This window comes from Gossypium raimondii, chromosome 10, assembly GCF_025698545.1.
Source record: "Gossypium raimondii isolate GPD5lz chromosome 10, ASM2569854v1, whole genome shotgun sequence".
NCBI lineage: Eukaryota > Viridiplantae > Streptophyta > Magnoliopsida > Malvales > Malvaceae > Gossypium > Gossypium raimondii.
In genome coordinates this window covers 31,646,724-31,718,812 of record NC_068574.1, presented here as the reverse complement: position 1 = coordinate 31,718,812, position 72,089 = coordinate 31,646,724, and the positions used below count along the sequence as shown (strand labels likewise).

At 34.7% G+C, this 72,089-nt stretch overlaps 2 protein-coding genes and 1 non-coding gene across 5 annotated transcripts; 1 reads left to right on the top strand and 2 right to left on the bottom strand.

Annotated features, from left to right (window-relative positions):
- The first annotated feature begins 19,414 nt into the window (after positions 1-19,414).
- Positions 19,415-21,931, top strand: LOC105777203 (probable indole-3-pyruvate monooxygenase YUCCA3). The gene is made up of 3 exons (XM_012600322.2): positions 19,415-20,107; positions 20,195-20,566; positions 21,467-21,931. The coding sequence occupies exons 1-3, from the start codon at positions 19,415-19,417 to the stop codon at positions 21,692-21,694; spliced, it is 1,293 nt and encodes a 430-aa protein (XP_012455776.2). The 3' UTR covers positions 21,695-21,931.
- Positions 21,932-35,725: 13,794 nt separating this feature from the next.
- On the bottom strand, positions 35,726-47,354 carry LOC105777204 (7-hydroxymethyl chlorophyll a reductase, chloroplastic). 3 transcript variants are annotated; one of them, XM_012600323.2, is made up of 19 exons: positions 47,219-47,354; positions 46,982-47,087; positions 46,768-46,852; positions 46,035-46,146; positions 45,321-45,405; positions 45,203-45,244; positions 45,025-45,103; positions 44,448-44,499; positions 44,289-44,351; positions 43,867-43,964; positions 43,371-43,406; positions 43,227-43,288; positions 42,979-43,006; positions 37,306-37,385; positions 36,796-36,865; positions 36,659-36,716; positions 36,276-36,340; positions 36,097-36,191; positions 35,726-36,015 (listed from the first exon to the last, which is right to left on the bottom strand). In XM_012600323.2, exons 1-19 carry the CDS (start codon positions 47,280-47,282, stop codon positions 35,910-35,912), a joined length of 1,386 nt encoding a protein of 461 aa, XP_012455777.2. In that variant the 5' UTR covers positions 47,283-47,354; the 3' UTR covers positions 35,726-35,909. The 3 variants fall into 3 exon arrangements, with proteins under 3 accessions (XP_012455777.2, XP_052477511.1, XP_052477512.1); XM_052621551.1 differs by lacking the exon at positions 36,097-36,191; XM_052621552.1 differs by lacking the exon at positions 47,219-47,354 and having other exon boundaries at positions 46,035-46,153.
- A 24,618-nt stretch (positions 47,355-71,972) lies between these two features.
- LOC128034171 (small nucleolar RNA R71) lies at positions 71,973-72,079 on the bottom strand. Its single transcript, XR_008190303.1, has one exon. It is a non-coding gene; the product is annotated as a small nucleolar RNA R71 (small nucleolar RNA).
- Positions 72,080-72,089: the final 10 nt, after the last annotated feature.

The following is a 72,089-nucleotide window of genomic DNA, read 5'->3' as shown; positions in this document are numbered from 1 at the left end:
GAAAACATTTAAATAACTATGTCCTAGATTAATTGACAAAGTCAATAGAAAGATATCTCTAAACCCAACCAGAATCACACATTGCCTTTAAATCCAGGGTTCATTTGTACCTCCTGTTCAGATTTTATGCTTCACCTAGATCACTCGCCTCGTCGCTACACCCCGTGCGATCTAACCGTCTCCAGTGTTAAGAAGGAATGTGTGAAGTCAGTGAATATACTGGAAAGAATAACCACATAGCATGCACAAAACATATGTTAAACAAAAGCTTTGGCAAGGTCACTGAAGTGCTAACTAGGTTTGCCATACCTACGCAAAGTCTGGTTCGCAGTTACTTACTGTCAGTTAGCTTAAAATAGTAAAACATAATATTTCGGAAAACACAATTTGATTTACATGTTCTTTCTGTTGGATAAGCATATCTCCTTATAACTCCTCATTGTGTCTCAAAGATTCTTAACATGTTCCATAGGTGTAGCATAAATCTGAGCACTCTCCAACACACCAACATATCCCATTGAGTGGAGCTCAGCTCGACATTCCCTTATCTCTCCAACCTGTCGCAAGGTCTCTCGCCCAAAACATAAAACACAAAAGTAAGCACTCACAATCCTATGGCATGTCATTATATCCAACAGTTTCAAAATATTATAATGTCAAAACATTTAATTAAACATAGAGCTCGCAAGTCATGAGGAGCTCCCAAATCACTGTTCATATCTAGCTCCCGATATAGAGCTCGCATATCACCATTCATAAAAAAATATTTAACATATAATCACAAAGAAGGGTTATTAAGAAGGCTTACTCTCCGGATGTTACAGTGACCGTTGGGCCATAAGTACCACGCCTCATGTAACTCCCTATACCCAGCCTAGTCGTTGAGCCTGAATATTAGGATGTCACACCACCGTCACACATCACACATACAATATAAGTGTCAGGTTATTAAGCGATCTTTCCTTTTTAGCATTTGTACGAATTTTAAGTCTAATATACATCAGTCATCATTAAAACATGCTCAACATTAACAATTATACATGCATTATGACCATTTAGCAAAATTTCCAAAATCAAAAAAGTAGGTATCGATACTGTAGCAATGGTATCGATATTTTACTAAAAAGGTATTGGTACCGATTGGAAAATTGATACCATGCGAACTATATCCAACGGTTCTATAAACACACAAGGCCAAAATATTCATTATCATACACACATATTACTTACCATTTTTCTGCACTTTACCTCTGTATAGTCGCATTATAAACACATTTAATCACGATCATAAGGCATGTGTAAAACACCCATATTTACACTTTCTCAACAGTCATCACAAGCAAATAGCACATGTCATTAGTATCACATTTTAGTCCACAATTTCACAACTCACAATCACATTTAACATCAAAAGTATGGAAATACTTACACTCAAAATTTAGAGTATGGGTTTAGGCTACTTCTAAATTCCCAATTCATGCAATGAATCGCGTCTACAAGTAAAGTTCCTAAACACTCACCAATTACTTTTGCCTAGACACCGAAAGATCAACTAGTCTTTCCTTAGCTCATAGAAGGTCCTAGTGAATCCGAAGCTTCAACAAGTAAACCACAAGAAAAGTACAATCAACAACCAACTAAATATTCAACTCAGACAACCAAAAGCATAAACCTAAGCTAGGTTCACATGGAATTGAAACCTTTGACATAGCAAACTTAGAATTCACATATCTCGGTCTACACTCAATCTTTTTCCTTAAAACGAATTACATTCATCTAATTAATCACCTAGATAGATTATCAATCTTTAAACTACGCAAAACTAACTCAATATGGTATCAAAATTTTTGACATGTTTATGGCTATTTTCATGAAAAATCATTAAAAAATTATAAATATTTAACGAAACTTCAAAGTAAATTTAGAAACCTTCCAATCATGTCAAAACTAATTGAAAAATACCTTGAAACCATATTTTTACTCAAAACCGAAATCCACCATTAACAACCCAAATTTTGGCTTTTAATCAAAACATGTGATTGAATATCTAAAAACTCAATTTTAAAGACTAGATAATGTTAAAAACTAATAGAAAGATGAATGGTTACCTTTGATGAAAGAAAAATGAGATTTTGATGCAAATCCAAGAAGAATGAGATTTTTGGGATGTTTTCTTGAAATTATATGAAGATTTAATGTTATAAGTATGAAAGAAATTAATGAAATTAGGATTTGAAGAACAAAAATGAGTGGGAGTGGCTTGGGAAACAAGGTGCAGCAATAAGGTATGAGAAGAATGGCTATCGTGAAAACAAACTGTAGGTGGGGGGAATTATTAAGCTGATTTTAAAATTTGGTCTATCTGCAACATAAACACTCACAACTTTGACCCTTGTTACAAATCAGTCTTTTTTCTATAATTGAAGGTCTCTAAAATTCACTTACAAAAATTGATTTCATTTTCTAAAAACCATAGTCGAAAACATTTACGATTTACCATGTCAACAAATTTCGAACACTCTAAAGCTAAAATCCCTAAAATACCCCTAAAACACCTAAGTCATATTTTGGGATGTTATAACTACTGGGAGAGGTGCAGCACCTCTTGAGGGAACTGTGGTACCTAGGCTTTTGGAAGCCTTATAACACAAGGCTTGGATGTCGTTCCTTTGAGGGGGTGTGGTACCCTTGAAACTCATCTTGCTCACTAAATTTAGGTACAATGCCTTTTTGGTCAAGGTACCACACTTGACTAGGTGCATTTAGAAAAACTTCATTTTTCGCTTAAAAACTAACTTGAAAATAGTTCTTAAAAGTTTATTTTACCAAATTTAATTTAAAGAGTATTTGTTATATCAAAACATTAGAAAATCAAACTTAACAATCTCCCTTTTAGTTATAACAATACTTAGAAAATTTTCCTTTTAAAACTCAACCTAAATAAAAATTATTTTCAAGTTGTGACTCCCCTTTAAAACACTTTTTTCTACAGATTTTCCTTTTTAGAACTTATTAGAAAAATAACAAGTTTTTATGTTTGGACAATTGGATTTTCCAACATAATTGATTTTCAATTCAAATTGCAAATGTTAAGCTATGGTCTCTCCCTTTTTATATATAAAAACATTAGAAAATCAAAAAGGAAGAGATTCATGTTTTATATAACAAAAGAACATTTAAAACATGTTATAAAGATAAAGCAAAGCATGGAACATATGAAACATGGACTATCAGAACATTTAAAGCATACCAAAAAGGGATTCAAAATAAGCAAGACAAAATATCCAAAGGAAAATCATAAGAAACATCGCCTAATTTAAGCAAAAAAATCCAAAAACTTAACTCAAAAAGTAGTGCAACCAAAACAAAAAAGTAAAACATCGAAACAGGTCAAAGAGAAAGTATATCGACAAAGTACTTGTAATCTCTTAAACTGGGTCTAGACGTTATGACCAAATTCTAAAAACTACATTAGCCATTGGGATGGCACAAAAAAGGTTTTGACTTAATCACTTTTTAAAACCAATTTTCATTTCATTTAAAACCAGTAATCTAGATCTATTTGCTTTGATTCAAGAAAAATACTATATAAATTTTAAAATCATCATGTGACTTTAGTGTTTCATTTGTAAATATTAGTTATTTTGGAAAAACTAGGTTATATTTTGTTACAAGCAACTTTGTAATATTGTGGTGGAAAAATTGTATTAGAATCTTATTTTTGTTAAAAATCAAAATTTCATGCATATTAAAAAAATTAGTAAATAATTTCAAACCTCAAATCATGCGATAACAAAATGAAAATCCCAAAATAAAAAGTCTAATGCCACAGTCGATAAGAAAATTATTACAGTACAAAATAATAAAATAAACATATAATAAGGTGTAAAGATTAAAAACCAAAACCATCCAAGAACTCCTCCGAAAGCCACATCCAAACCCTAACTTAGGGGATTATCTTAAATCAAATTAGAATAGAAGGGTGAGCTAAAGAGCTCAATGTGAGTCTTAGCTAATATAACGAATAGAAATTCAAAACATACAATACAAAATATAACAAAAAATATAAATAAGCAGTCAAATTTCATAGATGCCAATATGAAAGATAATATTGATGCAAAGTTTTTTAATAAAAGTCCCTACCTAACACTTCTATACACCATAAAGAGTTCCCTAGAACTTATCCATCCAATAACACCAAAATTGTAAACAAGCCACCATATATTGCAGATATACTGCCAGAATATGTGGATATACCGCAAGAAATGTACAAATCATTAAATTGCCAGAAACTTCCTCCTTTTAGTATTTATCCCAACTCCATGCAATGTGATATGGCTTACAAAAACATATATATCTCAATAGGCATGCTTAACATGCGATCAGATTTTGTAAACAAAAATAGTAGGCATGGGTTTTCTTTTCATTCTTATTAGAATAGAAATAGCAATATCCATGATTTATCATGATATCTGATTTACTTAGTCACAAAAGTGTCATTTGATCACATAACATAAGTGTTGGAACAAATATATAAGTTCATCCATCATAATATAACTCACAACCATATTTTTGACATCATGGATTTAACATATCAGAGTTATTTACTTGGTAACAATCCAATTAAGGGATTTTCAATCACCATGAATACTCAGAGTATTTGATTAACCATATTTAGGTGCATATTATATATATTAATCATTAATAATTAAATTTTAATACATAATTGTACAGATTTTATTTGATTAAATTTGCACCTGGATTACAGATCTCTTAAAACCAAAACTACCCCCCACTATCAGCGGTGTAGATCAAGTTAGATCTTGTGTGATCTAATCAAACGATAACGGTACTTAACCAAAGTTACACTTGTTAGAATCGATCATAAAAAAAATAATCTCTTATGGAATCGGATCAGAAACTTACCATTTTCGTAAAGAAGTCCAAAATTTTGCTTCCTTCAAAGAAAATCCAACTAATTCATATTAGATCTTCACAAACATAATATTCATATGTATTAGACTATATTTCCAATTCGTGAAAAAGAGAAGAAAGGTTTGAAAGTTGATGAATGAACCAATACCTTCACCAAATTGGGCTAGATCGAAACGATTAGCGATTCATCGGGAAATTGGTTAGATAGAGGAGTCGAGGCTAAACAAAAAAATAAGGGGCAAAGTGGGTATGTAGTTAATTAAATAACTTGCAAAAAAATTGCTAAATTAAGTTTTGATTAACTAGATGAAGAGGGAATGAAAAACGGAGAAGAACAGTGGGTGATGTTGGTAGTGGTGCAGCGACAGTAGACGAGGTTCGATGGTGGTGCATCAGTGGTAAGAAGAGAGTGGGAGAAGAGTAACAATTCAGAAGTGGTGATGTTTAGGTTATAATATTGTGGTTAAGGGTGGTGGAGTGGTGGCCAAAATCAAAAGCATATGGTGGTTCAATATGGTGCAAGAGGAGGAGGAGAGAAAAGAAGGGGAGAAAGCAAACAAAGATTCAACAAAAATGTTTTTGCTACTCGAGATACAAGGAATGGCTAATGAAGGCCAAAAGGAGAAAATTGGAAGGGAGTGAAAGGTGGAGAAGAAAATGAGGGAAAGGGGGACATGTGGAGTGAAAAGGGGGTTAAGAAAGGAAGGCAGAGTAAAATAAGGGAGGAAAGAATATTTTCTATATGGCAACTAGGTGGGACTGCAAAAGGGGTTTGACCAGCCATTTAAATGCAAAAAAAAATCAAAATAAAGACGAGTGGGGGAATAAAACTTGGGTCACATGAGAAGCTTAGCTTGTTCTTAATCACTAAGCTAAAATCCATACTTGTTCAAGAATTGACGATAATTAAATTTAAATGGGGTGTGACAACTCTACCCACCTTAAAAATAATTTCATCCTTGAAATTTACCTTATCAGAATAGATGGAGATATTATCGACAAATCGAGTCCTCTGGCTCCCAAGTAGCTTCCTTAGATCAATGACTTCACCATAAAACTTTTACGAGTGGAATCCTTTTTTTCCTTAATACTTTAACCTCACCACACAAGATCTGGATCGGTTCCTCTTCAAATGATAAATCTGGTCTCACCTTGATCTCCTCAATCGGAACCACATAAGATGGGCCAAACTGATACCGCCTCAGCATAGAACATGGAACATGTCATTGATAAGGTCCAATGCCGGAGGTAACTCCAACTTATAAGCCACCAGTCCAAATCTATTAAGGATCCTATAAGGTCAAATAAACCCTAGGATCAAATTTCCCTTTCGACAAACTCTCAGAACCTTCTTCCACGACTATACCTTAAGAAATACCTAATCCCTAACACTGAACTCTATATCCTTCCTATTCAAATCTATATTGAATTTATATTGATTCGATGCCACTCTCAATCTATCCTAAATCAACTTAACAATACTCTTCAACTCCTGAACTAAATCCAGACCCAACACTTTCTTTTCACCTAACTCGATCCAACGCAAAGTTGTTCAACACCTTTGACCATACAGTGCCACGTAAGGTGCTATATGAATCCTTAACTGAAAATTATTGTTTTACGTAAATTCTACTAGCGATAAATGTCCCTCCCAACTACCTCGAAAATTGATTACGCAACCCCTCTGTATATCCTCAAGAATTTGTATAACCAGCATAGACTACCCATTAGATTGCGGATTAAAAGTCATACTAAAGATAGATATTGTTACCCCATACAGTCTCACTATCTCCGAAATATACAATCTCGCCAACTTCTGTAGAGTTTAATTTGTCCGAATAGGTAAGAAGTGAGCTAACTTAGTCAGTTTATCCATAATCACCCAGACTGAATCCTTCTTAGTAGGTGCCAACGGCAACCCACTAACAAATCCATAGTCACTCGCTCCCACTTCCACTGAGGAATCTAAATAGGCTATAACAAGCCAGAAAGGAATTGTTGCTTAACTTTTACTTGCTGGCATGTTAGAAACTTAGCCACAAACTCAATAACCTTACATTTAAGACCCGACCACCAATACAATTCTCTTAAATCCCAATACATCTTATTCCTTCAATGATACATAGTGTAAGGGCTAAATGCACTTCTCGAAGGATAGACTATCTTAGATCTTTATCGCCAAGTACACACTATCTCCCACGATAACACAAGACTCCATCAGAATTAAACCTAAAGTCTGTAATCTTACCCTCCTCAATCTACTTAAGCCGTGGTACAAGAGACAGATTAGAGTTTGCTTCATCTTAATCTAACTAACCAAAGTAGGTTTTACTTGGAACTCCGCAAGCAAACCTCTATCTTCAAACAAACTCAACTTAGCAAACATCGCTCTCAAATCGATCATCGATCTCCTACTTAATGCATTAGCCACAACATTAGCTTTACTTGGATGGTACTCAATGATAAAATCATAGTCCTTAAGCAACTCTATCCATCTCCGCTGCCTTAAGTTTAACTCTTTTTGGGAGAAAAGGTACTTAAGGGCACAAACCACAGCTTTCAGCTCAAGGTCATGAGTCAGATAATTGCACTCATGTTGTTTAAGTTGTCTCGATACATAGGCTACAGCCTTACTGTCTTGTATCAGCACACAACTAAGACTAGTATGGGATGCATCACTATAAACCACATAATATTTCCTAGACTCGAGTTGAATCAGAACAGGTGATTGAGTCAACACGAACTTAAGCTTCTCAAAACTGGCTTACTACTCCTCAGTCCACTTAAAATGTTATACCCCAAAAATTACTACAGTAAGAAAGTAAGATAATATTCTTGATATAGTAAAATAAGGAAATAAAGTGATAAAAAAAGTTAATTTTGAGTTATGTCAACATTAAGAAGTAAATAATGACATATTAATTAAAGAAAAGATTAAATCGCAAAAGTGAGAAAAGTTTTGTTGCCCAAGGGTAAAAACTCAAAATTTGTTGCCCAAGTGCAAATAAGAAAAATTTGAACGAACAATAGTGCAAATATTTTAAGGTTGGAATAATCTAGAAACTAAGGAAAATGGATGAATTAGGACCAAATTGAATAGGTGAAGAATTATGAGGGGCTAAATCGTAATTTTACCAAATTAAGTAATGACTCAAGGATAGAATTTTAAAAGATCATAAAGGGAAAAATGGTCATGTAGAAGAGAGAGAAATCTAGAAGATAATGATGATGTTGGAGATATTTTAGATTAATTAAATAAATAAATATTAGTTTATTAATATTTTAATTTGATTTTTAAATGATATTTTATTATTTTATTATTTTATTATTTAGTATATATATAAGAGGAAAGAAAGATGAAAAGGAACCAACCCACCATCTTTTCCATGCAATTCACGTTAGAAGAGGAGAGAAGAAAGAAAGTTTTGCTTTCTTTACAATTTGGTCCTTCCACCAAAAAGAATTCACCATTTTCAATTGGAAATCAAAAGAATTCTCATAGCCATCAAGAGAGAAAGATAACAAGGAGACTATGGGGAGCTAGAATATCAAGTTGAATTCAAGAAATTGAAGTCGGAGGAGAGAAAAATTAAGTTAAAGGTTGAAATCAATAGGACAAGGTACATTGAGATTTCAATATATTTTTAAGTTTGATATTATTGAAATAGCATGGAAAAGATGTTATAGTAGAGTTTTTTATATAAATTCTTATATTCTTGATATATTCGTGAAGAGAAATAAGTGAAAGTGATGGGAAATATTATAGAGAAAGGGAATAAGGAAGTTATAAACTTAGTAATTAACATTTTGCACTAAAACAGTTTTGGACAGCAGCAGTAGGTTAACTTTGAAAAATCACCATAAATTCTGGAAATGAAATTAGAGGACGAACAAAATATGGAATTAAATATTACTGATTCTAGTTTCTCATAGAAGAAACAGTGTAAATAATGGAATCGTAAATCATGAGATATAATAGATTTTGTGAGACAAGGTGACAATGTTTTTGGGTTCCCTTATTCTGAATTTGGAAAATCATCAAAAATTGTAAAAAAATAATTAAGGGTTATAATTTATATTTTTAAAGGCTTTAAATAGTTTATTTTTAATAGAAACAAGCAAGGCTATCATCCAATTTCTGTACAAGGAGATAATTAAGTTTTAGTGAAGAAGGGTCGGAAGTGCCAGATAGCAGAACAGAGGTAACTTTAAAGAATAAACTGTACTTATTGGTTGAACCAAAAATTCTAAAATTTTTATGGTAAGAGGATATGTGAGTCTAGTTTCAGGGAAAATTAGTGAATCCTAATTTTGAGTTCTGTAGCTCAATATAAAAATAATTTAGTCTCTATAACTCAAACGAATAGTTTTGAATAAATTTACAACTAAATAGTAAAATCATAGATAATGTTACTTATAAGCATATTATATAAATTAAGGATGTGGAATGGAGAGGAGGAGGAGGAAAATATATATATGAATATTCAGCTAGCTTGGATAATTTGCAAGTTTTAGGCTCGGGGACTAAATTGAATAAAAGTAAAACTTTAAGGGTAAATTTGTAAAATGTCAAAAGTGACCAAATTGCATGAAATGAATTGTTTTATTATTTAAATTAGTAAATTGAATGAAATATTAATTTAGATCAAGATTGGGTTGAATTTTGAGAAAAATAGAAAATTTCTAAAATGTCCCTGAATTTTGGTATTTCTGCAATTCAGCCTGGTAAGTTCGTATGAACTATATTCTGTATAATTTTAATTAAAGTGAATGCTATTTGGTAATGAATATTATATATATGTGTGTGTGTTTTATTATTGGAATTGAATTATTATTGGTAATATGTATAATTATTTGATGCATTGAAATGATTATCGGAAGCTCAATTGAGTTGGAAGCTTGTTGGAGATATATCACATTATCCATTGGTTCTATTGATAATTTTGGATGATTTGATTCTGGTTATAATGGCATTTACAAGTGAAATTGGTTAACGTTAGCTCATTAATGTTTTGATTTTGATTGGTTATAAATATGAATGCTTGATGAAAAGAAAAGTCTGAAAACTAATTAGTAAACTCTGGTAATGCTCTATAACCCTATTCTGGCGATAGATACGGGTTTGGGGTGTTACAATTATTTGTATCAGAGCTACGGTTTAGTCGATTCTCGGACTGAACGTAGCATATCTAAAGTTTGGAATATACATGTCATTATATAACCTGTGATAGTGTGATATCTCCCGACCTTGATGAAATTTGTTTTACTTATAGATAGAGATACTTTTCAACTTAGCTAATTTCGATAATATTGAAAGCATTATGCGAAAAGTGTAAAAGTGATATGCATGTATTTTGATGTTTTATGGAAGAATATGAATGTTTGGAGTGTGATAAACGACTTGAACTAAGTGATTTTCGATAAAAACACCTAAAAGGACTAATTTGGACATGTTATAAAATATGTCATAAGTGTGTGAATAAGTGAAAATTGTGAATTGAAATTGTCATTAAATGGTTCGGCTAGTCCCAAAATGCAAGGAGATTGAATAAAAATTATTTTACGAGCCTAGGGGCAAAATCATAATTTTGTAAAACTTTAGGGGCAAAAACATAATTTTTCCAAAGTATTATTTTTGGACTGGAATGAATAGTATGATGTTATATAAGTTAAATGTATTGTTATAAATTAAGAAAGACGAGAAATTGAAATTGATCGATAAAAAGAGAAGTGAGAAAAAGAGGAAAATTCCCGAATGAACCTTCGGAATAAAAAGGGATACGAATGAAGTGACAGAAATGATCACATGTGTGGCACGGACTGTGTGTAGGCCACTATGTAAAAGTGAAAGTGATGGTCACGTGTGTAGTACTATGTGCAGGCTACTACATGTACCGGAATGATGGGTCGCATGTGTAGTACTATGTGCAAGGTACTATGCGTACCAGATAGCTTTGATCACGTGTGTAGTACTATGTGCAGGCTACTACATGTATCGGATGGAAATGGTCACATGTGTAGTACTATGTGCAGGCTACTATGTGAATCGGGTACCATTGACTATAAAGGTGGTTGCTATGTGCTGATTCCACCGAGTATCATTAATTATAAGGTGGTTGCTATGTGCTGATTCCACCGTGTAACTGTTATTATTACGAAGTGTTCATCGGGAAATTGACTAAGTAAAAATACATGAGATCATGTAATGACTAAGTGGAATATAATTTGAAAATGTGAATTGAATATGAAAATGTGAATAGAAAGCATGAACTAAATGTTTATGAGACAAATAATGGCTCAATGTGATAGTATATGATATTAACTAATGAAAGAATTATTATTAGAAATATATTATTAAATTTAATACTCAGTTTGGATTGAACGCGAGATTGAGTATAATCGTTCTGTGGCAAAGGATGAATTTACGGATAAGACCATAACTGGGTTATGGCACCTTAGAAGTAAGACCATGGTTAGACCATGGTAGTATAGATACATGTGTAAGACCATAGTTGGACTACGGCACAAAAAGAACAATGTACTCATATCCGTAAGCCGTTCTTCGATTCAGTAAGAAATGGTAAGAGACTTATGTGATTGAAATGAAAGATTTCTAAATTAATATTGATATGGTATCTGACAAGGAAATTATGTATGTTGAGACAAGTAATAAACTCAAGTGTGACATATTGAGAAAAAAAGTTTATAAAAGTTGAATTTATATGTAATATGTGCAAGCACACTAACCAGTGGTGTTGCTTGATGCTTAGGCAAGTGCCAAGCTATTGGTTGAATGGTAATATGATTATTTATATAATGCATTGAATTGGTAAGTATTTAAGTGAAAATATGTCAGCACTCACTAAAAAGTGGTAAGGTTTAAATTATGCAATTTCTTATGAAATGATTTATCATGTGATCAATTCAAAAAAAAACTTTGGTTAAATGCATTAGCTTGTGACCATGGTTTAATGATATGTTTATGACTTGTGTGTCATGCATATGGAATAAGTGTTGAACGTAAAGAAAGGCAAATGAAAATAAAGAAATTTGGAAGAGTATAAAGTTGTTTAAAATCCTATATTGCTAGGGATAAAACGAACAAGTAATGATGTGGATTTATTTACCTTGTGAGTTGATGAATATAGCTACATGAGCATTGTGGTATCAATATTAAATTATTCTTGATATTTATAAATTTCATATTTGAAGTGAATGGACATGAATAAAGTTTATACGAGCTTACTAACCATTTATTGCTTACATACTTGTTAATAGGCGTAAACAAGTGAAATTACAAAACGAATGAAATTGACCGATTGATTTATTTAAGAAATGAGAAAGTTGAAATTGTGAATTAAATGGAGACTGAAAATAAAGGACATGAACCAAAGGTTCACAAGATGATTAAATTCAGTTTGAGGATATACAATATTAATTTGATTAATTGTTATTGTTGGAAATTTGAAGATGAAGTATGAAGTATGAATTAATATATATACCAATAAATCATTATATGTTTGATATTTAAAGAAAATTGAGAATGTATATTAATTATGAATTTCCTTGTAAATTGAGCAAAAGGGAACATGGGATTATATGAATAACTCCAAAAGTAATCTACTAAAGGTCTTCTATTCTTATGGAAAGGAAAATGAAGTTCATGATAAAAAAAACAAGGAAATTTCGAGGACGAAATTTATTTTAAGGGGAGAGAAATATAATACCGAAAATTACTACAAGAAGAAAGTAAGATAATATTCTGAAATAGTAAAATAAGAAAATAAAGTGACAAAAGGGTAATTTTGAGTTATGTCAACATTAAGAAGTAAATTATGACATATTAATTAAAGAAAGGATTAAATCGCAAAATTGAGAAAAGTTTTGTTGCCCAAAGGTAAATACTTAAAATTTGAGGGGTTAAAGTGCAAATAAGAAAATTTTGAAGGACCAATAGTGCAAATATTTTAAGGTTGGAATAATCTAGAAACTAAGGAAAATGGATGAATTAGGACCAAATTGAATAGGTGAAGAATTATGAGGGACTAAATCGTAATTTTACCAAATTAAGTAATGACTCAAGGATGGAATTTTAAAAGATCATAAAGGGCAAAATGGTCATTTAGAAGAGAGAGAAATCTAGAAGATAATGATGATGTTGGAGATATTTTAGATTAATTAAATAAATAAATATTAGTTTATTAATATTTTAATTTGATTTTTAAATGATATTTTATTATTTTATTATTTTATTATTTAGTATATATAAGAGGAAAGAAAGATGAAAAGGAACCAACCCACCATCTTTTCCATGCAATTCACGTTAGAAGAGGAGAGAAGAAAGAAAGTTTTGCTTTCTTTACAATTTGGTCCTTCCACCAAAAAGAATTCACCATTTTCAATTGGAAATCAAAAGAATTCTCATAGCCATCAAGAGAGAAAGATAACAAGGAGACTATGGGGAGCTAGAATATCAAGTTGAATTCAAGAAATTGAAGCTGGAGGAGAGAGAAAATTAAGTTAAAGGTTGAAATCAATAGGACAAGGTACATTGAGATTTCAATATATTTTTAAGTTTGATATTATTGAAATAGCATGGAAAAGATGTTATAGTAGAGTTTTTTTATATAAATTCTTATATTCTTGATATATTAGTGAAGAGAAATAAGTGAAAGTGATGGGAAATATTATAGAGAAAGGGAATAAGGAAGTTATAAACTTAGTAATTAACATTTTGCACTAAAACAGTTTTGGACAGCAGCAGTAGGTTAACTTTGAAAAATCACCATAAATTGTGGAAATGAAATTATAGGATGAAAAAATTATTGAATTAAATCTTACTGACTCTAATTTCTCATGGAAGAAACAGTGTAAGTAATGGAATTGTAAATCATGAGATATAATAGATTTTGTGAGACAAGGTTAGAATGATTTCGGGTTCCCCTATTCTGACTTTGGAAAATCATAAAAATTGTACAAAAATAATTATGGGTTATAATTTATATTTTTAAAGTCATTAAATATTATATTTTCAATAGAAACAAACGGGTATATCATTCTAATTCTTTACAACGAGATAATTAAGTTTTAGTGAAGAAGGGTCGAGACTGTCAGACAGCAGAACAGGTGACTTTAAAGAATAAACTGTACTTTTTGGCTAAACAAAAAATTCTGAAAATTTTATGATAAGAATATATGTGAGTCTCGTTTCAGGGAAAATTAGCAGATCCTAATTTTTTGTTATGTACCTCAATATAAAAATAATTTAGTAGCTATGACTCAAATGGATAGTTTTGAATAAATTTACAAGTAAATAGTAAAATCATAGATAATGTTACTTATAAGCATATTATATAAATTAAGGATATGGAATGGAGAGGAGGAGGATGAAAATATATATATTAATATTCAGCTAGCTTGGATAATTTGCACGTTTTAGGCTCAGGGATTAAATTGAATAAAAGTAAAACTTTAAGGGTAAATTTGTAAAATGTCAAAAAGTGACCAAATTGCATGAAATGAATTTTTTAGTATTTAAATTGGTAAATTGAATGAAATATTAATTTAGATCAAGATTGGGTGGACATTTGAGAAAAATAGAAAATTTCCAAAATGTCCCTAAATTTTGGTATTTCTGCAATTTAGCCTGGTAAGTTCGTATGAACTATATTCTGTATAATTTTAATTGAAGTGAATGCTATTTGGTAATGAATATTATATATGTGTGTGTGTGTTTTATTATTGGAATTGAATTATTATTGGTAATATGTATAATTATTTGATGCATTGAAATGATTATCGGAAGCTCGATTGAGTTGGAAGCTTGCTGAAGATATATCACATTATCCATTGGTTCTATCGATAATTTTGGATGATTTGATTCTGGTTATAATGGCATTTACAAGTGAAATTGGTTAATGTTAGCTCATTAATGTTTTGATTTTGATTGGTTATAAATATGAATGCTTGATGAAAAGAAAAGTCTGAAAATTAATTAGTAAACTCTGGTAATGCTCTATAATCCTATTCTGGCGTTAGATACGGGTTAGGGGTGTTACATAAAAGGAGCATTCTTCATCAATAGTTTAGTTATCAGCGCTACAAGTAACAAAAATCCCTCTCCAAATCTTTAATAATATCCAGCTAACCCAAGAAACTTCGGATCTGACTAACATTCTTAGGCTTCTTCCAATCTAGAATGGCCTCGATCTTCTTCGGATCGACACAGATACCTTCGATAGATACCACATGCCCCAAAAACATCACCTCCCTAATCCAGAACTCGCACTTACTGAGTTGGCATAAAGCTTATTCTTATGAAGAATTTGTAGAACAACCCTTAAATGTTCATCGTGCATGAATTTGAACTTAGAGTAGATCAAAATGTCATCGATGAAGACAACAACAAACTAATCAAGGTAAGGCTAGAATACCCGGTTCATTAAGTCTATAAAAGTAGTCGGAGCATTCGTAAGACTAAAAGGCATCACTAGGAACTCATAGTGACCATACCGAGTCTTGAATGCGATCTTAGGTACATCAGGTTCCTTCACCTTCAACTGATAGTATCCAAACCTTAAGTCAATCTTAGAGAACACCATGGCATCTTTGAACTAATCGAATAAGTCATTAGTCCTCGGTAAGGGATACATGTTCTTTACAGTCAGCTTGTTCAGTTGTCAGTAATTGATACATAGCCCTATAGGCCCATCCTTCTTCTTTACAAATAAGATCAGGGCTCCCCAAGGTGAAACATTTGGTCTTATGAACCCACGGTCCAAAAGTTCCTGAACCTAAACCTTAAGCTTCTTAGGTGCTATGCGGTAAGGAGCAATGGACACTCCTAGGCAACAGATCTACCCCAAACTCGAACTCATGCTCTTGAGGTAATCTAGGTAATTCTTCCTGAAAAACATTAGGAAACTCCCTCACAGTATGGATACCTTCCACAATTGACCCACTAACACTCGTGTCCAGAACATAGGCCAGATAAGCCTCACATCCCTTACGTACCAACTTTTTATCTACTAAAGCATATTTCACATTGGATAAGTAATCTCTACGCTCACCAACCATCACAATCTCCTTACCAACTGAAGTATTCAAAGTTACATTCTTCGAAGCGTAGTCCCAACCGACATGGTGTTCCGCTAACCAATCCATACCCAGAATTATATGAAATTCCCCAGAAGGTAGCTCTATTAAATCTGCCAAAAATATTTCTCCCTGCACTTCTAACAGCATCTTCTAGAAATCTTATTCATGGTAACAGACTGTCCTAAGTGACTAACTACAGTTACGTCACTAACAATTTCTTCTACCCCAATCCCAAGTTTTCAGCCATCAAACAGGAAACATATGAGTGTGTAGAACCAATATTTATCAAAGCGAAGTACTAAGCATAATTAATTGTAAAAGTACATGCTATTACTTTAGTTGCATCACGATCCTCTTAACGTCTAGTCACATAGACAAGTGCAAGTTGTTTGGCATCAGTTCGATTTGCACCCTGACCCGGTGCTTGCTATCCCTAACCAGCATTACCTACTCTGTACTTACCCTGACCGCTCTGAGGCTGCTATCCAGCCCTCTGGTTCTCAACTCTATTTTGCACAAGAGCTTGTACCTACTCATTACAACGCTAGCAATCCTTAATCTTATGGTCCATAGGGCCACATCTCAAACAGGAACCCATCCATCTCCAACAATCACCTAGATGTCGCTTACCATAGTAAGCACAGTTCTGAGTCCTGCCTCCAGTACCAACTACCATAGTATTCTACTGATGTAATGCCCCAAACCTGATCCTTAAAGAGGATCCAAGAATGGCGCGTCACTGATTTAAAATCACTATCTTTTCAAAAACATATTGGGAACATACCACAACTTAATCAGATCATTACTCATGTACATATATATATATTAGAGACGTAAACTTGTAGATACTATTTGGTTTTTCTTAAGAAAATCAAAATGACGATTTTTAAATAACGGTGTTAGTCGAGAGAAATAGTTAAATGATTCTCTGTACCATTACCATGGCCAATGTGATATTCAAGATTTGGCTATAACATCTAGGCCAGGTTTAGGGGTTATAGAAGGGCTTACTTGAATTGTATATAATTGTTGAATTGTTTACCTTTGGAACATACTAAGCTTTTCGAGCTTACTTAGTTACTTTTCCTTCTCAAGCTTGCTGACGAAGTAAAGGAACCCTCAAAGACTATGCAAGAGGATAATCACCGTCGTGAGATTTCTAATTATTTTGTATTATGTATGGCATAAGGGTGTTGTCATGATGATGTCTTTTTGAAGAATGAACTTTTTATATTTGAGCTTACACTTTTGAAATCATAGATCCAATGAAAATTCAGTAAAGTTATTACGATTTATATAATGCCCAAATTTATTTAACTTTGATTGATCAATGCTTTTCTGTCGGGACATTAAACATGAGGACTATAAGGCATAAGACCATACTTCGACTATGGAAATCAAGGGAGTCCGCCAGGAAGATAAATGCCAGGCATACGGTGTAAGTCCTTAGCTTAGCTATGGCGTATAAAGGGGTGCTCCCAGGGGTTACGGCTCGTAGTTTTAGCCTAGCCACAATTTCTTTGAGATTTATAGTCAAAATTGTAAACGAAGTTGCTAGGCAAAAATTTTAAAAGATGTATGTGTTAATATAGATTATTGCGTACAAATAAATTGTTGGAAACGAATTTTAAATAACATTAGTCAGTTGTTCAAAATTTGTATCATCCAAGACTCGGACTCGAAGAGTGGGTCAGGTATTGGGTGTTACATTGTTAATGGTCATATGATGACTTGACTTTAGGGAAGCAATTTGAAGGTCTTGTTCCTCGACATCCTTCCTTAAAGACTTCACATCAAGCTCAACTTGCATATGTTGTGCCATTGATTAGTCTTGCAACTACTTGAAATCACCCGTCAAATATTCTACCTCACCCTTTCATATCATCTCTCGCTATATGATGCATATGCCTAAATATAGAATTCGATGAAGCTTGACCTCGCAACCTTGCTTGAGGCTTAGTCTTAACCTTGACAAATGCCATATCACACAAGGCAAGCCTGTGCAATCCCCAAAAATGTATATAAGAAAAAGCTCTTGTCAGCACCTGTGAATCCATCACCTCTTCAGGCTCGACAGTACTCCACCTAATCACCTCACATTGATTCCAATAGTGCTCCTTGTTGACAATCACTCTACCTTTTGCACTTGAAGAATACAATCTTACTAGTTGGGACCCATGCCTAGCCTCCCTTTATAAATACCCCCTCTTAACGCCAAAACAAGGACACAAGATAGAAATCAACTACTTGCAGTACAAACACCCTCACAACTACAATTTCACAATCACTTGTATACTTAAACCTTGTCTTTTGTTGCTCTGTGCACCACACTTGGTGGGAACCACTATCATGGCCCATTCCAACATTTTGTATAAGTTAATTGTTAGAATAATTATACAATATGATGTGAATGAAAATGATATATGCTGGTGTAGAATAATTGTTTTATGCAATTCTTTTTCGTGATTCTTCTAAGCATTCAACAAATAAAATGAAACTTTCTAACCAAAGAGTATTCAGTGAACCTACAAAGCACCTGCCCTAGATTCAAGCTGGTGAACCACTCAAAACCTGAAATAATAATATTAATAAAAAGTTAGCAGCTGATCCAAGAACACAGCAGAATCAACGTCACAAAGGGTAACAAATATCTTGTGAGGACCATATATGGCTGTAGCAGCCATTGGTCAAGTCCTCCAAGGTTAACTTTCACAGAACTCTTGCCCTATATTTATTAGTCATACCTGTAGACTTCCTTTAACATTCTATTACTCTGTTAAAACGTATAACTTGTAATTAGCATAAAATCTACACTATTTATGCTTTCTTTGAGAGTTCAAGCCATTGAAGTCCCATTGATTACTATCAGGGTTCTGGTTAGCATATACTCGTTTCCTTTTTTTATAGTGCTGGGAAGTAGCAGTAAGCTTACAAAATTTCATTAGAAATTTGAGTGAAAATGTTGATCAGCAGTGTTTCTTGATTGGTTGGCTGTTTTGTTTTAGTCACTGGTTTACATCCTAAAACATCATACTATCTCCATAAATGAGTAAAATGTAAATTTAGAAACTTGAAATAAAATATTAGAGTTGGGGAATTGTTTATGCATACATAGTATGAAAGTAATAAATAATTGCAGGTGGCCGGGTAGCTTATCATTTGAGACTGACCCCTGAAAGCATCGTTTTCAAATACCAATCACATGCTAAACTCATCATCATGGCCAACTCCCTCTCTATTTAAACCCCCTCCGTCCCTCTTTCCCTCTCCACTCACATCATTTCAAACGAAATCCATTCATTCTCTTCTCCATCTTACAACATACATATTCGAACCAGCTTCTTCCCTTCCCTACAAACTTCCTCAATTCTTCTTTATATACATGTCTAGCTGCTGCCTTAACATGCCGAATATGTTTCCAACTTTAGCTTCAGAGGCTTTTTTGAGTAGCCGGTGCATATGGGTGAATGGACCAGTGATAGTTGGGGCAGGTCCCTCGGGTCTTGCCGTTGGAGCGGGGCTTAAAAACCAAGGTGTGCCATTCATAATCCTTGAACGAGCAAACTGCATTGCCTCCCTTTGGCAGAACAGAACTTATGACCGTCTTAAGCTTCACCTTCCTAAACAATTTTGCCAGCTACCCAACTTTCCATTTCCTGAGGACTTCCCTGAATACCCCACCAAGTATCAGTTCATAAGCTACCTTGAGTCCTACACAAAACACTTTGATATAAACCCACATTTCAATGAGACAGTGCAGTCAGCCAACTACAATGCAACTTTTGGTTTGTGGCGAGTCAAAACCATCGCAACCGGTGGTCCAAACCCTATCGGAGTCGAATACATTTGTCGATGGCTTGTAGTAGCCACAGGAGAAAATGCAGAGAAAGTTGTTCCAGAATTTGAAGGCTTGCAAGATTTTGGCGGCCATGTTACACATGCTTGTGACTATAAATCAGGTCAAAGTTACACTGGAGAACGTGTTCTAGTTGTCGGATGTGGCAATTCGGGCATGGAGGTCTCTCTTGACCTCTGTAACCATAATGCAAATCCATCAATGGTTGTTCGAAGCTCAGTAAGTGAATATAAATTTCAACAAATCATGTTATTCCAAGGATAAAGGCATTTAAATTAACCAATTTTTTTTTCATCTGATCAACAGGTTCATGTCTTACCAAGGGAAGTTTTAGGCAAATCAACTTTTGAATTGGCAGTGTCGATGATGAAGTGGCTACCCCTTTGGCTTGTTGATAAGATACTGCTCATTCTTGCGCATTTAATACTTGGAAATACTGAAAAATATGGTCTGAAAAGGCCTCGTGTAGGACCTTTAGAGCTAAAAAACACTGCAGGGAAAACTCCCGTATTGGACATTGGTGCATTCCAGAAGATTAGATCGGGTGAAATCAAGATTGTCCCTGGGATCAAAAAGTTCTCCAGGGGCAGAGTTGAGCTTGTCAATGGTGAAACTCTTGAGATTGAGTCTGTTATTCTTGCAACTGGGTATCGTAGCAACGTTCCTTCATGGCTAAAGGTGAGTCAGATTCTCTCTAATTATTTCACCATTGATTTGTTTTTATTCTATTTATCTCTTGTGGGATATACATGTGACGGTTATGGAAGTCGCTGACTATATTTTTTAGATTCTCCTTCCCTTTTATTTCTTCTGTTTATTGTCTTTTTAACTGATTAAGACATTCACATGTTCTTGCAAAAATCAAAAAAAGAAACCGCTGTCAGCATCGTTAGTTTTGTCTGACGGTTTGCTTTTGTCTTATTCATACATCAAAATTTCTGATTAGATTTATAATATTTTGAGAAGCTTTCTTCTTCTTCTTTTGTTTATCAATTTGTATTTTTATTTAGATTAGGATTGTCATAGTAATAATAAAAACAATGAATTAGCTTAATTCAAAATAGAGATATTTGTATTAGAAGTTGATTATATTTTATTATTTTATTAAGAAATGGATAAATTAATTTATATACATTAAATCAAAGAGTAAATTAGTGTTTCATTAAAATTTTTATCTATTTCTATTAAATTTGGTCTGTATACATCAGCATGAGGTACACATGTCACGTCAAACATAACTGTTTGGTTATTGTATCAACAGTGTTAATTTTTAACAATACAAATAGATAAAATTTTTAACAAAAAAAAAATAAGATCAATTGAATTTTTATGTAACATATAAGGATTTATTTACACATTTTTTAATACTAAAATAAAATACAATCCTATTTGTAAAAAACAAAAAGTCAATGTTGTTCTCTCTTTTAAATTTCCCTCTCTGACTGTCATTTCCTTATCATCAATGATTATTTTGAGCAACTGACAAACAATCAAACCCTGGCAGATTTCATTTTCCTTTGATTGGTTTTTGTTAATTTGATTATATATCTAAAACTTTGAATGTGTTGATGGAAACAGGAAAATGAGCTTTTTTCATCAGAAGGAGTTCCAAAGAACCCTTTCCCTAACGGGTGGAAAGGGAAAGGAGGACTCTATGCAGTAGGGTTCACAAGGAGAGGTCTTTCTGGTGCATCATTGGATGCCATCAGTGTAGCACATGATATTGCCAAAAGCTGGAAAGAAGAAACAAAGCAGAAGAAAAAATCCATGGCTGCAAGGCATAGGCGATGCATTTCACATTTCTGAAATACAACAATTCAACCACTTTCAAGTATAAATGTTAATCCAACGGGATTTTGTCTTTAAATCTGTTTTAGTTTTTTTTTTTCTTTTTATATGCATACAAAATAATGTAGAGCTTTAGTTTAACACAGGAAGTAGCCCTCTCCTGAAAAAAATGCCAATAACTTGTCTTTTATATTTTTTTTATTGTACAAAGGAAGATGAGGCTATTTTTTAATTACTATTTTTCATTTTTGTATTTGTTTACTTTGTATCACAACATTAATAAATTGACAATTCAAATGGATCTCTTGTGGTCAACTAGACATTAATAATTACTAACTAATGGGCTCTCTCTAAAATTAGAATTTTTTTAACCTTGGGTCCATTAAATATGGACCCATCTCCATTATACCTAGCATCACAAGCAAATCTTTTCATGCCATCATTCTCATTGATTTTATTCTAAAATTTTGTAAGAAAAAAGAAAAAAGGTTTCTTGTTGTTTGTTTCATGTGTTCTTTTTTCACATGGCTAGAGCCCACAATAAGGAGAAGAAAGGATAACTAAATCTTATCTTTGAAAATTGTAAAGCGTAAATGCATAGAGGGAAACCTAGTGCAGACCACAGTTTTGGAACTTCTTTATTTACTTTGAAGAATGCAGTTGATAAAAATGAGAGAAAAAAAAGAAAACCTTGCTCTTCTCATCAAATTAGTCCACCAAACATGGAAATTATCCATTACAATAATAGCATTCCAAAAATACATGGATATAGCAAAAATTTAAGAGTTTTGTTTTTCATATTTCTTGTCTATGTTTTTACTTTCAATTTCAATAATGTTATTTTCAATATTTAAACATGTATTCTCTTTTTCAAAATATAATGTGTTTTACCACTGCATCCAACACTTATTAGTTCTAATATCTAGCTTCAACTAGAATTTATCAAGTTCATCCTTCGACTTCTATACAGGATAAATTCTCAGATTCATGAAAATTTAAATACATAACATTCTCCTTAAAATGGCTTGTTTACGGTATAGGTTCTTGGAGATTATAAGTTCTTGAAGACTTCAGCATGTAATATCTTGCTAGATGAGCTCGATAGATAGGAATTGGGGATTAATGATAGATTAGGGATCTAGAAAAATTATTGATAAAAACCTAAAAGTTTTCTATTTTAAGCAATCAAGTTTAACAAATCTTCTAATTAATTTTGGATATGAAGTTTGTCACGAGATGGATCTGGAAGAAGGAAATAACAGAGAAAGGAGAAGAGAAGAGATAGAACTCGAGAGAGAAAATGAAGAAGAAGATATTGAGAATTTGGTTTTCAAATTTCATAATTGTTTTTCCTTTGCCTATTGGTACTTAAGGAAACCAAATAACGGACTTGGACAACTGGCACTAACACATGCTCAAATCACACCGTTTCATTAAACAGTGTTCCGATCAAAACAAATCATTTAAGCGGGTTTTAATTCCCTTGGCCAAAACACACCGTACAACTAAAACGAAAACAGGAAATAAAACGTAACGTTTACAGAAAAAAAAAAGAAATAACAACAACAGTAACAGAATCATGAATGACTGTTGGACTTGTGTTCCATAACAAATACCCATTCCCACAAAGAGGATCATTGTCCTCAAGGATCAAAAGCAAGAAACCTGAGTTGGATGTCTTTCAGATTCTCCCAAGTTGAGTCTTCAGAAAATTTGTTAGCCCAATTGACCAAAATCTCTGTGGTAGCTTGATTTCCTTTCTTGACCATTTGTATGTCCAACACTTGAATCGGCTCTTTAAGAAGGGCACCATCAAACCCCACTGGTGGCAAGATTGATGCACTTACTACAAAACCAATATGTTTCTCTAGTTAAGAAACATGGAAAGTAGAATGGATGCAAGCAATAGGTGGCAAAATTAACTTGTTAGCAACCTATCCCACTCGAGCCTCCACTAGAAGAGGACCAAAATACCTAGGTGACAACTTCTGATGCTTAAATTTTCTCAGAGCGTGTTGCCTGAATGGCGTAACTTTAAGTACACCAGGTCACCCACCTTAAATTCCCTCTCAGATCTCCTTTTGTCAGCCAGTTGTTTTATCCTATCTTGAGCTCGTGTAAAGTGGAACTTTAGAAGTTTCTTCATAGCTTCCCTATGCTACAAAGTTCTATCCACTACAACTACTTGAGAAGCACTAGCCAAATAGGGTAGATGAATGAGAGGGTTTTGACCATAAAGGGCTTTATAAGGAGTGGTTTTAATGGTTGAATGGCAGGTGGTATTGTATCACCATTCTGCCAAAAGAAGCTAGGTCACCCAGTCAAAAGGCTTTTCACTAGTCATACACCTTAAGTAACCCTCTAAAAATTTGTTTAGAATCTCTATCTAGCCATCAATTTAGGGATGGTAGGCAATAGACAACTGAAGTTTGCTGCCTAAGTGCCTAAAGAGCTCTTGCCGAGAGTTGCTTAAGAAGATCCTATCTCTTTCAAAAATAATAGACTCGGGAATACCATAAACTTTGTAAATCTGGCTTAAATACTCATTTGCTATTGTCAACGCGGTGAAAGGATGGGCCAGGGCAATAAAGTGGCCATACTTAGTTAACCTATCTACCTACCTCTACTAGTATAGTAGATTTACCCTTGGAAGTAGGTTCGCCCTCAACAAAATCCATTCTAATGGTTGTCTAAGCTCGTTCTGGTATAGGAAGAGGTTACAACAGGCCTAGATAAGTAGAGTGATCAACTTTGCATCTCTGGCAGGCGATGCACTCACGAACCTATACCTATCTTTTTACATCTTTAGAGAGCCCCTTCAAATAAAGTAGGTCAGATATTCTATGCGTAGTGGCATGTACGCCCGAATGGCCTCCCAATGAACTGTTATGAAAAAAATCAAAAATATTTTTTCTAAGCTCAACATTGTCTCCCACCATAATTTTACCCAGCCTTCTAAGTAACTTGCTATCCCAATAATACTTAGGGTGAAGATGAGGCTGCACTTGAATATCCTGGCACAGTTGCTTCAGCTTCCTGTTTGTCTCATAAGAAGTTACAACTTGATCCCGTAACTCAGACCAAGAAGAATTGATACTCTCTTCACATTAGAAAAATTAGTGACTGTGTTCATGTGGTTTTATTGACTAGGCATCTCTCACCATGTTTTGAACCCCCTTTCTGTAGGTAATAGAATAATCATAGCCCAACATCTTTGCAACCCACTGTTGTTGGTAGGGAGTAATTGCTTGCTGCTTAGATAAAAATCTCAAGCTTTGGTGATCTGTTTTAATCTGAAAATATCTTCCAATCAGATAATGATGTTATTTCTTCATTGCTAGAAGCACTGCTAACATTTTTTTGTAATATATTGACAAAGCTTGATGTTTGACTCCCAATGCCTTGCTAAAAAAAGCCACTAGTCTACCTTTTTACTGCAATATTAAACCAGCCCCTTTCCAACTTGCATCTGTGTCCACATAAAAGGTCTCTTGAAAATTTGGCAAAACCAAGGTTGGTGCTTGACAGATAGCTTCTTTAAGCTAGTCAAAAAGTAGTCTGTTCTAAATCAATCTATTGCCATACAACATCCTTCTTTAGTAGAGTAGTGAAGGGCTTGGCGAATAGTCCATACCCCTTGATAAACCTCCTGTAATTCTCTGATAACCCAAAGAAGCCTCTCAATTCTTTTACAAATTTTTGGGGAGACTAATTAAGAACACCCTCCACTTTTGTTTAGTACATGCTAACAACCCCTTTAGAAATAACATGTCCGAGATACTCAACCTGAGTTGTTCCAAAAGTACACTTAGATCTTTTAGCATAAAGCTGGTTAAACCTCAGTAATTGTAGCACCTCTTGCAAATGAACCAAGCGATCTTCCAGGTTCTTAAAGTATACGAGTATATCATAAAAAAATGAGAACTGACCTCCTCAAAAGTTGTCTAAAGATGAGTTTATCATTTATTGGAAACTGGAATGAGCATTGGTCAAGCCAAAGGGCATGACCAAAAACTCATAATGACCAACATAAGTTTTAAAGGTTGTTTTGTGCACATCCTTATCTGATGATAACTTGAACACAAGTCCAGCTTAGAGAAGAAATTTACTTGCCCCAATTCATCAAGAATTTCTTCAATGACAGATATAGGGAAACTATCTTTGATGGTCAGTTGGTTAAGTTTCTGTAGTTAATGCATTGCCTACAACTACCTTTTTTCTTCACCACCACCATAAGAGAAGCAAAAGGATTGTTACTATCCCGAATTATGTCAGCTTGTAACATTTCTTGTATAAGTTTCTCAATTTTTATTTTCTGTACTCCAGGATATTTGTATGGCCTCATTTTGACTACCTTTGATTCATATATTAATGGAATTCTATGGTTTTATAACCAAGGAGGAGGTAGTCTTGTAAGGGTCTAAAATACATCTTCAAACCCATTGAAAAGAGCTTGCAAGTCTTCGGGCAACTAGACTGCGGCCATAGTGAATGTAGTTTGATCACAAGAAGTCAGCAACATGGGACATGGACCATTTCCCACCATGCTCAAGCATTTAGATAGTTGGCTGCTAAAAACAATTTGCAATGATCATGGTACTATGCCTTGGAGAATACAAGATTGTTCCATGTAATCAAATTCCATAGTCAAGCTTGAAAAGTTCCAAATAATGGGACCAATAGACAAAAGCCATTGAATCCCCAACACCAGATCACACCTTTTCACTTGCAGAATATAAAAAATTAGTAATAAAATTATAACAATGTGCTTTCCACTGAACAGACCTGCACAATCTTTGAGTTGACAATCTACCCCATTAATTATCACCACTCTCAATGTACTACCTTTTTCCACGGCCAAACTCAACCTTTTAGCTACCTTAAAATATATAAAATTGTGTGTACTTCCTGAGTCAACCAAAACAATCACCTTGGTTTGACCAATAGAAGTTGAGAATCTTATGGTATTATGTCACTGTGATTCTTGAAGAGCATGTAAAGATAGCATTGGTGAAGGGATTTCAATTACTTAGTTTATTGTTTCCAATTGTTCGGGACAATCTTGGAAATCTTCAGAGGTAGGACTATTAACATCAATGTCCTGATCGATTTATGGTTCAATGATGAGCTGATACAATTGAGATTTGGAACACTTGTGTAGTAGTGAAAATTTTGAACCACGCCAAAAACAAAGGCCTTTCTTCCTTTTATCCTCTAACTCTACTCGAAACAAGGATTTAGAGGGAGTTCATTATCCTGAATTAGTTCCCATAGCCCCCTACTATTGAAGAACCACCAGGTCCCTGATACACCTTAGAAGTATAAAATAAGGGTTTGGGAGAACTTACCCCACCACCTACAAGTAACCCTTTCCTCGAAGGTCCCAATACAATATTCTAAACCTGCCTAGCCAAATTATAACCCTCAATCAGAGTTTTGGTCTTAAATAATCGAAGATACTACCCAACCTCAGGTTTTAAATTGCTGGTGAAAATACTTAGTGCATATGTCTCAGGTAAGCTTAGTTGATTCAACAAACAAACGAATCCATCATAGAACTGATCGACCGACCCGTGTTGCTTAAGAGTTACCAACTCAGCCATAGGATCAATGAAAGAATCAGATCAAAAGCGTTCCCTTAGACCCTTAGCATACATTTCCCAAGTTAACTGGCATAGGCCCATTGTCTCTGTACAAAGAAATGATGCCAGTCTAATGTCTTTCCTTCTAGATACAGCATAACAACTCGAACCTAAGCATGACCTCCTACCCCCTCAGCCTCAAAGTATTGTTCTAACTTAGACCACCACCCTCTAAAATTACCACCATCAAAATGAGGACAATCCACTCGATAAGAAGTACTCAAAGTATCCAAAGTTCCCTCTTGAGAAGTTACACCAGTATGTCCTATCACAGACTTAGAAATTTTTCCACGCGATCCATGCGGCCTTAGGCAGTTTCTTTGCTTAAAAACGCCTAAGTCATCCTAACTCGCAATGATAACAGATTCAAAAGTAAAAACACCTAAGTCAGCTTAATCTCGTAATGACAAAGGATTCAACAGAATTCTCTAAAGGCACCCACGAAGAATAGCAGAAGAACGAAGTAAGAACGAACTTTGAAAGATGAACAAAAGCAAGAACGTTTAGGAAAAAAGTTTGAGTGAACACTCTCAAAATTCTTATTAACAACTGAATGAATTACAATGAGCAAAGAGGTCTCTATTTATAGTTGAGCCTCAACGTAAATCAAGGGCTACAATTAAAAGTTGTATACAATTAGAAATCTAAGACACAATTAGAAGCTGTATACAATTAGAACTCTAAGATTACATAATCATATCTTCTTGGATCACTTTTCATATTTACCAGGCTCTTGAGATGGGTTTTTAATCTCTCCAGGCAACGGACCAGTTTGGTTGGGCCAAATGACCTCCCTCAAATATGATAGATCGCACAAGTTTGTCATGGTTGCGTGCTTCCATGCACAACCCATAACATTATCCCCTACTTGTTCTAGCGACGCCCTCGTCGCATCTTTCTTATGGAATTAGTCAATCTTCCATTGGAACTGCCACAATGCCTCGGCAGGTTCCCAACTTGCTTCGCTATCAGGAAGTCCCTTCTATCAAACTAAGTACTCATGCCGTGGTCGGTGGTACTTTTGTCTAATTACCCGATCTGCCTCAATGTTTTCGACTTCACGATCGTACGACACCTTTACCCCCATCGGTGCTCGTTCGAACTTGCCTCGATTCAGATCTTCTTAATCCCCATGAAATGGCTTAAGCATGCTTACATGGAAGACCGAGTGGACTTTAAGTTTTGCTGGCAGCTCAAGCTTGTAGGCCACATTCCCTACTCTCTTCACAACTTTGAACGGCCCCTCATACCTTTGCACAAGACCCTTGTGCAAGCCAGTATATCGCAAAATCAAGTGTAGTTTAGCAAGGACTGAGACACCCACTTGAAATTGCACATCCCTTCGTTTTTGATCAACCCACTTTTTGCTACGCTTGCTTGCCTTGTGTAAACAAGCTCTAGCCAAGTCATTCTTCTCTTGCCAATCTTTTGCGAATCGATAGGCTACCGGATTAGGTCCTGTATAATGGGTCATAACAGTGTTGGGTGTGAGTGGCTGTTGACCCGTCACTATTTCAAATAGACTTTGATTCGTGGCCCCACTTCGCTGCAAGTTGTATAAAAATTGGGACACATCCAACAACTTTGGCCAATCCCTTTGTGTGGCACTTACGTAGTGTCGAAGATATGTCTCCAACAATGCATTTACTCGTTCAGTTTGCCCATCAGTTTGTGGATGCATGCTCGGGGAGAATTTCAAATCTGAGCCCATTGACTTGAACAACTCCATCCAAAACTGGCCCGTAAATCGCCCATCTCGATCACTGATGATAGACAGTGGCACTCCCCAATATTTCACCACGTGTCTAAGAAACAACCGAGTTGCTTCCTCAGCAGGGCACTCCTTGGTCGCTGAAATAAATGTCGCATACTTTGAAAACCTGCCCACCACAACAAGAATACTCCCAAACCCGTCAGACTTAGGCAAACAAGAATACTCTCCCATGGCCTTTCCGGAACTGGAAAGGGTTGAATCAAACCGGCTAGAGTCTTTAACTCAACCTTGCCTTGTTGGCAAACTAGACAGGTTTTCACATAGGTTTCCACATCAGCACCTATGTGAGGCCAGTAATAATGTTCCTCCAAAAGGGCCAAAGTGCGATGCATCCCTGGATGGCCTACCCATATTGAGACATGACACTCCTTCATGACTTCCTTACGGAGTTTCCCATAATGGGGTACATAGAGGCGGTGTCCATGAGTGTATAACAGCTCCCCATCAAGCCAAAATCTTCTTGTTTTTCCCTCATTGGCAAGCTCAATCAAATTTTTGGCTGTGGGATCATGGGACAATCCTTCTCGAATGCGTTCCAACAAAAAACCATCAGGTTGACTAATTGCTGCGAGTTCCATCTTTCGACTGAGCCCATCAACCACAATGTTGGCACTTCCTGGTTTATATTTCATTGTAAAATCAAACTCCGCTAGTAAAACCTGCCAACAAGCCTGCTTGGGAGACAACCTTTTCTGGGTTAGAAAGTAACTATTGGCAACATTATCGGTAATAACCACTAACCTGGAACCCAATAGATAATGTCTCCATATGCGCAAACAGTGTACTACTGCAGTCATCTCTTTCTCTTGGACCGCATATCTACGCTCCGTCTCATTAAGCTTTCGACTCTCGAAAGCAATTGGGTGCCCATCTTGCATCAGTACTCCCCCTATAGCATAATCTGATGCATCCGTGCGTACCTCATAAGGCTTCACAAAATTCGGCAATGCAAGTACGGGTTCTCTCGTCATTTCTTGCTTCAATTGATTAAAGGCCTTCTCACATTCCGGTTTCCAATCCCATACCTTACCCTTTTTCAACATGTCCGTTAAGGGAGTGGTAATTCTAGAGTAGCCTTTAACAAAACATCATTAGCAATTGCCAACCCAAGAAAGGATCTCAATTCTGTTACCTTGGTTGGAGGCTCCCACTCTGAAATGGCTCGTACCTTGCTCTTATCCATTCAGATCTTACCACCTCCCACAATGTGGCCTAGGAATGACACCTTTTGTTGGGCAAATGAACATTTCTCCTCCTTGATGAACAACTCATTTTCCCTCAAAGTTTGGAGCACCTCCCTCAAGTGTCCCATGTGCTCTTCAAGAGACTTGCTATACACCACGATATCATCAAGGTAAACAACCACAAAATGATCAAGAAATGGTTGAAGTACCTTATTCATTAGGGTGCAAAACGTAGCTGGGGCATTCGTGAGTCTGAAAGGCATCACAAGGAACTCATACGAACCGTATCGCGTCACACAAGCTGTCTTTGGTTCATCTCCCTTGGCTATCCAAACTTGATGATACCCTGATCTCAGATCTAACTTGGTAAACCATCTTGCACTACCAAGCTGATCAAACAAATCTGCAATAAGAGGAATAGGGTACCTATTCTTCATAGTGATCTTGTTTAGAGCTCGATAATCGATGCACATTCTCAAGGACCCATCATGTTTCTTTTGGAACAACACTGGGGCACCGTATGGGGATTTAGATGGTCTAATGAATCCCGCATCTAAAAGTTCCTTCAATTGTTTTCGCAACTCTTCTAATTCTGACGCAGACATACGATAGGGAGCCCTTGCTGGCGGCACCACATTGGACACTAACTCGATTTTGTGGTCCACCTCCCTCTTGGGTGGCAAACTTTTGGGCAACTGAGCAGGCATTACATCTTGAAATGATTGCAACAATTGACCCACTTCTTTCGGGGTCTCACTAACAGTCTCAGCGGTCTCTTCGATCTTCAAGGTTGCTAAATATGATACTTCATTTCTACATACACCTTTAGCAAACTGAATTACCGACAGTGTTTTTCCCTCAAAGCTTCTCTTCCTTGTTACTTTCACCATACATTGATGTTTGCGTCTGAAATCACCATGTAATTATTCGAAGGGGCAATAAGAGCATTAACCTGATCTAAGAAGCTTAGTCCAACCACAAAATTATAATCATCAAGCGGTATTACCTTAATGGATACCTTTCTGGACCATTTATCGAGCTGAAGATCCACTCCCTTTGTAACCCCCTTAATTGGAACACTTTCTGAGTTCACTGTTTTGATCCGACTCACTTTCTTATCTACCTTGAGGCCCAGTTTACAAGCAGCCTCTTCAGACATGAACAAATCAGAAGCGTCTGTGTCAACGAGCGAATTTCAATTTCCTACCAGCCACAATGATGTCTACAAACATCAAACCATGGCTCATTCTATCTTCGACACCCCCTAGTATCGAACCAAGATTGTTATCCTCCGCATCGGACTCCCTCTTTGCTTCCATACCCGTGAGAGTGGCCTTCTTTGGGCAGTCCTTGATCATATGTGGACCATCACAGTGAAAGCAACTTATAGGCCCACTCTTTTTCTTGTCCCAAGGTTTCTTACTGTTGCCGTTCCTAGTGTGCCTTTCTTTATCTCCCCCAGTATTACCTTTTTGATTAAGTTTGGGCTTAGAAAAATTGGCATTATCTTTCTTCCCACCAAATTCAGCAAGCGATTCTGCTACGGACATAGCCTTGGTGAGTTCTTGAACTCCTCGACGTTGCAACTCCTGCTTCACCCACGGTTTTAATCCGTCCATGAAGGAAATGAATGCCTCTTTCTCCTCCATATCTGAGATTTGAAGCATAAGTTCGCTAAACTCCTACACATACTCCCTCACAGTGTCTTGTTGCGCAAGCCAATGCAAATTTGCCCGAGCATCATCCCCGGCATACTCTAGGTAAAACTGTGCTTTGAACTCACATCGAAACTCTTCCCAAGTTCTGATTTTGGTCCCACCACGTCTCACATCAGTGGAACTACGATGCCACCATAACAAAGCAACGTCAGATAAATACATCGCAGCAGTAGTTACCTTAGTGACATCCTTTGTGATGCTCGATTCCCCACAGAAAGTTGTCCACATCTCTTGCGGACCTTGTTCCCTTGAACTCATTGGGCTTGGGAACATCAATATTGGGCTTGGGTGCGACAGCAACTAACCCACCATTGCTCAAAGCAGCCTTATAGATTGTGAGTTCACCTTTGAACTCCGCAATCTCCCATTTCAAGGCCGCCACCATAGTCTCAATGGCATCATCTCTACCCGTCAACTGTTCCACATTGTCCAACACATACACTTTGAGCTGCTCCTGCATGGACTGCAATCCATCATGGAGCCTATCATCGACATCATCAATCCTCTCCTTGATATCCCCCACGAAATTCTTGAGAGTGACGACACGATCCTCTAAAGCTGACAATATGTTCCTCGAGCGACTAGCTTTCCTAGCCCTTCCACGGGTCTCCATTCCCTCAACATTCCCAGCAACTTCTTTCGACATCTTTCAACGGTCGCTTCGAACCTTAGCTCGGATGCCAACTGTCACGGACTTAGAATTTTTCCACGTGATCCGTGCGGCCTTAGGCAGTTTCTTTGCTTAAAAACACCTAAGTCAGCCTAACTCGCAATGATAACGGATTCAACAGTAAAAACACCTAAGTTAGCTTAATCTCGCAATGACAAAGGATTCAACAGAATTCCCTCAAGGCACCCACGAAAAACAGCAGAAGAACGAAGTAAGAACGAACTTTGAAAGATGAACAAAAGCAAGAACGCTTGGGAGAAAAGTTTGAGTGAACACTCTCAAAATTCTTATTAACAACTGAATGAATTACAATGAGCAAAGAGGTCTCTATTTATAGTTGAGCCTCAAAGTAAATCAAGGGCTACAATTAAAAGTTGTATACAATTAGAACTCTAAGACACAATTAGAAGCTGTATACAATTAGAACTCTAAGATTACATAATCATATCTTCTTGTATCATTTTTCATATTTACCAGGCTCTTGAGATGGGCTTTTAATCTCTCCAGGCAACGGGCTAGTTTGGTTGGGCCAAATGACCTCCTTTAAATATGATGGATCGCACAAGTTTGTCACGGTTGCGTGCTCCCATGCGCAACCCATGACAATAGATCTGACATAGGAGACACTACTAAATACTCTTTTACTGGAAAACCAAGAGGAGATCCTCCTAAGATCCCTTTTCCTTTGTTAGATACCAATCCAGTAATAGTAGCAAGAGGGGTTTGCCCAAAATATTGTTCAAACAAAGAATGAACCTCAGATCGTACCTGAAAACGAACCTTAGTCTTGATTCCTTCCTGGAAGTCCTTTAAGCACGCATCAATACTCGCATCCAATTGTGTGAACTCAGCTTGCAACTGAGTAAGCTCACTTTGCATCATTCCTATTTCTTTTTGCAATCTAATGGTAACACCCTCGGTTGCCATAAGAATCGATAAGGCTCTAATACCTTTGTCACGAGATGGATCTGGAAGAAGGAATTAACAGAGAAAGGAGAAGAGAAGAGAGAATTTGAGAGAGAAAATGAAGAAGACTAATAATTTGGTTTTCAAATTTCATGACTACTTTTTCCTCTATCTATTGGTACTTAAGGAAACCAAAGAATGGACTTGGGCAACTTGCACTAACACACGCTCAAACCGCACTGTTTCATTATACGGTGTTCCCATCAAAACGAATCATTTCAGTGAGAGTTAATTCCCTTATCCAAAATGCACCGTGCAACTAAAACAAAAACAAGAAATAAAACTCAGTGTTTACAAACAAGAGAAATAACAACAACAATAACAGAATTATGAAATGACCGTTGGAACTGTGTTCCATAACAAAGTTTAACTCAGCTGGCTAAACATGAGAATTGCTTAGGATTAGGGATGAAAACAATAGTGATCTTGGCGCACAGATTTACTATTTAATCTCTTAAATTTTTATAAATTACATGATAAAATTACACTTTAACTTCAATAATTTATTATTTATCCCTAGTCTACCTTTAAAGTAATTTTCAGGATTCATCCATGAACTTTTTGAGTTGCAACTTCCAGGAAGCGCAAGTTAAGGAAGAAAATGATTATCCAGCTAAGAATAATAAACAATCAGAAATGTAGGAGTTGCTGTGCATGTCAATTCAGAAGTATAATCCAGCCAGATGCAGCCAAAGTTTTGCTTCTTTTTCCCATGATTTACCTTTTTCTCCCTTCTGCTTTAACTTGAGCAGGTTTCCCGTTTGGCATGGAAAGTAACCATTTCCTAATAATAATAATAATAATAATAATAATAAGTAAAATAAATGTGAAGCCTAGACACACCATATGGCTACCCATGTTGTTGATTCAAACTTGTAGAAAGGCCTTTAACTCAATGGCCCCTATAGAATTTCATCAACACCACACAATCAAATCTTTCATATAAAATATTTGATATACTGTGTCATTTCTCAAAACCATCCGCAGGTTTTTCTTGCTCAACTTGTTTCAAAGAAATGGAAAAGCAAAGATTTGACAGTTTGAAAACTGTACTTGTTCTAGACTACAACATTAAAACTTACAACTGTGTAGCTGTCCAGGTACAGTAAAATTCTCTACATTCTACCTCTTATTTAGACATCGCAGTTTCCAAGAATATAAAATCACATGGGACTTGTCACTTCCAGGGAGAAGACCCATTCCTTTTTGTTGGACGGTAATAGAGTGCTACTGACAACTGACGCATAGTAATTCTACATTCTATTGTCCTGGATAGATACATGCATAGTATATACACACACACACATTTCTGTGCATGCATGCAGGGGAAAAAATGGATTCAACCAGATATTTTGAAGTCATACAGAGAGCTGAGCTATATTTAGCCTTTCGAATATTCTAAGTTTCTTTTTGGGAAGCAAAAGATGCAAGAAATTGTAAGATGATTCTCAAATCCTAATTAGTTCAATGTGAATTCTAAGAATTGAAAATTTTAACGGAAAGGAACAAAGATTTAAGTATTTAAACCAAAGCATCCATAGATACTATGAACCAAAACCAGCCAACCGAAAACAACCAAAACTTTGGGTCACTAAGTTCATCCGTGCTGCATGATCCAAGACAAATGGATGTTACCTACTAACGACTCACTACTAGACAACAAACAGAACCAAGCCTTTTGCTCCAAGAGAAAAGAAGTGCAAATTGTATCAGATCAATCCAGATGGCACCTCAATTCAAGTTGCAGATTGTTATGTTCAACATTGGCTGCTACTCAAAAATGTGAATATAGTTTAAACTTTGAACTTTGCTTCTGATAACCACACACTCAAGTTGCTTTTCAGGATTCAGTTGATTTGATTTTAGAAAATTGCAAATACGATGTCAGACATCTTCAAATTAATATTTTGGTTCAAGCACATTAAAAATTGCAACAAGCTGATTGATTCTGATTGCATATCAATTCATGTTAGATCTTCCTGAAACCAATGTAACTCATTCCATCAACAAAATCTGACCATCATTATTAGCTCATCCAATTAGAAATCTGGCAAGCGGATCATACAGGACGGATGATACAAAGGAAGATGATACATTGACAACCAAAGTGATTTTTATACGATTCAAAGACTGATACATTTGTCAAGTAATAACAGGCCTCGAAAAACTAATATAGTCTAATGCACACAGAGCTTCATTGAGATCACAATATCATCAGATAATACAGTAGGATTCTAATTTAAGTAAATTCACATGTCACACCATGGAAAGGGAAATTTTCACCAAGTAGAGGGTTTCTCACGGGTAAGCATTTGATCAATAACACCATTCTGGTTGTAAGCATCCACGAGTTTCTTTGCGTATGAAGGAATATGTCTATCAGCTCTGCACACATTTGATGTTTTCATAATTAAAAACAACTCTGCTCCTGAGTGTATTATAAATTAGTTGGTCAGTAGAATTTACCTTTGTGTTCCCCAGGTGCGATTCACATATAAATAGTTCCTTATAGTATGGTAGTCAAGTGAATATCGAGCAAATTCCAGACCCTTTGGTCCAATCTTAAGAAAATGAAGACTATAAGAAAAAATTGCATAGTTGCCCTTTCCATAACGAAGGCATTGTATATATGGAAGAGTCCTTACCAAGTTAAGCACAAAAGCTATCAAATTCCCAATAAACCTAGGGGCAGGTTGAGAAGGACCCTTCCCTGAAAGTGAAGAAAAACTTATTATATAGTGCAGATGTCATGAATCCTCTAAATAATATTCAGAGCATTTGAAGATAAACAAACTAGGAAAAAAATATATGCGACTATCAACACTTCTACTCTAAGCTTACTTGTATGAAGAAGACTAATATCCACCTTTACTTAATAAAGGAAAAAAACCTGAAAATTTGTACTAAGCAGCATACATAGACTTATTCACAAGACCTCTGCCATATTTCCAATTTAAAACGCATGCTTACGCACTGCAGCTGAAAGTGAACATTGTTTTCATGGTTAAATGGAAGATGCCATACATACCGAACTTAGCATTATCATCTGCTTTAACGGTCTCCATAACAAACGGATGCCGATTTCCCTGAAATGAAATGTTTTCTAATCAGATTTCTCCCGTCAAATCCTATAGCAGCTCAATAGGATATAGCTTAGGATTTTACACTACTAGTTGTTGGAGTGATCTCCAAAAGGTTCTCAATCAAACTCAGCATTTCTCTGCCACGTTCATTTCTACAGTACAAAACATTGGAATGAAAATTTTAGTTATCTTGGGATTTGAAGCAACTCAAGTATCATTATGCAATAAAAGCATGCAATAATTACATTAGAATGATGATGTCTGAAACAAAATTATAGAACGGAAGGAGGAAGAAGAAATGAAAGAATAAAGAAGAGAATAACTCTATTGTTGTATGTTGTTCTATCAAATAATACATACATACATATATATATATATATATATATATATACTAGGGTTTATTCTAAAAGGATAGAAAATAAAATCTAACCCCTATAAATCCGCTATGTAATCTCCTCTAAATCTACTATACAAATATTACACATTCTTTAACAATGTCAATATTATAAAACTAAAGAAAGAAATGCATGGAGAAAAAAGGAGGGGAAACACACTTTAGCAAGCAGATTGTGCAATGTCAAAGAGGAAGTACCTAACGGTAATATATTGTGGATGCTGTGTCATGCTGATTCCAGAATATTTTGGTACACCCATATATCCAACCACCAGATCCTGTCTTGGCAAAAAAAAAAAAAAGAAGGATTATTCCAAGTTGACCTGCAAATTTAGTTGTGTCAGTAATAAGTGCAAGATAACTTCCTTGGAGCTTTTATGATCAAATATTATATCTGGCAAGATCCAACAAAAATACAAACTAAATGCATGTAGTGAAGTATCTAGAAACATGCCCGCAATTTTTGGTTAACTAGGATCATCAGATAGTATCAATTACCACATTATTAGGGGCCCAATTGATTATTCCCTTTCTTGTATAATCTCTAATCTATATATATGCATCTTGTAAATCGATAGTAAAGATATAATCTTTTATCTTAACATGATATCAAGAGCCTAGAAAGTTTCTCCTTGAATTTTTTTTTTGTTTTATGTAATCTTTTGCGTCAGTCCGAAAAGGTTTCGGGTGTCCCCTCTCCATTGCCATTTGCTTCTCATCACCACCTTGGGAAGATGTGCAGCATCATTTCCAGCCAGAAACCAAAATCGACAGTTTGGTTCCTTGCGCATAGGTGTCACGCATCATTTTACTCTTTGACAGTCCAATTGATGCGCCAACATGTGGGAGGTTATCTTAAAGACATTTTCTTTTCCCGACGTCACCTGGTGATTTTGACCACAACCTGGTGGTTGTTTGCTGCTGCCAATGCTTCGACAAGGGCTGTCACACCGGGTGCTGCAGATCCTACTTGTTTCTATGCTGGATTCTGCTTAGGTGTTTTTTCCTAAAGGAATAATTTATTGCCTTTGTTGCTTGGGCTTTAAATTTTGAACCTGTGCTAAGGTAATTTTTTTATTGGACAAATGATGAGTAATTCCAAAGTAATTATTAACAAAATGATCCTAGTTATGTCAAAGATCACTAAACACAAATTAGTCGGGTTCAACTATCTAGATTGGAGTAAAACGGCGTGGATCTACTTGCAGAGTATCAATAAGGATGATTGCTTTACCCTAGATCTTCCTATTGATGAAAGTAGACAACATTGCTGAGGGAGTATACTCAAATGTTTGGTACGTTTGTAAATGATTATTCTCGAATGACATGGATATACTTTATGAAAAATCGGTTAAAGGTGTTTTCTCATTTTCGTGCTTTTTTGTGCCAAGAAAGAACTCAATTTGGTGTGACTGTCTAGATTCTGCGAAGCAGTAATGCTAACAAAATACTTTTCCAACTCTTGTAAGGACTTTATGATCCAAAATGAGATCCTTTATCAATCTTATTGTGTTGGCACACCATCTTAGAATGGGTAGCTAAACGGAAGAACAAACATCTTCTTGAGACAGCTAGAGCTTTTTTATTTCAAACAAAAATTTCTAAACAATTTTGGGCTGATGTTTCAACAGTCTGCTTTCTAATCAATTGCATCCCTTCTTTCATACTATCCAAACCATTATTTCCGATGAACCAAGAGTTTTTGGGAGTACCTCTTTTGTTCAGGATGTTTGACTTCATGTAACTAAGTTGGATCCAAAATCCTAAAAATGTGTGTTTTTGGGGTATTCTCGCCTTCAAAAGGGGTATAAGTCTTCCAATCCAGATCTCAAAATAAGTATTTGGTTTCTATCGATGTTGCATTCTTAGAATAAGTATCATTCTTTTCAAAAAACAAAAAATGCCTTCAAATCTTCCGAAATAGGAAGAGGAAGATATTGGTTAACTTACACTAACACTAATCAACCAAAGAATTCTAATTCTCCAACTCTTGGTCCAACAAAGTCAGCGATCACTCAAGTTTATTCCAGAAAAAGAGAGACTCGTGATACATGTCCTATATCAGTGTCTTCATCATTAGATCCAACCCCTATACCAGTGTCTTCGTCATTTGATCCAACCCCAAGTAACCTTGAACTTCCTATTGTTCTACATAAAGGTAAATGCCAATGTACTTATCCCATTTCTAATTTTGTTTCCTATAATTATTTGTCTCCTTGCTTTTTACTTGCATTCCTAGATTCCATTTCTATCCCTAAGACAATTCAAAAGGCTTTGAGCCATCTTGGTTGGCATGATACGATGTTGGAGAAAATATATGTATTAGACAAAACTGGTACTCAGAATCTATTAGATTTATATTATCTATTGGTAAAAAGGTTGTTGGTTGCAAATGGGTATTCACCATTAAAGTTTATCCAGATGGCTTGGTGACTAGACTTAAAACTAGATTAATTGCAAAAGGATATGCTCAAACTTATGGTGGATCATCTAGATACTTTCTCTCTTGTAATCAAACTTACCTCTGTTTGTCTATTAATTTCATTAGCAGCTTCTCATAATTGGCCTGTACACCAATTAGATATCAAGAATCTCAAGAAAAAAGTCTATATAGAGGTTTGTTGCTCAAAGGGAAGCGTGGGAAGGTCTGTTGTCTGAAGAAATCCCTTTATGAATTGAAACAAAGCCCTTATGCCTGGTTTGGAAAGTACAATGAGGTCTTCCACAATTTGGACTAAAGAAAAGTGGTTGTGATCACTCAATGTTTTATAAATGATCTGAAGTTGGAGTTATTCTCCTTGTAGTATATTTTGATGATATTGTTATTATAAGAGATGATCTCTTCTTTAAAGTCTTTCTTGCATACTAGGGGCCCCTTTGGATAGACAGTGTATTTACTCGCGCTTAGTGTACAAACAAAGGTAGTGGTGAGTAGGGGTGTGCATAATTCGGGTAAAACCGAAAAAATTCGGTTAACCGACCGAATTCGGTTAATCGGTCGGTTAATCAATTTTTTGATCGTGGGTCGATTAATTTTTTATGATTTTTCGTTAACAGTTAATTCGGTTCGAATCGGTCGGTTAACCAAAATTTTCGATTAATCAAAAAATTAATAAATAAAATTATCCAACCCATTTCAAACTCAATTACCCAACCCAATTACCCAACCCAATAAAACTAAAACTAAAGTTTACCCAATTACCCAATCCAATAAAACTAAAACTAAAAGACAACCCAATTTACTAAAGTCTAAAACCCAATTTACTTTAATAATTTATAATTATTAAAATTTTAAAAATAAAAATAAAAAATTCGTAATTCGGTATTTTTCTAATTCGGTTAATTCGGTAATTCGGGTAATTCGGTAACTCGGGTAATTTTAACCAAAATAAAAATACATAATTTTCGGTTAATTCGGTTAACCGACCTTATTAATCGAAAAAATTTCGTTCGGTTAATTTTTTAAAAAATCGGTTGAATTAACGGTTAAAATTTTTGGAAGGTCGGTTAATTCGGTTATAGTAATTTCGGGTCGGTTAACCGGTCGGTTAACCGAATGAACACCCCTAGTGGTGAGATTTGATACTATAGCGTGAGACAATAACTGGAGGTAAACACCCATCCAAAGGGGCTCTAGATTTCACATGAAAAACTTAATTAAATTGAAGCAATTTTTGAGATAGAAATGACAAGAAGGAGATTTTTCTGTCTTTGAGAAAATATGTTTTTGATCTACTTACAAAAATTGAAAAGTTGGCAGTTAAAACTTGTAGTACTTCAATGGTTCCCAATGTGCATCTTACAAAAGATTAGTGATTTTGATGATTTTCAGAGGTATAAAAGGATAGTTGGCAACTTAAACTACCTTATTGTAACTCGCTCAAATATTACATTTGTTGCGAGTATTGTTAGTGTATGCCCGCACCGATAGTCAAACATTGAACAGTCATAGAACAGATCCTATGTTACTTGGAAAAAGCTCTTGGATGTGACATATTATACAACAATCATGTGCATACTCGTATCGAGTGTTTTACGATGCAAATTAGGTCAAATCTAAGATGGATAAGAGATTTACTACTAGATACTATGTTTTTGTTGGTAAAAACTTAGTATCATGGAAGAGTAAGAAGTAGAATGTTGTATCTTGGTCTAGTGCATAACTAGAATACAGGACTATGGCACTATCCACATGTGAAGTCATGTAGATACGACATCTATTAACTAAAAATGGGTTGTTGCATTCATCACCAGCAAAGCTCTTTTGCAATAGTCAAGCAACTATTCATATCGCCTCGAATCTAGTTTATCTTGAAAGGACCAAACACATCAAGGTTGACTGTCACTTTATTCAGGAGAATTTTGGAAAATTCAATCTCCATGGGTTATGTGAAGACAAGAGAACAACTTGTTGATTTGTTCACAAAGACACTTGTTAAGGAATGAGTAGATATTTGTTCACAAATACTATTTTATTTTCTTTTCTTATAGAATAAGCTGTAAACTTGTACATATATGTCTATTTGATAGAGTGTAAAATACAAAAAAATTCATTCCCATCCTCCTTATGTTCTCGTATTTCATTTTAGTATTTTGTTCCATGGTATCAGAGCCTCTTGGCTTGATTTAGTGGATTTGTGTTTCGTTGTTTTGAATATGAATCGTTTGAGTATTGGGTTGTTTTTCAAGGTAATTTTTAAGGTACACTACCAATACAAAGAGGTGCACCATCGTCATCATAGAAACTCTATAACTTCTGATGATCAAAGACCCATACGTAAGGCTCATGCGCCACCTGAAGGTTCATAGACTTGCTTTACGCACCGACACATATGGGCGCGTGGAGCTCCCACCAATCTTCCATCTCTGACATCATCTCCTTTGTCCAACCTTAGCCCAGTGGTCAGTTGCTTGAACAAAGGAGATTTCACGAGTCGTTTGCTTATTTTCTGGGATTGCACACTGTTTCAATACTATTTTTTTACTTATTTTTGGACTATTTTGAGCTGATTTATCATTGTTTGGACTATTGTGGGTTTTAAGAAGAGATATGATTACTGACTCCAAATTGACTGTGAGTGAGATGATTTCGGTTATGTCAAAAATTATGCAGCATAAACTAAATGGGATCAATTATTTTGACTAGAGTAAGACGGTCTGTATCGACTTGAGAAGTATTGACAAGGATGATCACTTGACCAATGACCCACCCACGGATGAGACTCGACAGGCATGACTAAGAAACAAGACCAAATTATTTTTGCAGATTTACAACTCTATAGATAGTGAGATAAGTGCTTTGATTAATCATTGTGAATTTGTTAAAAAAGAACTAATGGAGTATCTAGATTTTTTTATTCCGAGAAAGGAAATACATATTTACAAGCTTAAGTGGGAGTGTGGGAAAATTATGAAAATAAATCCTCCGAATATAGGGATTTAAGCTAGGAATTTGATTCACTGATTTTTTCCTTGTAATCAAGGATTGGATTTAGGGCAGATCTTAAAAGAAATTAGCAGCAGATATTTAGAAAAAAAAATAGCAGACATTTTGGGGAGATTTAATTGATTGTGTATTTAGTTTGTTTCCGTAATTAACCTAGGTTGTGTACTACAAACATGTACCATTCTTTACTCATCAAAAACACTAGACAAAATTCCTCTTTTCAGTTTCTGCCACCTCTTTTCAATCTTTTCAGTTTCCGACATCTTTTTTATTACAACAATTATCATACTGAAAATGAAAGCAATTCCACTGCCCTCTCCGTAAAGATATTGAGTTAGTAAATACATAAGGCATTCCTATTAGCACAGGTTACAAAATTCCGAGGACAAGCTTGCACAAATTAAAAAAGATGAAAGAAAACTCACCGCCAATGCATTTGTGTAATCAAAGCAGCTACAAAACGCAATAAAATTGTATTGTTAGAAAAAATTTCTACACAAGGATATGCATGATCTGATAGATTTATAACTCTTTATACCTAGAAAGAATTATATTTTCCTCATTTTACAGGATCTTTGCACAAAGAAATAGTAAAGTCCTCCAGATGCACAGGACAAACCTTTTTAGACGGACTTTTGCATTTATTAATCATGTGGAAACAACAGGAAATTACCTATAGCAAGAAGGTGCAATAACATTGACTAAGTCGTTTGCTGGTAGACAGAAATAAGGAACCTGCTTTAGTTAAATTTTGAGATCAATGAAGCATGGTGAATGAGAGAACCAGAATAGATTGAAAGTACACAAACTTTATTACCTCTTCAATATGGCCATCCAAATGCTTTAGGTGGACCTAGCAGAATACAACAATAGCCACATAAGATAAAAAAAAAAAAAAGTGTTCTTTTTCTTAGTACTTATACCATGCTCTTTTTATATGGGACAGCTAGCAGTTATATAAATACTCAAGATTAGCATTATACCAACATTTACATAATGAGTCATCAACCTGCTTTGATGTTATAAAATGTTAAACCAAAGCTCTCTCTCGAGATAGGATAAATGACTTAATCACTGGATATGATTCATATCTATTATGAGTAAATACGAAAAAATACAATGATGTAATCTCAAGGGCTCAGGTAACCTAAGCTCACACCTTTGTTTACTTTATTGCATTGAGAATTCACTAATATAAGAAGTATTTTCCATTTAAGTTGAGAATGTTCTTGTCAATGATATGCTTTACTTCACAGACGTTACAATGCATAACTTAAGCAAAAAAAAAAAAAAAAGAGTTTCTCAGCACAAACCTTGTAATCTTGCATAAACTCGTAATGCAAAACAGTTTCCGGTTCACTACTCGCTGCCTTTAGAAACTTATCTAGACCTTCTCGAGTTCCATTATCAACTGTTGAATAAGAGCGTTCAATAATTGAGATGTGTTCTGTAATTCAGATAGGAAGCAGTCTAAAGTAATATTGTGCCTATGACTTATCCATCAAAGGTTTATGAAATTTGAAGGGATCTAATTAAAAATGCAATACGAAACCATAATACATTGACTTTTATCCAAGTGCATATCCTGGAACAATTCTAATCTCACAGTAACTGATTGCAAACTTCATGAAAATCATTTAACTTCTTTTAGACCAAAAAATACATTCTCTTAGTAAAAGATATACTAAAATAAATTTTCTGACAATATATATGTATGTATATATGTTTAAATTACCACAATTGGTGCCTAACACATATAGCTTCTCCAAATTTAGATGGTGCTCCACAGATCTTAACGCTGCAGTTTAAGAAATCATTCTGCATTACAATAGTACAAGTCATAATACAGAAATAAGCATAAGTGGAAACTGCTAGGATATAGCATTAAGCATACCCTGCACTTGGCAACCCACACCACAGAAAAGGAGACGCTTTACCCCAGCTGCCTGTATATTTGAAAATAACCATTCTACCCCAGTTAACTGTTTGCACGGGAAAAAATGTACAATTTTGTTTTCATAATAAAGCAAAATCTAGCAATCTGGAACTAGTAGAAATGACAAAAGAAAAACAATGAAGCACGTTGAATATAGTATTCATTTATTATATACTTTTTTCTTAGTGCACTGCAGGAGATATGAATAACACTCATCTTGCCACTTGACTAAGCCCTTTTTGCATTTTCATTTTTCATTGCATTAATTTTCAGTTTCCATGGAGGTTGAGCATGGGATAAGGCACATGTGCAGGCTTGGGTTCAATCTTTTCCTTTTAAGCCAGTGCTAGCCTATCTGTCTATGATTAAGAATAGTGGTGGTAGCGATCTCATTCTTCAATTCCTCCAGTGTAGTCTTTGCTCATAGAACCATAAGAAATGCTTTTAATTATGAGCTCATAAAACCAACTTCTTAAGCATAAATGATATATAAAGCTTAAAATTCCTCTATGGTAGCATCAAGAATTCAAAATACCTCAACCAGTGCGAGGGTATTGAGATTAGGGGACAGTGTTGGTTTAACTCCTTTAGCAGCTAAAACTTCTTCAGGTGTCCTGAAGTGAATCAAAAGGAAAAAATTTAATATTCAAAAGTAAAATAAGCAGCAAATCAAGTCAGTAATTTCAAAGTACGAAAAGTGCAAATAAACTAACCTAGCTAAAATGGGCCTTGGTGACAATCTGTCATCTGGATCACTGCATTATAATAATATTTAATAAAACAAATAAAAGCTTCGCATATTCAACCATGCTTCCTGATAAGTGCTCCTACCTCTGAACACAAATCACAGCTTCAACCATGCCTGATTTCAGCATTTCTATCGCAATAGTTGTAACTATCCCAGTCCACTGAGCTCCTAAAAATGATGAAAGTTGCAATGTGCATGAAAATTAGCTGCAGATAGATTGTCAATGGTACAAAGTATTATTAATCTAACCTCACCATTCTCAAAACCATCTTTTCCCTGTCCCTCCCCCGACACAAAACACAGAGGGCAGCTTTAAAGAAAGACATGGTGAAAAGGCCATTCATTCCACTTTAACTCAGACCCTTAATATTTATCAAGAGGTTTTAATGCTGACAATAATGTAAGGGGTGGAACACTTCATATTATGTACACTACATTAGAAAACGTAACATATAGTTGCATCACTACGATCTCATTTTAGAAAATTCAAAGCTACATTGAGCTAACTTCTGGGCATCACTCCCCAAGCTCTACAGAATACTCGCATTTTTCATCCCGAAATTTTGACAGTTTTAACTCATAATCCAGCTAACAAGACCAGTTTATTAACACTAGTTTAAAATCTTGACCTTAACCTCAAAGCTATTCAGAACGATTTTTAACAAATTTAATTCCTATCTGTATGATTTGGATGTAAGAGGTGCTTCAGAAAAGCAAACATAACTACAATGCACCAAAGAAAGAATGGTAACAATCTAGCAGAACATTGGAAAATTTTATAATTTACAAAGACATACCTTCTACAGGCTTAACTTTACGAGCATATAGCAGCTTGTCATAGACTCCTAAATATGTCTCGTCCAAAGAATCCAATTTCCTCCCTCTACCATGAACAACAGGTTCTAAATTCTGAACGCTAAATAAATTAGTCAAACTACTTGTATAACCTCAAACAGGATTCAAATGTATTAAAATTACCCTACTAGCCAATACACAATTATTCACAGATTGAATTCAAATAACCCAATGCAAGAAGGTTAAAAGCAGCCAATATTCAGTATATGTCTTAAGCGGGGATATATGCTGTCAAATTCTATTTAAAGCAACAAAAAAGAAGTAGTTGATTAAAACAATATAACTCATAAATTAGCAGTAAACTCTAGAATTAAAGGTTTTCATAAGACCTCCTTTTTAAAGGCAAGCTAATGCAACCAATAAGCTTTTCCCTCAGCCACTTCAGAAGAGCATTCGAAGCAAATAAACAAAAATGTCAAATGTTTAATGTGGCTCGTAACTTAGAAGGCTCAAGTAAATTGGAATGAATCGAAAGCTTTGATTCTATAATACATATGGTCCAAGCTCACAATTATAATAATATTTTCAGTCAAATTATTTGATAACTACATTTGTCTCAAAAAAATTGCTCTATTAACAACCAAGCTTCTTCCTTCCATTCTTACTTATAAACAATTAATCCTTTTTCATAGCAGAAGGAACATTAAAAAAAGAGTAAAGGAATGAATGACTTACTTCAATTTTGGACATTCCATCTCCTAAGAAAGCACAAGCATTCTTAACATGGGCAATGTAATATGTATCACACAACCCACATCGACTGCAACATAATTGGAATATACAAATAAGCAAAAATGAAAAGAAAAGAATGAAAGTAAAAATAAATAAATGATTGGGGTTTTTTTAAAAAAAAAAAAAGAAAGAAAAATGAAAGAAAATTAAGAAGAACCTGCAATGGTCTTTGGCTGGATAGGTACCTCCTGGGGGTATAGGCTTAGAGCGTTTCCTCCAATCGTCTCTTAGCTTCACTATTTTCTTTGCGTCGGAGTTTGATTCTATTACATAATAAATAAATAGATAATTAAATTAAATGGAACACTCAAATTAGATAACCATGCATGTATGAAAATTGTGAGAAGATTTTTAACCATGCATGTATTAAATTGTGAGAAAATTTTCTTACTACCTTTTGAGGAAGAAGAAGAAGAAGAGAAGATAGGTCTCGAGAAGGAGGAAACAACTGAAGTCATGGCAGCTGAAGAATGCAGTTCAGTTTCCACCTTGCAGTTTGCACCACATATTTATTCTACGGAGGATTGTCATTTATCATGCCCAACTCTTTCCTATAATTACAGAAATACCAGCATGATGATGAGCAATTTCACTGTTAACTTTAGATTTTTATTGTTGTTTATATCTTTTGTTAATTTAGTTCTTATTTTTGGGGATTAATTAACATTTTAATCTTTTAAAAGAATCGATTTCACTATTAATTTTTCAAAAAGAATAGAATTGTTATTTTTAATAGAATTACTAATTAAAATGTTAAATGTTTAAGCATTGTAATTTGCATGACAATCCATATGTACTCCATACTAATTTTTAAATTATTTATTAAATTTTATATATTTTTAATATTTTATATTTTTAAATTATTTATCAATGTGACATATAAAAATAATAATGTTACATTAACTTGAAGTATATTTGGACTACCACACTAATTCCCATGCCAAAATCACTAAAATTAACATTTAAGTCTACATTTCTATTAAAAACGATTTAACTATTTTTTATATATTAATCATTAAATTTAACTAAAAATAAAAATTAAATTAACAAAAATATAAACATTAAAAGTCACATCATACATTTTTTCTTCTATAATAAAATTACATTGCGATTGTGATGTGTTAGTATACTCATTTTTAAAATATATATTTATTTAAATATTTATATCTTATATACACATATATCAAATACAAATATTCAAGTGCTACCTTTTTTTATTACTGTTCAGATCTGACCTGATTCTCTCAAATTCGATCCTTCAAACCGTATACACACAAATAACAACACATCAATTAACACAAATTAGATTCGAAAAGCGGATATAATCAATTAACCAATATTGGGGTGAAATAAATTGTACACACAATTTGATTACTAACAAACCAAGTTTTACCCATGGATCAGAAAATCTGCACTTACCAACTACCGTTAGGATTACAACCACGTAAAAATATAATAGAGAGGCAATCGTACAAGGCCACTGATGCCAACAAACCGAACGATGGGTGATCGATTGGGGAAAAGAAAATGAATCGCAGCCCAAGAATGGTGAACGATGCGGCGGCAACAACTAGGGAGAAAGAGAGGGAAAAGAAAAGAAGGAAAAGAGGGAGGGCGATGTAAGAGAGAAAAGGAAAAAGGAGGAAAAGAATATAGGAGGAGGCGACAACAGAAAAATGAAATGGAAAAGAGGGGACCAACCAATCTAAAATATGTTAAAATACTACGGTTGGGCAGCATAGTAGGGTTTTCTTCTCTAGGAAATGCGAAGGTATCGATACCTATTAGACAGGTATCAATACTTGCGTAAGTATCGATACAATTTATGACATTTTAACAGACTAAGCCCAAACAGAAGCCCAATTGCACACTCCTTCAGGGAATTAAAGTAAATTCAACAATTACAGATTTAACCCGAAAATTTAACTCGCATTTCAGGGCGTGACAAACCAAGTTTGTTATGACATGAATTGTTTAAAGTGGCAAGGAATACTATGTTTATATGTTATTTTCATTTGTTAAGATGTGAAATGTCAGGTATTTTGTGTTTATTTTCATACGAACTTACTAAGCTTTGAGTAAGCTTACCTTTGTTTCATTTTTTTACCTTGTAGATTTTTGAAAAACATGTTGTCGATTGGATCATTTTCAGAGCTCACACTATCCACAAATTCACTCGGTAGACTTTCAAACATTTTGGCCCGATTATAAGTGGCATATGAATAGGTGTTAATGGTTTTGTATGTTTATATGTATGTGAGATTGAAACTTGTGTTTTGATTCAAATTGATATTGGAATAGGTGTAATGTTTGTAAGCATTAATACTGTTTTGGTTGGTTGTTATATGAAATGATATATATATGTTTTGGTTAATATGGTGTATCTTACTTGATGAGCTTTGGCACTTAGAAGTGATAATGATGCGTTGAATGTATATGTATGGATGCTAAGGTATGTTATAACTGAATGACTTGTTTTAGTCTTGTTATAATGTGGTGTAAGGAATAGACTTGATTTGGTAGATTGAGTTGGTATCAAATTTAGGTGCAATGAATGAAAAGTTTTGATGTTGCCATTAAGGCATATTGGTTAGAAGATTTGGCAATGTTTTATAATGTACCTTGACATGTTTGGATAGGTACATTGTTGAGAATAAGCATTGGTATGTGTTTGGAATGGCTTGGAATAGGTAACTTGCATTCAAAGGAACTTTATGCTACACACGGTCTGGCACACGACTTTGTGTCTTCACACAGGCTGGTGACATGATCGTGTGACCACTGAGGGAAGTTAATTTTTGTTCCAGAAGGTCTCAGTTAGATACACTACCCAACCACACGGCCATTTGAAATTTTGTTGAATTATTACATTTTAATCTACACGATATCAGTGAGATACACGGCCTGGATACACAGTCGGGTGACCCCTGTTTACTAAAATTTCCATAATTTTTGTTATGTTTCCTATTAAGTCTTTATTTGATTCTGGGATGGTTTAAGAGCTTTCATAAGCTTGATTGAGTTTCGGATTTATATATATAAATCATATTATGTATGAATTATGGAATGCTTTATTGTGTAATTAAATGTTTAATGCTGGAAATACACAAGGTTTGTTTCGTTAACTGTTGTAGCATCCTACCGCTTAGGTCTGATGATTGGACCGGGTGAGGCGTGTTACATTTAGTGGTTTCAAATCTACGATTTAGTCGATTCTAGGACTGAACATAACATGTTTTGAGTCTAGAAATACATGCCACTTTATAACCCGTGATAGCGTGATGACTCCTGATCCGTTTTGACTTTTTTTATACAATGTCAACTGAATCCAATCGAGCCATTTTCGATGAGGTTGATAGTAATGTCCCAGCTTCAAAGCATGGGGTTGTTTAGAGTGTGCCCAATTCTCAAGGGCCAGGAAGTGAGACGCGAGGTGCCTTCTTTCGAATGATGAATGATTGGTTTACAGAATTTGTGTGAGCCAACCCTGAAGCTCAACAACCTCTACCTCACCTATGCCTCTCCCGGCACCCCCTCGTCCTCCAATCTCAACCATGATAAATGTTCATAGGCCTTATATCAGTAAAATCTAGAAATGTGAGGCTGGAAAGTTTCACGGTAAAATGAATGATGATCCTGCCAGAGCTAAGTGCTAGTTAAAAAATACACAAAAGGGTTCTTGATGAAATGTTATGTCCTTTCGAAGACTATTTGAGATGTGCAGTATCTCTGTTAAAATACAAAGCTTTCCACTGGTGGTCAACTTTAACAGTTGTAGTACCAAAAGACAGAGTTATCTGGAACTTTTTTGAACCGGATTTCGAAAGAAATATGTTAGTAAATAATACTTAGACAAGAAGACGAAAGAATTCCTTCAGTTGAAGTAAGAGAATATACCTTTGCTGAATATGAGTGAGAATTTATACAACTCAATAAATATGCTTGTGAGATTGTATCGACTAAAAAGGAGATATGCATTTGTTTTGAAGATGGGTTGAACGATGAAATCAAGATGTTAGTGGGTGTAATTAAATTGCATGAATTCATAGTTTTATCTGATCGAGCTTAGAAGATAGAACAAATCTATAATAGTAAGAAACATAACAATATGAGGGATAGAGATTTTGGCAAATGAAATACATTTAGATCGTTTTCTTTTCCTTCACCAAAGAAGATGAAAGAAGAGACCAATCGAGACAAAGTAATTTGAGACCACAAACAACTTCTGTAGCTAGTGGCAGTAGTGTACAAAATATAAATAGGCTTGACTAAAATCATTGTGGTAGAAACCACTTCAACGTGTGTAGGTTGAAAGATGGATCTTGTTTCAATTGTGGATGATTTGATCATTTCAAAAAAGATTATCCAAATTGATCTGAAAGAAACAAAGATTAGAATATGAAATTGATACTTACTTATACGAGAGGATGAAAACCAAGAAATAGTGGTACTGTTGGAGTTAGTAGAGGTGGAACAAAAGATACAGTTGTACGATCTGAAGCTCAAGCCTACTAGGGCTTACGCTATCCGTGCTTATGAAGAAGCCTCAGCTCCTGATATTATTGCTAGTAACTTCATTCTATTTGAAGTTATTGTGCAAGCATTGATTAACCATGGGTTAACACATTCATATATATGCATTACGTTACTAATAAAAAAGAAAATACCAGTAGAGTCTACTGAATATGTTATCAAAGTAACAAACCCATTAAGTTAAAGTGTCATAGTTGATTTGATATGTAGATAGTGTCCACTGAAAGTTTAGGGTTATAACTTTCCTATTGATTTGATGTTACTACTTTTTAATGAATTCAATACTGAAAGTTCAGGGCTATGACTGAATATGTTAATACACGAGGAAAATAATTTACTAAAACTCTCTAAAGTATTCAGCCAAGGGAAGAAAAATAAGGAGAAGAAAAATATTTTTTTCACAACCCTTACTCTTATACATACTATGTAGAAACGAAAGGTTCAACATATTATAACGATCAAGAATTGAAGGGGAAAGAATAATCCAAAAGGAGGATTATTTGAAAATAAGCCCAAGAAAAATAAAGTTTAGAATTTGGTATTAAAAAAAATATTTAGTGTAAAATTTTTTACTATAAAAAAAATAATGAACATTCGAAATGAAGAAGAAAAAGAGAAAGTATCTCCACTATTGGTGGTAGTGCCATGGCAGCGATAGTAGTAGAGGCGGTGGTTCGGCAGAGGAGAAGGAAAGAATATGTTCGATCTCTCTCTTAAAAGATGAGAAATGAGAAGAGAAAGAAAATAAGAAAAAAGGAAGAAGTTGTGTGGTGCGCAATGGTTGGCACGGTGGTGGCAGATACGCTAAGGGCAGCATTTGGAGAAAAAATGAGAGGGGAGAGGTGATAAGGTAGTGGGTAGGTGGTGTGGTGATGGTGATGTAAAGCTAGGAATGATGAAGGAAAAAGAGAAAAAGAAAGAAACAAAGGGAGGTTGAGAGATAAACAAAAGAGAAATGAGAGGAAATAGAGAAGAGAAAAGGGTGGTTGGGCAATGAAGGGAGGAGAGTGAGAGAATGGATGGAAAAAGTGTAGTCAACCTTTTCTAGGTTTAATAAACCATTCATAAGGCAAAAATGGAGAAATTGGAAAATTAGGGGGACAAAGTAGTGAAAAGGGGATCATGGTCTCCACAATTATGGTATGTTGACCAAAAAAATAGGAAAGAATCTTCCCCTCTTATGGCAAGCTAGGTTGGACGTAAATGGCTTTAAGTACATGGGAAAAGTCACAAAAAAATTAAATTAAAATATGTAAATGAAGATACTTGAATCTAGGACCATTAGGAATCTTTTTAAACTCTTAACCACTAGGCCATTTCACTTCCTTGTGATCATTTTAACAAGAAAATAATTAAAACATGATATGATCTTTGCTAAGGGTTTAAAACAAATTTGCTCCAAAAAGAAATTAATGAAAGGGAAGGGATTTGAACTTAGATCATTAGGGACAACTCCACCACTACTCAATCACTATAATTAATATTTATTTATTATAAAATGAGTAAAATATTATCTTAAGTCATGACCACTCTTGGTTCATTAACTCAATTTCTACTAACCTAATTTTTGGGATGTGATAATAGGGTTTCGAATGCTGGTCTTAGATGTCCAATCGATGGCTGAGGTCCAACATTTGTTGTGTTATTCTCTATAGCTCATGTGAGTAGCATCGTGTATCTTAAGATCTCGACCCACAACTCGTGTGAGCAGACTTATTTTACAACTTGTGTGAGCATATACAATTACAGGTTGCAGCTATAGCTCATGTGAGCATTTCCCAAGTATTCGATCCTATTCTATTTGGTCCAAGGGGTGAAGAAGGTTTGATTTGAATATATATGCATATGAAAAGGTTTTTGATATTATAAGATGGAATGGAAAATGTTGGTGGATGTGTTTAAAATGAAAATAGTATTAATGGAATACATGATGGATGATTTGTATATTGATTGCTTATTGAGTTATGTTTCATGAAATGGGATGGAATTATATGTTTATCTATTCATCTACTAACCTTGTGAGGTGGTGCATTAGGGAAGAAAATTTTACTCATGATAAAATGAAATTATGCTTGGTTTAAATCATATTATGTTTGGTAAGTTTGATTTCCATTTATACGAGCTTACTAAGCACTAGCTATTTATGTAGTTGTTTCTTTTGTTTTGTAGATCATCAAAAAGCTCGATCGGTTGGAATCTCGTTAGAGTTCAATCACACTATCCCTCCATCATTTTGGTAGTTTTTGGTTATTTTGGCATATGGTTATAAATGGCATGTAATAGGGCTTGAATGGTATCTTGGCAATTTGGTTTGTTTTGAATTTGTGCCAAGCTTAATTGTGTCTTAATGTCCTTTGTTGATGGCTTGTAAATGAAGATGCACATATATGTGTTGTTGGGTATTTATGCATGCCTTTTGAAAGTAGGTGGTTAATGGTTGAATGGTATATTTTTGAAGTAGCTATTTGGCATGTTTGGTTTATACTTAGTGATTGAACTTGAGATGTTGATTGGATTAATTTTGTTATGTGAATTGTGGTGACATAGGATGGATGATTTTTGGCATGTTCTTGGTGCCCTTGAATGTGTTTTTAACCATGTGAAATAAGATAGGTACGGTGTGTCTTCGTGTGCAAGTATTGGTGCTTATTTTGGCTTGCATTAGGGGATAAATAGGGAGCACATGGCCCGGGACCCGAGCTGCCACATGGCTGTGTGCCACACACGGCCACCCCACACGGCCGTGTGTCTTTTAAATTTTAGGTGCAGGATGAACCACACGGTCTCAGTGAGTTACATGGCCTACAACACGGTTGTGTAACCTTATTTCGGATATCCACACAGGTAAACACATGGGCGGTCACATGGCTTGGGCTATGTCACACGGCTGTGTGACCACTGTTTCCAATTTTTTTCATTTTTCCCAAAATTTACTATTTTGTTTCAAAATGATCCCCAAATATTCCCAAACTAATTTTAGGGCCCCGTAGGCTCAGTTTATGGCCCGTAAGAGATTTTAACCTTAAATAAAATGTGTTTTTGAATGTTTTAATTAATTTGATTAATTGTTTTATTTGAGTTTTAATGTTCTAATTCGTATAGTAATGCTTCGTAACCCTACTTCGGCGACATAGATAGGTTAAAGGTGTTACAAATTAAGAGTGTTATCTAGCTAACTTGTTTATTCCAAATGCAAACATAGTTAGTTCACTAAATTAAAATGTCAATAGATGTAGAGGTAATGAAAATGAACAGATGTACAAGTGTTATCCATCAAAATAAATTATGTGGATCACTCATAGATATTTAAAAAGAATTGGTAATATTTGTTTAAACAAATGCAAGCTATTCACAAATTATTGTGTTAGTGACTTCATTGGGTCCCAAAGATCTTCTAGGCTTGTAAGTTTTGAGGCTTAGGATAATTTAGAATTCAAACAATGGACGCTTAAAAAGGATTCAAGCAGTTAAGCACATGACATTGTTCCCTATTCGCCCCCAATTTATTCACGAGCTCACCTCCTTATTTTTCCTTCCCTCACCTACCTTATTTCTCCAAAATGTTAGAAGGTATTACATGATATTAGTATATACAAAATTTTGTAATTGTAAATCGAAAGATTTTCATTTTCAAGCTTAATTTTGATTAAGCTCTCTTTTCTTTATTTTGCGCTCTTTTGTTCACCCCTTTTTTTACGTACTAAATCACATAATCTCTTCATTTTCTTTTTCTCACACAAAGCCACGATGATGTCTCTACCTAGTCCTCAATGTCCATATCCCAATGTCCATTACATAGTGCATTTTAAGGAACAAGACTGAGAAGGATCGAGTACTAGACTCATTTTAGGCTCGAGGCTTTAACAAGAAGTATTACAAGAAAAGGGTACTCGAGGCTCGAAGATATTGGAACTAAGGGTATAGAGAAACAGGTAAGCTTTTAGGCTTTAGGATATTTGAAATAATGCATAAGGTCTTTCTCGAATCAATCACCTAACACCAATTCTTTCAAGCGTACCTCTATTTAAACGAGCAATTAACAATTCAAATTATTTATCTATAAGGATCTGTATATTTTATTCATCCTATGGTACACTTTATACTTTTTCATTTAGGTTATTGCCTCTAGTCTATCATACACATTAACTAATTGAACTAATTAGTTTGCATTAAGAATAATAAATTATCTAGTTTCATTCAAAATTTACAAGTTTGGCAATTCTATGTACTTATTCAATATATACAACTAATGACTTATTTCCTAATTATAGTCCAAGCACCATGCAATTACACAAAACAAAAATGAAAAAATTTTTTTGGAATTTTTGAATTTTTTTTGAAAATGGCATAGAAAATGAAAATAAACACATAAAACAATAATAAAACACAAAACAATCATAAAAACAAGGAAAATAAAACACATAAAAATATGTGCACCCCGCACTTAAACTATACATTGTCCCCAATGTGTTCCTGAGAAAAGATAGGAGGTTACCAAACTTCCCTAGAGTAGAATGTCAAGCTAGTTCGGGGGTCACCTCCTCATTGAATCTCACAAATGTAGTGTAGCCTTTTAGGGTAACTCCCTTCACATAAAATAAACACAAAGAAAAACATATGAAAATACTAATAAAAGAAAAATAAAACATCCAAAACAAATCCAAAAGTAGTTTATAGTTTACATGCCGTATAAATAAATAAAGATAAAATGAGAAAACATGTAACTAATGTTGAGTGTCCTTGGGACCCTCGCTCGATCCCGCAATTCCCTTTCCTTTTCCCTTTTCAACTGACCTTTTGTAAAACACCTCAGGCCGGTTGCTTGACTCACGGATGATGGGGCCCTTATGGATGGCTGTGCTAACACGAAAGTAGCCTAAAAATTGTCGTGATAGGGTGCAAAGTCATCATCCTTCTTTCCCATGTCATCGTCCTCCTCTTTGTATTCCTTTTCTTACTCCTCCTTAGCTGTATTCCCCTCATATGAATCGTTCAATGTTTTGGGCGATTATATGCTTTGTACCCCCTTGCTTACCATGCAAGTATACACAAATGGCTTTAAGGCCTCACATAGTCTCATGTTATAGCGCACATCTTTGCCTAGACTACGTAGGCTCATCATCGGTTTTCTCTGTTTTTCTTTTCTTCTTGACTATTGGAAGCACTTCCATGTTATGCTTCCTCTGTAAATTCCATTCTCAGATCTGCTTCCTATAGAGCTCCTGAAACTGCCTAAGCATAGTGTCTCCTATGATACTTTGAGTTGGGTGGTGGAATTGCTCGGTTGGATCCATTTCCACCCCCACTTGACGACACAAGTCCATGATTAGGTGGGGGAAATAGATACCAACCTTTATACTTGAAATGCACTTCCTTATTTCATTGTTTATCCATCGCTTAAGAGAAAAATTTTTATATTGCAAGATACAATATAATATAGCAGCTCGAAATACATTAAAAGTGTTAGTGTTCAGGAGGGGGCTAATACGTGTGCAGATAAACTACATCCATAATTTTTCAACAAGAAACATAAAGGATTGTTTAAAAGATAAAGGGGTGGTTATGATACCCCTTATGTTTCCACTTTCCCAATCCCTTGGTTAAGTATTCTAATATGGCATCCATATTAGCATTGTTGATATTATCGGGGTCCAAAGTGGACAACTTGTCGCTCTTATAGTGAGGGACACCATAGTAGTCACTAGTAGCACGCGGAGAGATGTTAACAACCTTGTTCCAAACATACACTTTATTTTTTTTAGAAAATTTTAAGTTGGAGTAAAACTCCAAAAGAACCGATATAATAGCTGGTGTTGTTGGAACGAAGGCAAAATTCATCCAATTATGAAAATGGACGAGATCTCAAACTTCCTTGCAATGCGAGGTAGAAGGTTCAAAGCCTTTTTCAAGGATAAATGAGCATCCTTGAATGAATAAGAAAAAGGCTTCGGCCTCTTTCGATTTACACTTAATTGAATCATACTTCGGTGTTAAAGGTGGTTCAAGTTGGGATCTTGATCGTTTTGTCATTCTTGGAGGCATGTTTATTATCTTTTAAACTAAACTAACTATCAAATATGTACTAACCAACTAACCCACAACAAATCAATACTAAAACTAAAATAAAATAGCAAAAATAACAAATGCAAATAAAAAGAAGAAAAAAACTTGAATTGGGATTTTTTGCGATGGATTTGTTGTATGAATAAATGAAGTTCCACATTTTCCAAGCCACAAAATTAAGATACTTGCAAAGAAAGAAAAGTAAAAATAAACAAAAAATATATTGAAATCGAATTGAGAATCTGTGAGGATTTGAAGAGGGTTTAAGAGAAATAAGAGAGAGGAGAGTGTTTTAGGGTTTTAGGGATTTGAAATTTGAGAGATTTGGGAAATATGAGAGGTTTGGGGTGTTTGGAAGTTGAAAAATCCTTCAAAAGATATGGATCGCGATGCCCTAATAGGTTATCACCTGACTCGATGACTGCCTCAGGACATACCAATGTTAACAATACGAATACTGCAACTAGAGATATAGATTTGAGGCGGTGTCCACAAGTATATGAGTCATGTTGTAATATAGTTACAATGAAGTAGGTAAGTACTTTGAGGATCGTACCCTAGGGATTGCAGTTTAGGGAAAATTGCTATCAAGCCAATTATTGGAAGTAATTACTAATCTACTTGAGTTACAAATTATTAGTGCTAATATGGAAGCAAGATGATGATAATATTAATAAACTAAATAAATTGAACTAAGCCTAAATCAGCTTCTCCTATCCCTTGTTTTGACTACACGAGTTCCTTTAGCCTAGATATAACTATTTTACCTAATTAATTTTAATGTTTGGTTTTAAAAAATCAACTTGTCGATACCCTAGCAAGATCTTCTGATACGTCTACTAGAATAACGAGTCAACAAGAACTACTTATCTTCTAACCTCACAGTCTAGACCGGTTTGGGGTTAAAGTGTTTATAGATAGGCCATACCAATTTTGGGTTAATTCCTACCTAAATGACTTCCTGGGGTTGTCAAGCCTAGGGTTTAAGTTCTTCCTCTCCCAAACAGTTGATTCACTAAAAAACTCTATCCTTCAATCAATTAATATGATTAGAACAGTTGAAACAATGCGAGATATGTATAAAGCATAAATTGATTCTAATCTTTACACAAATATTCAATTAAACAATGTTAAAGAAAGAGATATAAAGAATTGAATAAAGGAAAAGAGATGCTCATGGATTTATCGATGAAGTGGCTCCAGAACAATCTCCACTCGTGAGAGTCTCACTTCAGAATAGGATCTTCCGATTACAAGAACATAAAATACCCTAAGTAAAAACTAAGAATGAAATAAAAATCCTATGTATATTTTATGTCTCCCTAAAATTGTGTGTTTAAACTAATTATAATGGCCTTTATATAGGCTAAACTTGGAATATTAAAGTGCTTAAAATATTCTTGAAGTCTTTAGAATTCAATTAGGACTATTACGTGCAGAGACTTTTTGGGCTGCGTAGGGGCGATGTTGCAACACGGGCTTACATTGTTGGAAAATCAAAGTTCGATGTTGCGGCATAAGAGGGTAGTGTCGCGACATCGAGTGCAGTTTCGCTTTAGAACTCGTTATTGGCTTCTATATTCGATTTAAGACATCAGTGTCTTGGTGTCGCAACATAGGCATCAATTTTGGCCTGAATATGCATTTTTAGCTCCCGACTTGACCTACAAGACCATGTAACCTTATTTAGATATATAAAATGTAATAAAAACTACTAAGAAGCATAAATTACTACTTTCAGTATGAAAACCTTAATATATACTAAGATGCTTTGATTTAGCTATTAAACAAGTTAAAGTTATGTGTAAAATGGATGTAAATAATAGTGTAATTAGTGGCAGATCACTTGACATGGGTATCGCGATACCCAGGGGTGGGTATCTGGATATCCCCTATTTTTGGAGTCATCAAATTCTCATTCTGTCTGAGGTATCGCGATATCGAGGGTTTGGTATCATTATATCACTATGTACAATCAAAATTTTTAACTTTTGAAATTCCAGGGGTATCGTGATATCAGGGTTCGATATTTTGATACCCAAAATATTTTTGCACCCCATTGAAATTGTTCGAGAAATCACTATACCCTATTGGTGTTGGATCACCGGTACACCCCATGGCGCAACAAAAAATTAAGCCCAGTGATCACATCCAGGGATCCATGTGCAAGGAACAAATCAGGGTGAAAAGGGTATGAACGATTGCCTTTAATCATCTGAAAATTTGAAGAAACATATTACACAATTGTATGTCGATTCCAAGCCGCTACGTAATCCACCCAGTGTGACAACGAATGGTAAGCACTCTTTAAAACTTTTTCAGAGAGAAAAAAATCTCTTGACGGCTGTTACACCTCTCACACAGACCTTATTATGGGTATCTTAGGTTTTTCTTAGAAACCTTATATATCCTAATTCGGAAATAATTGATATTTGTTATATAAATAAAATCATAATAATTAATCGAATATAATAATTATAATTACCATAATTATAATAATGTTTGACCAAAAAATTACAAATATAGTAATTATAATAATATTCAATCCTAAATTATAATTACAATAATTATAAGAAGGATTTTGGTAAATTATTTTAGTTAAATTTTATACTAATCAAATTCATATATTAATTTAACCATATTTTTCATTATGTGTACAACACACTTGTACATATAATTTGTTCAATATTTAACTGCCCAATTAAATTAATTCTATAATCAATTTAATTCATGTGACAGCTAAACACAATACCAACTATGTTTAGATTCCGTTCGTTTCAACCATAGGGTGTGACCTTGTAGGTTCTTGTAACGTTAGCGGGAATACTAGAAGGATTCTAATATTACAAACAATTATCATCTAGTAATGCATCATTGCTACCTAAGTTACAAGAAGTCATGATTCGACATAACTTCTCTGTGATTAACCCTTCATATATTAAATACGTTTGTCCTTTATATCTAAAACGGATACAAGTCATCGAATAGTCACACTTGCATAGTCCATCTAATGTTTCTTGATATCTTGAGTAAGCTATGAAAAACAAAAAAGTATGATATCTCATATCAACTTATTTGAGCATGGCCATGCATTTCTAGTCTCACTCAATCAAGTGACCTAGGATATTGCTCCCATTATGTAGGAGGGGCAAATTCTATATTGATCAACCATATCCCGCTACATAGATTGTGGTATATCCAACATCAGCCTTTATAGAACAACCAGTTACGGTGGAAGTTTGACTGTATCAAAATATATGACTCACGATGTTGAGATAATGATGATCTCAAGTCTAAGGACTGTATACATAGTAATCACTATGTGTAATGTTGTGACTATTACATAATAATCTAAGAAACATACTCATAGCGGATCAGTCCAATATGTTGTTCTCTAATGCACACTCATGTATTGATTTTGACATCTCATGTCAATGACAATAGTTTGTCATCAATCAAGTACACGTTAGTCTTAATACGTTTTTGTTGTCCAAACCCATAATAGAACTTGACTAAGGACCTTTTAAGAATAATCATAATATTTTCAGGACATTAATATAAATCAGTTTATTTATGTACACATAAAACAAATTGAAATAATAATGGCTATGCCTTATATTAATAAATGAGGTAAAATAAGTATGTTATTACAATCATCTCATGATTGGTCTTTAGGTATACTCTTAACACTTGGATATCACGATTTCACTTAACAAACCCCAAAACACTTACAAAACCGTCAAAATTTCTCTCAACTCTAAAAAATTTGACCCACCAAGTTCAAATTTAAACCCACATAAATTAAAATCCTAATTTAAATGCAGAAAATACGCGGAGTCCTTACTCAATTAACACATGGTAACACCCTAATAGTGATGCTTGCACAAGGTTTTAGACACCAACACATGTCTCATTTTCTTCAACCCTATGATTTGATTCACTGACTGTCTCTTCATGATATCTCGTTTTCTCACTCGGATGCCTTGCATCCTCGGTCTTGAACATAAAAACATGCACCACTTCAAAAATTTCATATTGTTATATGCATGATTAGACACTACCTAAACTGCTTGACGCTCTAGCTCACTATTAGTGAACAGTTCCTTTACCTTAGGTTTGGGTTCTAGACACCTAAAGCTATCTACCTCTCCACCTATTTCCATTTTCATCTCTCTTTTGCCCACATCTATGGTGGCCTTAGAGGTATTTAGGAATGGTCTCCCTAATAGAATTGGTATATCTAAATCCTCCTTAAAGTTAAGAACTATGAAGTCAACGGGTAAGATGAATTGTTGAACTCTTACTAAAACATCCTTCAAAACTCTCTTTGGGTGAACTAGGGACCTATCAACTAGTTGAAGGGATACCGAAGTTTCCCTAAGGTCACCGAGACCTAACCTATGATAGATGGAAAAAGGCATTAAGTTTATACTTGCTTAAAGATTGCAAAGCGCCTTGCCAAAATTCACACCTACAATCTCTATAGGAATGGAAAAACTACCGGGGTCATTGATTTTTGGTAGAACTCTTCTAGACATGATAGCACTACACTCGGCATTAAGAGAGAATCACTCTTCTCTCACAATCTCCTTTCTCTTAGAAATCATTTCTCTAAGGAACGTGGCATATTGACACTTTTTCTAGGACCTTAAGCAATAAGAGGTTGACATTCAAAGCCTTAAATATCTTAAGAAAATCTAGAAACTCATTATTGTCTCACTCCTTCTTCTCTTCTAATCTACCCAGAAAGGGTATGGGGGTTGGATTTGGTTGTTGTATTGGAACAGTTTTATCCTCAAGTTCAGTTTCTGTGGGCTCACTTTCGGGTCCTTCCTTCTCTCCCATCCCATCTCCAACACTAAGAGTGTAGGTGCTTTCATCCTTCTTCCTACTAATTGGTTGGATAGGTTCCTTAGCCACAACCCCAGATCTAAGGGTAATTACCTTAGCATGTTCTTTTCCTTCCCTCTTCAGTTTTGGCTCGGTAGTACTAGGGATGCTAGAGGGTGCATGGTTTTGCAATAATTACACAATTTGATCTAATTAACCACGAATTTAACGTACATTGGCTTGCACCACATGCAAGCTTTCTTCTACCTTGATTACCTTAATCGATATCGAAGGGTCACTATTAAAGGCTGGTTTTATTTTCTAATCTTAGGGTGCCTTAAATGGTAATGGAGGTTGATAAGGTACATTGGTTCTAAGAGGATTAAGATTTTGTGCTCCTTGATTGGAAGGACCTCCTTAGTTCCCTCCCCACCTAAGGTTAGGATGGTCACGCTGCCCTAGATTATAGGTGTTGGACTATGGGTTATATCCTCTATTCCCCACACAATTAACCTCTTTTTTTTTTGCTCTCATTAGCATTTCCCTACATACTGGCTTCATCATCATGTCTTACATTAAAATTTGTTAGAATTGGCCGATTTTGGATTTGCACCTTGGCCGAACTCATCACCAATTGCTTGAGCATTTCCAGGACTTGTTGATACTTGTCCTCACTACTGACTACTTTCACGGTTGATTGTTTGACTCTATATGTGAACCATTTAGCCAGCCACATGTAAAAATTCATTGTCATGTCCATGATGAGTTGGAAAGCTTCGACGTATGTCTTCAACATGAATGCCCCCATGGACGCTCCGTCAAGACTAGAGTGCATTTTTTCATCAAGCCCATTATAAAAAAGTTGAAGTTGTAGCCAGTCTTGCAAGCCATGATATGAGCACTTACGTAACATGAGTTTAAAGTACTCCCATGCCTCATATAGTGACTCCTAATCCAATTGCTGAAAATTTGTAATATCCATACAAATCTTCCTTGTCTTGCTCAAGCGAAAGTATTTCACCAAGAATTTGCTTGCTAGCTTGTCGCAAGTGTTGATGGAATCTATAATAACCCATTTTTTAGTGGTGTCGGTGACAGTGGTTTCGAGGCCACCAAATCTAACGAGTAAGTTCATAAATATTATTATTTAATATTTAAGAGTCAAATGTGATTTTAGAAAGGTTTTTTATTTGATAGTTTATGTTATATAAGCGATTTATTAAGTTCAAGTGGTAAGACTTTCAGGTCAAGTGTTTTTAGAAAATGAGGTATCAGGACCTCGTTTCTATAAATCGAGCCGTAAATACTTTTATATCTCTTTATAGAATGTCATTAATGTGGTATTAAAGTTTCGTTAAGAAATTTTAATGTTTCGATAGTTAATTAATCAAAAAGGACTAAATTGTAAAAGTTGAAAAAGTCAATCGCTATTTGTTTAAAGGTGTTAATTGCTGAAAGAATTATAATTGGATGGATTTAATGAGTAATTTACCCATACTTAAGATAGTGGGACGGTGGGTGCTTTAATTTCTTTTAATTTTATAAGTTTTATAAGTTATTTTATTATTAAAGTAATGAATAAAGGTTAAAATAATAAAAATAAGAAAACATAAATTTCTTCTTCATTTTGGCTTTTTCATCACTGAAATAAACCATAAGAAAAGCTTCAAGCTTTGATTCTTCTTTCGATGATGCATCGTAAGCCATTTTTCATTCGTTTTTAATAATTTTTATGTTTTTGAGATCGTTGCAACTAGGTCTAGTTAGCCTGTACCTTCGATTTTGAAACTGTTAAAGATTGTGAATGTTTTCATTGATGAATCTAGTGATTTTTTATATTAAATGATGAAATTGAAATATTTGTTGTTATTTAAATGTACTTTGTTAAGTGATTTTGATGAATTTTTTATTAGGGACTAAATTGTTGAAATAATAAAAGTACAAGGAGTTGATGTAAAATTTTTGAAAAATGGGCTAAAATAGAGGCTATGAATATTTGGCTAGGGTGAAATTTAAATAAAATGGTTAATTTGCATGTTTTAGGCTCGTGGACTAAATTGAATAAAAGTAAAATTTTAGGGGCAATTTTGTAAAAATTTCAAAAGTGACTAAATTGCATAAATTACATTGTTATATTTTTAAATTAATAGATTGAATAAAATTATTAATTTAGATCAAGATTGAGTGGAAAATTAAAGAGAATGAAAAATTACTAAAGTGCCCCTATACTTTGTCATTTATGCAATTTAGCCAGGTAAGTTTCGTACGCTTAAATAGTGTTTTAAATTGTTGTTTTAAATACTATCATGTTGTGTTATCATATCATGCCTCAATAGAAAAATCCAACGAAGTATTGACAAGCATCGATTAAAGAAAATGGATAGTTTTGATTATCAACGTTATAAAAGGATGGTGACGACCATTGAATATGAAAAGGGATAATTTTGACCATCGACTATGAAAAGGGATAGTTTCGACAAGCGGCTATGAAAAGAGATGGTGACGACCATCAACTATGAAAAGGGATGGTGACGACTATCAATTAATGAAAAGGGATGGTGACGACCATCGAATATGAAAAGGGATGGTGACGACCATTAAATATGAAAAGGGATGGTTACGACCATCATTTAGCATGCTTGTGTAAGCTTCGGTAAGTGTTCTGATTGACTTTAATACGACAAATATGGAAAGGTATGATGTACCAATGATCAAAGTATGAATATTCTTGATTTGAAAGGTATGATTTAAGTGATGCTATGTTTGTGTACCATATCTTACCATGTGATGATATTGCTAAGTTATGTGTTCAATCAATAGCTTGTGAATATGGTAAATGTTATGTTTATGTCTTTTGTGTTATGCAAATGAAATGGTAAGTGTTCAATATGAACCAAGACATGTATGTACGAAACTTATTGAAATGATGATACATGGAAAATATGATATGTTATGAAGAATGATAAATCCAATTGGATCATGCTCAAGTATAATGGTTATCTATGTTAAGTTCACATGAATTATGTTCAATTATGCTAACATGTGTTATTGTTGGTGCTTAGGCTTGTGCCAAGTTTATGATTGAATTATATTATGTTTAATCTTAATGAAATATATTGAAATGGTAAGTGCTCAATTGGTAACGTGCTTATGTCCATAAAAAGGTGAAATAAATCAAAGTATGTAATTTCTTATGCAAGGGTTGGTTATGTAGTTGATCCCGAACGAGCTATGTTTAAATGCACTAGTTTGTAGTCATGGTTGATATTATGCCCATATCTTGTGTGTTATGCATATGAAACGGGTGAGGAAAGGTAATGAAATGGTAAATTTCATAGTTGAAATGAAATTAGTTGAAAAGGGAGTAATGAGTTTGAATGATGTACTATATGTGAGAAGTTTACGTATGCTATGGATGGATTTATCTATATCATGGATGAATACACTAAGTCGGGATTTGATAATGTTGTTGAGGCTTATGATAAGCATTGAGAATAGAATGAAAAGAAATCAGATTGAAAAGTGTATAGTTATATAGAAACTTGATGATTATCTATTAAGTCCTATAAAATCCTATCATATTATGAATGATAAATATACATTACATTAACGAACGTACTTTTTCGTGAGTTGATGATCATGTCGATTTATGAATCTTATGGCATTGTCATAGATTTATATTTATTCTATAAAGTTTATTATTGAAATTGAATATTATGCTTAAATTTTATACGAGCTTACTAATTATTCAATGCTTACGTAGTTATTTTCCTTCACTTTATAGATTATCGGAAGCTCGATTGGGTTGGAAGCTAGTTGGAGCTCCATCACACTATCCATCAATTTTATTGGTAGATCTTGATACTTTGGTCGTGGTTATAATGGCATGTATAGGTGGACTATGTGTAATGTTTAATTGATGAGTTTGGAATGTTTATGTCATTTTGGTTAATGATTATGGCATGAAATGTTGCCTTGGATTTGAGGTACTTAAGATACTATTGATATCTTGTTGGTTGTGGTTAATTTGGTCAAATTGATGCATATTCTGAAATGACCAAAATCTGTATGTGTTAATGTATCTTTAAATGGCCAAAATGGTATGTGAATAATTGATCTAAACATGGTCAATATATAGTTTACTTTGGAAAGGTTTTGAACTAGATGTGCATGATGAAATATGGTATATAAATCTCGGTTGTTTCGTACTATTTGGAAATGGCTGGTTTATGTCATTTAGGTGGTTATGAAGCATGAGAGGAATGCTCTTAACGGTAATGTTATTTTGGTATGGCATGAATCTATTATGATATGGTTGATATGTATTAATTGTGATATGTTTTGGCATGGAAACAAAATAGTTGATAAATGGTAAATGTGCACATACACATATTTAGGTTGATTTGATGACTATGTTTGAGGTACCTTTTGGCATATTGGTTTTATGGATAAATGACCTATTGAATTGGTCTTAATATGCATGCTTTGGTATTTTTGAAAGCTTAATTGTATGTGCAAAAGTCTTATAGGTGTGAGCTTGAAATGGGTGAAAGTAATGGATTGAAATTGACCTATTTCTTGTCCACATGGCCTAAGACACGGGCGTGTGTCTCAGCCGTGTGTGACACACAGCCACACGACACGACCGTGTGTCCCCCTGTAGTTTTTAGAATGTTGCATTTCGAGAGTTACACGGCCTGGAACACGAGCATGTGGCCTGGTCGTGTGAACCAACTTAGAGAGTTACACGAGCATAGACACTGGATGGGACACAGCCGTGTATCCCTACTTCAAATGCCCACAAGGCTTGAGACACGGGCATGTGTCTCAACCCTGTGAGTCACACGGCTTGGCCACGTGGCCGTGTGACCCCTGTAGTATGAATTTTTCTATCTTTTTCCATGAAACTTTAAATTTTTTCGATTTTGTCTCGATTCATTTCTAAAGTGTTTCTAATGCCTTGAGGGCAAGAAAAAGGGGACATTATGCATGTGTTTGATTGGATTTTGCAATGATTATGAAATGTTGGAAATTAATGTTTTGAGTTACCTTTTTACAGTAATGCTCCGTAAGCCTATTTAGATGATGAATACGAGCTAGAGGTGTTACAGAACCTACTGGCTATGAATCTAACCACATAAACACATCATCAGTAAGAGAGAAAGGGAATAACCAAAGACGAATAGCATCATCGGATACCCCATTATATTTAAAGGTATCACAAATGGTTAGAAATCTCTTAATATGTTGGTTTGGATCCTCATTCATTGACCCTTGAAATTGAAGGTTCACTTGTATCATGGATAATTTCCGGTTATATTTCGAAGTTATTAGCATTAATCATTGGGTGATCAATGCTACCTCGAACAACATCAAGATTGAGCATCGCGTAGTCACACAAAGTACGTTGCTCCATGGGTGGGTGTGGTGGTGGTTGAATCTCTACTCGTGGATCTCTGATGGGATGATCTCTTTGCAGAGGCTGGGCATCTCTCAGATGTTACGCCTTCCTCACGTGTGTGATGATACTTTCCAGTTTTGGCTCAAATGGTAAGATAACAATGCCAATTTGAGTCATACAACGCCTCTTACAAGAATAAGAGAGTAAAGTAAATGAACTAAAAAATAAAATGAAATAAAGATAAATAAAAATAAAGTCGTATCTATAAATCCTATTTTTACTACTTATCTCTAAAAATCGCTTAATCTTGCAATGTCTCCCTAGCAATGATGCCAAAAACTTTGACTGCTTGTACGTGTGCACGTGAAAACAATTTTTCTTGAAAAACTACTTTTGAAAAGCGGTTTTAATTGCAAGCGTTCAGTGTCAGTTGTAGTATTCATAGTTCCGATGGAACACGTAGTGTTCCAAGGGGTTGAACCCAAAAGAGATGGCAATTGAGTAATAAATAGTGTGCACTATAGAGTTTAAGCAGCTACTTGTATGCTTTTATATTACGACAAATCATAACAAGAAAATGTTGCAATGAAATTAAATATGCTATTCTAGGGACTAAATTGTGTAAGACTATGAAATTAACCAATAAATGACAAACAGTGGTCGGTTGACTTTAATGTGGTTCGCCGATCTTCTAATAAGGGACTTAAATCGCTCAAATTACTCAAGTGACTAAATTTTATCTCACAATCTCAATTTTACTAAATTAGACAAATTAGTCTGGTTTATCTCTCGATCTCACTGGGTAAACTAGGACTAATGAATTGCTGCACAACAATATTACCTTTTGGTCTCACTTATCAAGATGTTTCCTTAGGGGCATCAATCCTAAGTTTTTAGGTTCGTTTTAATTAATCCAATTTATTACAATTTGGTCTTTCATCCAAACATCAGCTTACCACATCTCCATCAACCACCCACTTTAAAGGTTTAGCTACTCATGCTGGAAATACAACTAACAACCATGGAAATGAAAAGCAAAGAAGCCATTAAAGGAAAGCTTAAGAAAAATATAAAAGTTGAGATTTTTATGCAAGAAAGCTTAAATAACATGAAATGAAAAACATTCAACAAGAAAATCTAAAGCAAGAAACACAAAAGGAACAAACTTTAATAGATTTAAAGAAAAATAAATTGAAATACATCAAACTAAAGCTAGAAATGTCATTACAACCAAAGTATATGGACTGAAAGTGCAAATAAACCTAGGCTACAGTGATAACTAACTTAACTAGCTATAAGAACACTAAGAACAAGAAGGAAGTGAAGTAAAATAAACTCTAAAACTTAGAAAAGAGAAGAGAAAATATAAAACCTAGAAAAAGTTGCAAAAAAAACTAAGAGAAAACCTAGAGAAACTAATGCTAAAACTAAGCTAATGTGTGTATCCCCTCTCTCCTCAGCCAAAATTGGTTGTTTTAGGTTGATGGTTGATGAATTTTTGTTGCCAAAACTGCCCTTACACAGGCCTGTTGTGATTGGTGCGTCGAGTGGACATTGACTACCCTTTTTGTCCAATATTGTCCCATTATTATATCGGTATTGTGATACTAAAAAAAAAGGATATCGTGATACCCCGGTAAGTTTCGAACTTGGGGGTTTTCTTGGATGGATATCACGATACCCAAAGTGAATGTCGCGATACCATTGAAGGGTGATCTTCAATCTTCAAGTCTGTTGGAGTTATCGTGATTCCATGGTTTAGATATTGTGATACATTTTCCTTTGGCGCCATTTTCGCTTGTTTTCAACCTCCAATACATCCCTACACCACTCAACCACATGTTAGGACCCCTAATGGCATTATTAGCCAAATTGGGTCTAAAAATGAGTGAAAATAAGAAGTTGAAACTTATTAACTTAAAATCTAAAAATCATGAAAAACTACCAAAAAGAAGCTACTTTGCTTGAGAATAAGCTCCTTAAGTATACCGGGAAAGCCTAATTTTCCATATCAAATTACAACAACTCATTAGGCATGCTCGTATAATATTCATTTGGACTAAAGTAGTTTGTGTTGTATTATTCTTGAAAGGAGTGGTATAAATTACTTATAACTCTTGAAAAGAGTTATATTTTATGCCTTTGGACCTAGTTAATTGCTTGTACTTAAGTACATCTAGTTTCTTTTTAGAACATTTCATTAGTATTTTTAGCATTGCATTAGAACTTGAGCCGTGTTTAAATATTAGGTGCTTTTAATTACTCGAGGAAGGGCTTTGTTTCGTGGTATTGATAGGTGCAAGATAAGGAACAAGAAATGTAGGAGTGAAGTTTTACCGGGGTAAAAGGGTGGTTATATTACCAGCTCGTATGTTGTAGCAATACCGGGAAGGTGTCTAGTCAACATTCAGCACATATCAATTTCAACCCAACTCTACTTGTGCCAGATACATCTGCCTAGAAAAGAGGAGAAGATAAATATTGGGGCTGTTGGAATTATCTTGAAAAAGCAAAACAAAGCGATTTAAAAAGAAGCAAATGAGAAAGAATTAGGGCACAAAACTACGAGTAGAGGTCCTTAGGTAAATTAGAAGATAGCGGCTGAATAGAGACAGGAAGAAGAAAGATGTAGGCAACCCCTCTCAGCCACCTCAGGACACTGCGTAATTGGAGTGTGTATTGAACAAGGGATCACTGTCTTCCCGACATTCTTCCATTATTTCTAATATGTTCCTTTATGAATTACAATGACGAAAACGACATTTGAGTTGAATCGTAATTGCCAACCTATGAGTTAAATCTCATAGGTTGGGTTTACTTTGATGAAAATTTAACTATCTTTAATGGTTGCAATATAAATATGAGTTATTTGACTATTTCATTCAATTATTTTATTCTTTCCAATGTATGTGAGCAATCCCTAGACATAGTCAACTATACAACATACCCTTAAATTAATCTAAATTTTGAAAAGGTTAGATTAGTTAGACTGTGGTTAAATGATATGGACAAGTACTCGATAGATACTTGTAGGAGACTCTAGACATAGAGCAGCATTTATACAGAAGAGAGCAGTGCAGGGTACCATATTAAAGGCCTAAGACAGAGGTAAAGTAACTTGAGGTTTCTGCTCTCGGAAGAAGCATGCCACTTTAGAACTCTTTTAGGAAGTAGGTTAAGTATGATTTTGCTGAGGCATTGCTGACAGTAAAAGTAGATTCTTAGTAATCTCGACCTTCCCACTCAACATCGCGTAACCCTTATCTTCGCATAATAGCTTTGCCATAGCATTCTTACTCATTTATTTATTCATTGCATATCATTCACATAGTTATTCTCATAATTTCCATTAAATTTCTACTCTTTTTTTTCCATAGCATTTCCAAGTATTCATTAATTCCACGTATTGCATACATCACTATTCCTTTAATTGTCATTGCATACTTATTGTTGTGTCACAACATAGCATTAATCGCATTTTATTATAATAACTTGAACACTTTAGTGCCTCAATCTGATCTTCATGGGAACGATACTCACTCATCACTTTACTCCTTGATTCGACGTGTATACTTGCACGAATCACATGTCATTTCACATGCAATAAGTTTTTGGCGCCGTTGCTGGGAATCAGTAATTTGGTGAAATTTGGTTTGGTTATTTTACTTAATTCCATTATTTAATTTATTTTCTATATGTTTTCCATTAGTGCAGGAGAAGAGGCATTCTTGCTAACAAAGAATATCCTTTTGACCCAGAAATTGATAGAACTTTACGAGGAAGGCAGAAAAAGTTGTGAAAAAGGGCTAGGAACGAGAATAATCTTGGTTTCAATGATAATCTGAATGGTTAAGATGCTAATCCTCTTATTCGAAGGGTTATACCAGGCATGAATAATAATTTGAATGGTTAGAGCGCTGATCCACAAGTCCGTAGGGTGATAGATGACCGAGATAGACCAATCCGAGAGCATGTTATACCTATTTTAGATTATTTGAATCCAGAGATAGTTAGGCCTCAAATACAAGTGCAGTAGTTTGAACTGAAACCGATAATGTTTCAGATGTTACAAATAGTAAGACAGTTTGGAGGACTACTCACTAAAGATCCAAGATTACATTTGCGACTTTTCCTAAAAGTCTGTGATTTGTTTATTCAACAGGGTGTTCCTAAAGATGCCCTAAGAATTAAATTGTTTCCACATTCCTTGAGAGACCGAGCAAGAGCATGGTTGAACGCTCTGTCATCAGGGATAATGACATCATGGAATGACCTTTGCCAAAGGTTTTTGCTACGGTATAATCCACCAAACATAAATGACAAGCTTAGAAATGGCATCACATCTTTTTAGCAATTGGAGGATTAAACATTATATGAAGCTTGGGAACGATTTAAAGATTTAATTCGAAAATGTCCGAAGCATGGATTTCAGCACTGA

Coding starts and splice junctions, on each gene's coding strand:
- LOC105777203 (XM_012600322.2), top strand. CDS start 19,415: ATGTCTAGCTGCTGCCTTAACATGCCGAATATGTTTCCAACTTTAGCT. Junction 20,108..20,194: donor CAATGGTTGTTCGAAGCTCA/GTAAGTGAATAT, acceptor TCTGATCAACAG/GTTCATGTCTTACCAAGGGA. Junction 20,567..21,466: donor ACGTTCCTTCATGGCTAAAG/GTGAGTCAGATT, acceptor TGATGGAAACAG/GAAAATGAGCTTTTTTCATC.
- LOC105777204 (XM_012600323.2), bottom strand. CDS start 47,282: ATGACTTCAGTTGTTTCCTCCTTCTCGAGACCTATCTTCTCTTCTTCT. Junction 44,352..44,447: donor TGTGGGTTGCCAAGTGCAGG/GTATGCTTAATG, acceptor CTTAAACTGCAG/CGTTAAGATCTGTGGAGCAC. Junction 36,341..36,658: donor AGATGATAATGCTAAGTTCG/GTATGTATGGCA, acceptor CTTCACTTTCAG/GGAAGGGTCCTTCTCAACCT.